General features: G+C 36.8%; 1 protein-coding gene across 1 annotated transcript; it reads right to left on the minus strand.

Moving 5' to 3' along the window:
* Positions 1–11,949: 11,949 nt before the first annotated feature.
* Positions 11,950–29,917, minus strand: ANXA1 (annexin A1). Its single transcript, XM_068551805.1, has 13 exons — positions 29,724–29,917; positions 22,882–22,958; positions 22,679–22,787; positions 22,068–22,162; positions 21,109–21,222; positions 20,579–20,669; positions 18,903–18,982; positions 18,654–18,710; positions 17,003–17,096; positions 16,037–16,132; positions 14,847–14,905; positions 13,314–13,436; positions 11,950–12,298 (listed from the first exon to the last, which is right to left on the minus strand). The coding sequence occupies exons 2-13, from the start codon at positions 22,945–22,947 to the stop codon at positions 12,242–12,244; spliced, it is 1,041 nt and encodes a 346-aa protein (XP_068407906.1). The 5' UTR covers positions 22,948–22,958; positions 29,724–29,917; the 3' UTR covers positions 11,950–12,241.
* Between the last annotated feature and the right edge of the window lie 42,172 nt (positions 29,918–72,089).

The following is a 72,089-nucleotide window of genomic DNA, read 5'->3' on the forward strand; positions in this document are numbered from 1 at the left end:
TTCCTCCCCAGTGACAAGCATTGGCAGCAATCAGTGCCCTCACTATGTTTCTATTTGTTACCAGCACTGATGATTCTGGCAAAAGGTTGCTGTACCTTATCCCTTCTCTTGCAGACCCATTCACTTCTTTATCAGGACTAAACTTCACTTTCAGGTTGAAAGTGTGGAGCTTTAGTTCCCCAGGGAACATCCAAGTGTTCAACAGGTCACTAGATGTGCAAGACTAGAGCTCTGGAGAATCAATCCCTAACACGTTAGATTTAAAGTTCATCAAAATACGGGTGAAGGATAAAAACATACATGTGGATGACATCATGTGACCATTAGTGAGCCAAGTATACCACCTTGGGTAATACCAATGCTGCAGACTGAATGTTTGTGTCCCCCTCCCCCCGCCAAATTCCTACGTTGAAACGTAATCCCCACGGTGATGATATTAAGAGGTGGGGCCTTTGGGATGTGCTTAGGTTGTAAGAGCAGAGCATTCATGAATGTGATTTAGTGTTCTTATAAAAGAGGTCCCAGAGAGACCCTTTGCGCCTCCTGCCATGTGAGGTTACAGCAAAAAAGAGGACCTTATATGAACTAAGAAGAAGGTTCTCACCAGACACTAAATCTAGACTTCCCACTTCCAGAACTGTGAAAGATAAATTACTGTTGTGTATATAACCCTCCTAGTCTGTGGTGTTTTGTTATAGTGGCCCAAGGGGCTAGGTCAACCAATAGCACTTAAAGAGTAGGCAGAGGAAGAGGAACCCATGGAAGAGGAGAAATGGACAGAGGACCAGAAGGGACCAGAGGATTGAAGTCATGGGAGAAGGGGAAAGCAGACAAGAGCATGTCAAATGCAGCAAAGGAGCTCAGGAAAATAAGGACTAAAAATGATTATTGTATTTATTGACAAAGTTACTGCTGATGGGCCAGGGTCATTTCAGCAGAGTACTGAAGAATAAATGAGCAGGAAGCAGCAGTACCAGCCGCCGAGGTGAACTCTTGTCTGTAGTCTGGAAAAGAAGGATTTATGTGATTTTTAAAAATTTCCACTCCATTAATCGAGTGCCATGTACAACTGACTTAGGGAAAATGGATAAGTTAGCTTTCTAACACTTCACTTCAAATAAAAATATCAAACGTAATATATACCATCACTACTGCTTCCCTAGTACACATATAGCTTTTTCCCACTGTTGATAATTCTTTTATATTCTTTGAAAAGTGATTTTCCATATTTTCCATGCCTGCAGCTTATGTCTCCTGGGCTAGACTGTAAATCCTGTGAAGAAATAGAACATGCTTTCTAGTTCTTTTACTTTTTTTTTTTTAACAGCTCTTTGTATATACAATCGGAAGGAAGTTTATAAAGTTGATCACTAGATGGCGGTAAAGATCAAAAGTTGAATGAAACCGGGGCAGAAAACTTCCAAGAGTAATAATTTTGAAATAAATTATGAATTTGCACATTTGAAATCAATTTAAAAGCCATATTGCCAAATACAATAGCTAGTACATATCTGAAAAAGTATGCTGACATGCTCTCTGTGCTTAAAAAAGGGTTATCTTGAGGAAAACAATAGAAATATTGAAGCCAAATGATTAAAAAACAGAACCTAGTAATGACATGCCTGTTTGTATGACAACTATGCCTTCTACAACTCCCCAGAGACAAACTTACAAGCTTTTTACATTATATGAGAATCATGTCTAAAATATTAAAGCACAATTCTGTGCCCTCTGTCAGAAAACATGCATTCCCCAACGAGTAGAGAAATTTCTTCATTTAGTATTTTAGCATTCTTCATTCCAGTATTTTCTTCATTTTTCAGGAAAAATTGGAAAATACAAAAAATATAAAATAATATTAGGATGAAGCATAATAATTCTCACTATATTTAATGGCACTTTTGAAAAAAATTTAAAATAATTTCACAGTTCCTAACTTTTGTGCCAGCGTTTTATTTTAGAAAAGGTATAGGGACTTCCCTGGTGGTCCAGTGCTTAAGACTCCTCACTTCCACTGCAGGGGGCACGGGTTCGATTCCTGGTTGGGGAAACAAGATCCTGCATGTCACGTGGCGTGGCCACAAAAAAATAAATAAATAAAAAAGGTATAGTATTTGTTGCTATCTTTAATAATTATCATTTTGCTTCTTTGCTCAATGTGAAGAGTTATGATAAAAACATTTTAGTTATATAGCCTTTGCACTCGAAACAGCACCATTTTTGTCCTTTGATCAGAGATCAAGGGAGCCTTGACAACTACATGGACTGATTCACCTCCAAGAAAGATCACACAAGTAGGATGGTTTAGTGAATTGCCCAGTGGATCAGAAAGGTCTCCTCTCAGCTCTGTTTTGATGTCATTTTTCACTAAACAGTCCCTGCAATGAGTCACCTATGACTTAGTTAGAGTGGGTAGGTTATGCTTATGGTGGCACCAGGTGCCAGGGACATATACTGGACCAGACACTATTTTTGTTTTTATTTTGTTTTAAGATAAAAGAGTCTTGACTCTTTTAAGTGAAGATAGGAAAGAATCAATAAAGGGAAAGATTTAAAATACAAATAAACAAAAATCAGCCTCATGAAGTATAAATGCTTACCCATTGGAAACATTTATATGTTTTCTATGCAATCCATCCAAACACAGAGAAGCAAGAGGAAACAATGGGTTAACTGTATCCATTTAAAAAAAAAAAAAAAAAACTTTAACAAATGATTTTACTGCAGGGTTCTTTTAAATAGGAAGCTGAATTTGTGATTTTATATAAAAGTGGGGGTTTTTTGGTTTGATTTTTTTATTTTTTTAGAAAAAGTTACAAAACTCACTCCAAACATAAATTAATATTTACTTGTACATTTTAAAAGAAAATCTTAGAAAACCTATCATACATGACTAGGTCATAAATTTCATGTGTCCTAGCTTACATGTAGAGCAAATGTACAAACCTCTTATTTTGTCTTTGGTTAATCCGGTCTTTCTCCCATGCTCCCAAACAGTGGAAGAAAAAATTAATTTTGAGCCCTATCGTGTTTAAAATCCAATAATGACAGTGCCTCTAGGAACATATGGCTAGTATCTCATATCCTAAGTTAACCTCCAATGTCAAGTTCCCCCCAGGTAGGCAAGAGATATGAACCAGCAAACAGAAGGACCAGGAGACACTGAGCCAGAGACCTCAATCCTTCCCTCGACAATGACACCCTTCCCCATGGTACACTCCAAAAATTCTTACAGAGTAGCCAAGGGAAGAAGAAGTGGAGGAGGAACTAAGAAACTATGCTCTTTTTTCTAGACAGAGGAAGATCTAAAAATAGATTATTAAATCAGAACAAAATTCACACCAGATGGCACTAAAAGTTCATTTTTTTTCTTCCTTAAACTGAGTATGAAGGTTTTTGAAGAAGAAGAGATTATTTTTAGACAACATAAAGGAGTTACATTCAGAGTTGGCTTCACGGATACACAACCTGTGCAGTCACATAGGGCCCTGCTCAGAAGACCCTACATTTGGTTCAATGGTCTGCTCTCACTGTCTTGAAATTCTTAATAATTTTTGACAAGGACTCTTACATCTTCATTTTGCCATGTAGCCATGCTTGGTTATATTTTCTCTGCTCCTTCATATTATGATGCAACTTTAATTTTTTTTAATCCCACTAGAGACAAACCAATAAGGATTTTTTCTTTCTTTTCGTTTTGAAAATTAATAGAAAACTTGGTTTTTCTAGGACTATATAGAGAAGTCTTACGTGTGCTTTTCTGATGTTTTTCTTCAATGGTAATACATTTAGAAAGACTAAAGTAGAGATCTGAATATGGAAAATTTAAAAGAAAAGGTATACATGCTAGATAAACCAGGATAAACATATTTAAAGTGTAAAAGTTGAGACATTTGAAATTAATAGTTGGCTTGCATGTTGACAACACAAAATTTCCAGTGGTCACTATCTTCATGAAAATGGAACAGCCATAATTGCTTCCAGTCAGAAGCAAGAGACTTGAAGTTTATTTCCATTAGACTAGCCAAAACGAAACAGACTTCTTTCCAGATGTGTTGTTTGGTAGATGACTCAGCTTGGGACTAAGCCTGAATTTCTACGGACTCCTGTGGTGGGCCCAAAAAAAAGAAGAAAAGAAAAACTCCACCCACACAGTGAAATTCTTGATGTACAGATATGTTCAAGCCGTTTTCCTTTCTTTTCCTTTCCTTTCTCTCATACTAAGCCTTTACCTTCTACTCCTGCTCCTTTTTCACAGGTACTTTTCCTACTTTTACCTTGGACCCATTTGTAGTTCCATATTCACAGAAAAAGAGAGGCAATAAATAAGCTTTCCATTGCTTAAAAGGCTGACACTATTGAACTTAATAATCTACAGTGAGGCAAGCATATAAAGAATATAATCCATAACTTAGTTTACTACATGCAAGAAATCTCATTTCATTTCTCTTTGCAATAGCTAGCTAGAAATGATCTGATATTTCTGATATGATAGAGCATTTTATAATGCATTCTCATATTAAAGGAAGCTTTCTTTGGCAGAAATGCATGGTAAGCTCCTCATAGTAGCAGCAGCTACTGTGTATTAATATTTATTGGGTTCTTTATGTGGGCGCGATGCTGATTATCTCATTTAGTTTTTATCACAACCATCAATATTCTCGTTTTACAGATGAGCAAACTGAGACACAGGGAAGGTAGGAAACTTAGCCAGGCCTCACAGTCAGTGAGTGGTAGGGCTAGATTTGAATCAAGCAGCCTGATTAATTCTGAATTATGATTGTGAAGACACTGACCTCCTGTGAATCAGTCTTCAGAGCCAAAAAAGCAAACAGTGATTACAATTGCAAGAGGATGCATTGTTTATACATCAAAGCTAAAGAAAGGATTTGGAAGGTGGGTCACTTTGGCGATTGAGTCAATATCCCAAGTTTCTACCACTGAAACTAAAGAACGGGTCATTTCCACATGACTGCATTTTAGGTTTCCAGACACTGAAAAGACGTTTCTTTTCGTGTATTTCTGGCTCAGCCTGAAGCAGGTACACAAACCTCAGTACAAGGATATCTTTTCAGGCCATTCAATTTTTAAAAGTCATTTCAGTTTGGAGCTAAGAATTAGCTTAATCCTACTTTAATCACAACAAGATCTGTATCATCCATAGCAAAAGAAATGGATGAGAAATAAACACTAATCATACTGACTGTTTGGCCTATCATTACCAATTACCTTAGTATTTGAAAGCATTGATTTTTTTTTCACTTTCTCTTAGGTGGTTTAGTGGTAGCTGTCCCTCCAATTTCTTATGTACCTATTAAGTGTCAGTCACTTTAACTCCATTACGTCTAATCCATATAGCAATTCTGTGAGGCAGGTAGTAGCAGCAGCAGTATTAGTAGTAGCAGTACTTTTTTTTTACCGATGAAAAACTATAGCTTAGAAAAAGTAATTACTATCCTCAGGGTCACTTAATAAGTGGTAGAGATTTGATTAGAATTCGGATCCCTCTGGCTCCAAAGTCATTACCCTCTGTACCACTCTGCTGTCATATTATAATAAACCCTTAGCAAATATCCACAAATATCTTTTCTTGTCTCTCTTCTTTGCTAGTACTATTCCATGACTTTCACAAAGAAAACAAAATCATTATTAATCTCAACCCTCATTTACTATGATCTTTTGAACTATGAGGTAGTATGCCAATAAATTGAACATGCCTTGTAAGCACCCCACAAAAATGTTTCCCAAAGTGGTTATCTATTTCTTGTATTAAAATAATCAGAACAGGAGAATCATGACTTTCTTTTTTAAAGCAATGACAACTTGTGAATCTGCATAGCCAATCCGTGGAGGATATTGCAAATGATGTTACATGGAATGCAATGACATGTAACACGTGGCATATTTTCTTTCCCCAAAATGGCTGTCACAATATCTCTATTCTTCCCCAAAATCATCTGGGACCTTGCCACTTCCCCTTTTAAGAGGTGAAGTGTAATTACTCTTCACTTGAATCTGAGCAGGCTTGTGACGGCTTGTAACCAAAATAATGTGGCAGGAGTAATGTGTGACTTCTGAGGCTAGGTTGTAGAAGATGTTGTAGCTTCTGCCTTGGTAGCTGGAACACTTTTGTTGGAGCCCTGAGCTGCCGTGTCAGTCGGCTTACTTTTCTAAGGATACCATGCTGTAAGGAAACTCAATCTAGTCTATTTGGAGAAGCCCTGAGATAAAGAGAGAGATGCCTGGCTAGCCCTCAGTTTTCCAGTTCCAGCTGACTACAACTGCAAGAGTTTCCTCTAGCCAGAACTGCCTAGCTAGGAAGAGAGAAGTTTGAAGGTAATTCCCTGCAGAGGTCTTGGTGAGAGCAGAGTGGTGGTCTCCTGATTAGGGTGTGGGAATATTAAGAAGGTTGCTGTACATTTTCCCTCCTGCTTTTCATCCCATCGTGGCTCCCAATTTTCTTGCCTATTTCTAAACCTGGACTCCCAGCCTGCTACCCATTCTCAGTCCCTTACTTCAACACACTCATCCTTTTATAAATTCCTCTTTCATAGGTTAGCCAATTAGTTTATCTTGCTTTCAGCCAAAGACCTAACTGATACCTATCATTCAAGCTCATTGGAGGCCTATTGCTTTATATTATCACATATACACATAATCATCCAGTTTTGTTTCTAAGCAAAAGAATTAGTTTAGGGAACCTATGTGGTTCCCAAACATGATGAGCCTAGACATGATGTCTGGATCTCTAGCAGCCATTTTGAGACCATGAGATAACCAACATAAGGAACATGCCAAATGATCACAGGATTTCCTGGTATCATTCAGTCTCTGACCCAATGCCAGCAGCAGTTATCTCCTGGATTTCTTGTGAAAAAAATTTCTATTTATTTAGCCATTATTAGTCATCTTCTTTGTTAATTACAGAGGACCACAAAATTAATTGATACATACATAGAAACTATCCCTGTACATTCCATACGAGGCATATAGGAACAAAAAGAAGAGAGAAAGAAAAAACTCAAAAAGAGTTCAAGGACTTAACCTAGACACTCTGGTGACAGGTGTTACTGAGGTGTGATACAGGAAATAAAGAGCAGAGGTGGGTCACTGCGATGAGTATTTTCTTTATTATTTAATGATAAGAAGAAAAACAAACAAATGAGGATAGATAAAACTAATAGAGAAGCAAGACTCAAGAAGCTTATGAGACATTTTAGCCATAGATGAAGTATGTAGAGCATATGTGTGCTGAGCTTAGATGGAAAGGGATGAAAGACCAATTATTAATACATGGGAGATGGATAATTTTGCAGTGTTAAATATTTTCTGTTTTTTACTGTTCCTAGATTTATACAGATTGTTGAAAATATTATTACTATTTTGTTTGAGAAAATTTTCATTGACAGTATGTAGTTTCTACTCCTCCACACAGAATTTACAAGTATTCTGCGTGTGTGTGTGTTTTAACAAAATCACTGTAAGTTTACAAAAACTCATGTATCAAGCAAGGAAGGGTGACTGAAAAGTTTTTTCTGCAAATGCAAAATACTAGCTACCTTCTTTGCGTGTTTGTTCATTTATTTGTATTTACAAATTTAAGTATGTATTATCTAATAGGGTCTGGGTTAGGCATTAGAGAAACAGAAGTGAATAAAACTGTCTCTACCCTTCTGAAACCTAGGGAAGACTAAGGGCAAATGAACAGGCAATTATAATGCAGTATTATGGGAGTACAGGGGAGATTTTAGGTGTCAAAAGAAGACTTTTCAGAACTAATGTCTTATCACGTAGCTGAAACTATGTTAGAAAGGTAAATATAGGGAATGGGGAGTTTTCCTAGAGTTTAACCCTTTTAAGCACAATATTGTCAGAGGTTTAACTTACACCGCAGTTTATCTGTTTATCTACAGGGAAGAACTTTCTTATTAGCATTATGCTTAATTTCAATATCTTGTCATGGAACCTGAGATGATAGTTTTTTTCCTTCTTCTTTTTCTCCTGGATTTGGACAATGAACACATTTACCTTTAATATATGATATTTATATCTCTTATTTTTCCTTTCAACCTGGCCATTAAAGGGAAATATGCCATCAAAAAAGAAAATAAAATTACCCTTCATGGCGTTGTTTATTAGAATCACACACACAAAAAAATCACTGTACTTATTTATACGCAACAGAGGACATTTTGATTTTTACTCATTAATTAAAATAACATCTTTGTCAAAAGACCTGGTGTCTGAAGCAGGTTCTCATTCAGTCTCATTTCTTTCTTGGTCTTTCTTCCTATAGGTAGCTTTGGGGGTCAGCAGACCTGTGTTCAAATTTATGTTCATTCATTCACCTTGGGCAAGTCATGTGACCTTGGGACACTTTCCTCACAGGCTTGTTTGAAGACTAAATTTTTAAAAAAATTCTTAAACATCTAAGAATATTTCGTAAGAATGAGAAATTCTCAATAAATTTATTCATTCAATAATTCAACTGGTTGAAGTACCACTAATCCTTCAAGTATTTTCCATTTTGTAGCTTTTCCCGATTTTGTTACTCTTATTTTACTAAAGTATTTCATATATGTCTGTATGTAACCATTATTACTTTATACTATCATCTTTTGCATGATTCTTTCTTTCTGGATATATTATAAGCTTCAAAAGTTGAGAACTGTTTTTTTAATAGACTTTATTTTTTAGGAGAGCTTTAGGTTTACAGCAAAATTTTGCTGAGTTCCCATATACCATTTCTCCCCCTATATCTCACAGTTTTCCCTGTTGTTAACAGATTAGCGGGTACGTTTGTTAAAATTGATGAACCAATATTGACACCTTATTATTATCTAAAATCTATACTTAGGGTTCACTCTTTGTATGATAGAGCTCTATAGGTCTGACAAATGCATAATGCGTGTGTCCACCATTGCAGTACTATACTCAGTAGTTTAATTAACCTGAAAACGTCCTGTGCTTCAACTATTCATCTCACCCTCCTTCTCCCTAACCTTTGACAACCACTCATCTTTTTACTATCTTCATAGTTTTGCCTTTTCCAGAACATCATATAGTTGGAATCATACAGCCAATTTTCAGATTGTCTTCTTTCATTCAGCAATATGTGCTTAAGATTAATACATGCCTTTTCCTCCATGTGTTGATAGCTCATTTCTTGTTATGGCTGAATAATATTCCACTGTGTATATGCTAGTTATCCATTAATCTTTTGAAAGACATCTTAGTTGCATCCAAATTTTGGAAAGTATGAATAAAGCTGCTATAAGCATTTGTGTGCAAGTTTTTGTGCACACATAACTTTTCAACTCATTTGGGTAAATACCTAGCAGTGTGATTGCTAAATTGTATAAGACTATCTTTAACTTGTAAGAAACTGCCAAACTGTCTTCCAAAATGGCTGTACTATTTTGCATTCTTATGAGCAATGAATGAGATTTTTCTGTTACTCCACTTGGAATGGATTTTGGCCATTCAAATAAATGTGTAGTGGTATTTCATTATTTTAATTTTCCATTCACTAATGACATATGATGTTGAGTGTCTTTTCATATGCTTATTTACCATCTGTGTATCTTCTCTGGTGAAGTGCCTGTTGAGATCTTTTGCTCATTTTTAAATTAGGCTGTTTTCTTATGTTGAGTTTTAAGAGTTCTTTTGTGTGTTTTGGATACCAGTCTTTTATCAGATATTGTTTTTCAAAGATTTTCTCCCAGTCTGTGGCTTGTCTTCTCATTTTAACAGTATCTTTTACAGAGCAGAAGTTTTAAATTTTAATGAAGTCTAATCAATTTTTTCTTTCATGGATCATAAAGAGCTATATATTTTTATCTTCTAAAAATTTTTTTATATCTCTACTTACTACATACTCTCCTATTCAAATGTGTATCCACTTACCTATTCTAGAGTCTAGAATTTAGTCAGGAGCCTCTCAAGTAGTTTTTGATAAAATAATTAGGCTAGCACCTTTGGAAAGTATCATCATACAGAGTCCTAGCTGGAAATGGTTGGCACACCAAGCTGGGAGTTTTGTGATAGTTTTAAATAAGGGACTATTTACAGAGGTGGGAGCAGGTTAAAGGAACCAGCATGGAATGTTGCAGCACCCAAGGGCCAGCACCAGCAGGAATTCCAGGATCCAAGTGACAAGAAAGCAAAGTGTTGAAAGCTTGGCCAACCAGAAGATGTTATAATTGTAGAAGAACACACGTTAACAAATCTGTGTAGAATCAGGGAGGAGAGCAGAAGGATATCTCCTCCTGATCTCCCATCTTCTACCAGCTCCCCAAAAGGGCTGAATTCAGCCAGAAGTCAGAAAGTAAGAGAGCCTGCAGGGTAAAGTGTTCAGAAGTCATCTTCCAGAGGAGAGCAGAAAAGAGCAGATAATGGACCGGGATGGTTAAGACAGGCAAAGAAGAATAACTAGGTTAGGCAGTTTCTTTAAAATTAATTTGGAAGAGGAAGAATGTGGATGCAATCTTAACTGGCAGAAATATTTGTACCACCTTGACCTTGTTTAGAACAGTGATAACAAACGTATCTGGATAAATCCATCCTGTCTCAATGAACCAGCCCCAGGTTCCCTCTGATTTCCCACTCAGGTACTTCTCCTTCTCAACCCAGCACACAAGGAAGGTGTCATGTATAATAACAAAAGAACTAAAAAAATAAGTGCTGTAATAAGCAGCATATCTGCCAGCCTCAGTTTGGCTAATACGTTATGGGCCAAGTCATCATGGTTGTTCCGTAAGATGCATGGGACAGGTGTCCATGGAGGAAAGTGAAGGACAGTAATTAAGGAAAATAAAGCTACAGTCACGTGAATGAAGGTGAGAATAGTCAGAAATTCAAATACCCAACTCAATTCTTTTGGGAATGGATAAATTAAATTACCGCCTATGTGGTAAGAATACTTACTCTCAGAGGAAAATAACTGATTTTTTTTTTTTTTTTTTATGAACGTGCAAAAGCAATTCAATGGGAGAAAAACTACCTTTTCAGCAAATGGTATGAGAGCAACTGAATAGTCATAAGCAAAAAAAAAAAAAGAATTTTGACCAAGGTATGATCTCACACTTTACACAAAAATTAATTCAAAATGGATCACAAACTGAAATGGAAAATGGAAAACTATAAAACTTTTAGCAAAAACAGGAGAAAATCTTCAGGACCAAAGGTTAGGTAAAGAGTCTGTAGATGAGACACCAAAAGCAAAATCAATGAAAGGAAAAATTGAAAAATTGAATCTCATTAAAACTTGAAATGTTTCCTCTGAGAAAGTCTTTCTCTATTAAGAAGATAAGAATACAAGCTATAAAGGAGCCGAAATAGCTGAGCTGGGAGAGCGTTAGACTGAAGAATACAAGCTATAGACTGAGAAAATATTTGCAAACCACATATTTGACAAAGGACTAATATGTAGAATATATAAGGAATTCTCAAAAGTCAACAATAAAAAATAAACAATGCCAAAATACAAAATAGTGACAATATCAAATGCTAGTGAGGTTGTGGAGAAACTAGATTACTCATACATTTATGATGGGAAAGTAAAATGGTACAGCCACTCTGGAAAGCAGTTTGATAGTCTCTTAGAAAATATGCAACTACCATTTTTTAAAAAGTGAGGAATTTTTATTGCTGTTGCTATTTCATCTTTATACTGGTTCATGAAATATAGCAGAATATCCAATTGTTACAATGCTGATGCAATAAATCCATTATTATACAAAGATACTCTCTCAATAATCTGTACCCAGATGGTAAAATGTATGAAGTTCATTTTCTAACTCTGTGAATATTTTATTTTGTTTAATATGTAAAATCTATTTCATGAGAGGATTATAATTTAGAATTCAGGCTCCTGTCCCTTGATATCAAATTAAACAACTGCATTACACACAAAAGAAAATCAGAATAGAAGAACCAATGACACACCAATTGTCCTGTAAAATCATTTTATTTTCTGTGACATAAACATCTTTCTCAAGCAATGTTACTAGAACAACCTCTTTATGGGGTTTTATAATTTGGAGTAAATATATTTTTAAAAAACTTATCTCTATTATATAGAGTTGAATAAAAAATGATTTATAGGCTATACTTTTCAGGAAGGAGTTACTAGACTATATTCCTGTTGAAGAAACTTTCCTATTTAAATCTATGATATGGAATGGAAAGATATAGTTAATAAGTCTTCTGATCAAAAAGCTTGAGACCATCATAGGAATGTTTAGTCTCCTCCACAGAGAGACACCAGGATTTTTTCATAATCTCCCTTGGTTTCATCCTGTTGATAAAAAATAAAGTATACTTAATGCTACCTGAAACCATAATCAAGAGAGGTATTTTTAAATTGTAGAATAATTACTGTATTAGACTTAACAGTTGTAGAACATACATCACAGTACATCTATTTTCTAGGATCCTGGATAAGAATATCACTTATTTAATTAAATAATATAATGCATATAGCAGATAACTGATATTTTAATTATTATATGAAAAGCAATAGCTTTCAAAATTCAGATTGCAAACTTCTCTGAATTGATCATGTTATATATTAGAGCCATTATTTTCCAAGAATGAAATACCACAGAGAATTAAGTATAACACAATATAATTTCGTATCACCTCTGACTTGCTCAACCAGAGTGAAAGTTATAAGCCCATGATATTCTCACTTTTTCTTGGTAGATTTTAGTTATCCAATATAAATGCCAAATTGAGTTTAAACAGTCACTTATCTTTCATTAAGTTCAAAACCCCTTGACTTGTCTTTTTTTACTTCTTAACTTGAGCATGTATTTTATATATTTCACATATGACAAAATTAAGGAAAAAGTTAGAATAAAAAGTTTCAAATCCTCTGATCAATATTCATTGATCATAAATCATTATATAAATCATTCTATCTCTCTACTAAAATATTTTGATTGCTAAATGTATGTATGGGAAACTGTTTCCATGACCACTGAAAAATTTTCAAAGTCTTTCATTATAGAACTCACTAGTAGATTTTACCAGTGAAAGTTCAGTTTACTTTAAATTATGTATCTTTTTTTAAAATTTTTATATTTTGGCTGTACCACATGGCATGCAGGATCTTAGTTGCCTGACGAGGGATCGAACCCACACCCCCTGCAGTAGAAGTGCGGAGTCTTAACCACTGGACTGCCAGGGAAGTCCCTGTATCTTAATATAAGAAATTAATCTTACATATGAAATTTAAGTCAGCCTTTCTTTGAAGAAGTTGCAAAAGTATTGTCATTTGTGGGGTTACCATTATGAAAATCACAACATACCAGGATGGCTTGGCAGAGAGAGATGCCATACAACTTCTGATAGCATGCTTTGATGTCATTCATGTCGATTTCAGAACGGGAAACCATAATCCTGATCAGTGTCTTGTGACGAGTTCCAAAACCCTGTCCAAAACAAATGATGCTAAGTGTCCCTCATGTTCGGAGCATATACTCTTAATAAGGCAGGATATGGGTTTGAATGGGAAGCTCTTTTGCTCACCTATATAGTTTCTATGGAGAAACCATCACCACATTAAAATACACACACACACTTTACACAAGTGGTAATAAAATGACACAAACCAAACTGTGATATCAGCAGCATATATAAGAGCTTTCATAACCTCCTAATTGGTCTTCTACCACCCAGTCTTTCCTCTGTCTAAACTATTCAATAATTACAAATGAAGTAAACTTTCTAAATTATAAATCTGATCTTCCCATTCATCTATTTAAAACCCTTCAATGGCCTTCTGCTGCTTTTAGGATGAAAACCAATCATTTTATCTGGGCTTACAATGCCCTGCCTAATTCTACAACTTCCTCCACCATGCACCATCACTCTAATTATGTTTACTATCCTGAAAGAGACATGATATCTCCTCCTCCTGGACCAGTCTTGCTTTATCCCTTCATCTCATCCACTTCTGCTCTCCTCTGGATGATTCCTTTTCAAATATCAGGTCTTAGTTTAGCTGAGAGCAAGGCTGCATTGATTTCCAAAGTCTGGGGCACAGGCCCCTCTTCTGCTCTTTTACAATACTAGGTATTCATTGTTACCCATCTAATTACCTCACTAGATAACAGCAGGCATGGGGTCAGGGACTGTACTGCCTACTATTGATACCTAGTAGCACAATGCCTATCACTTCATAGGGACTCTTTCCTATTAATTGAATAGTTAGATCGCTCTCTGAAGACTTCCTTATTTTGGAGTGACAAAGGAAAAAAAAGACAATTTCATAACTTGTCACAATACAAGCATGGAGGTGACATCTGTATAATAAGATGCGTGCTAAATGATAAAGTTAAAGTGAAGTGGTTAAGGTATCTCAAATACATCTTAATAACACCTTCCACTTCAGTGATCTTAGAACAAAATTTAAAAACCTTAGAATGACATATAAAGCAATGGCATGGAAGAATAATAAAAAAGATAAATGAAGCTTAGAAAGGGGGAGATTGTGCAACTTACAACTTTAGCAGAAGTAGGTTACTAAAATCATACATTAAAAGAGGAAGTATATCACCCTTTCTCTGCTGACTGAAGTTTTATTTAAATCATGAGTAATCTACAAATTACATTCAAGCTCACCTTACTATCTTACCTATAAAAGAACACAACAAATCTAACAGAGAATTTTATTCTAATAAGGAAGTATATTACCTCTTGCATTGGATGGAAAAGTAATTCTTTTTAATGGAAAGATATTAAAATAAGTGTAATTTTCAAACAATATGAGGTTTTCTGTTCTTCTTTCCATACACCATAATTTTTTTTTCCCTAAGCAAATCACATATGTTGAAAGTTACCTTCATGGCCTGATGAAGCTTCTCAGCAAAGAAAATTGATTTGCTTGTGACACACTTCACTGCAAGAGAGGTATATTTTAGTTGACATATTTACCACCAAAAAAAGAAAGATGCATGTGACAGAAACAAGAATACAGAGTTTTGCAAGTAAGATTCTATTCTCCATCCCTGTTCCTTACACCTCCTACCAATATGGGATATTTGGCTTATAAGAAGCTATTCTCTAGATGGTGACTTTGAATATTCTGTCCTCTGACAGCATCACTTTTTTCCTATTATCTTAAATCTACCCAATAGCAACTTCAGTATTTCATGCTATCTTGAGTATACTCTTCATGGAAACAGGGAAGCTAGTAGGTGTTAAAGGTCATGCTGGCATGGAAGAAACAGTTTTTCATGTTGTAATAAGAAAAAAATTTTAAGTGGAACAGGACAGTCTTAAAATATAAGGCAGCTGCCAAATATTATAAAATACTAACAGATGTGTCAATTAGTATGATTCTCTACCTTGATACTCAAAGTGTGGTCTATGGACCAAAAGAATTGGCATCAACTAAGAGCTTGTTAGAAATGCAGAATCCAGGCCCCACCCCAGACCTACTGAATTAGAATCTGCATTTTAACAAGATTCCCGAGGGATTCATGCGCACATTAATGTTTGAGAAGCACTGCTTTAAAATGCAGGTTTCCAAACCTTGACTGGTCATCTGAATAAAATGGGAAACCTTTAAAATCCTTTTCTTCTGAAGACCTTTTCAGAAGCCACCAGAGACCTACTGAATCAAATCCTTTGGACTTGCCCAAGATTACTCAATTAGCAAGTGACAGACCAGAATGTGGATCTGCATTTATTTAATTCCAAATCCTATGCTCTCAATGACCATTTTGACTTTCCTTTGTGCCATGCCCAGCCTGGTGTATTGCATGGTAGTATAAGTAGGTGCTCAGTAAGTATTGTCCACCTGCCCATCTTTTTAAAAAAGGAAATAATATCTGTTATTACTAACAAGGCCATTGTATAACTTTAGCTAAATATTTATTGCCGTTATCTTACATGTTGCCTCTATTTGAAATATAAATTACATCTGCGTTTTTGTTTTGTTTTGTTATATTTTGTTTTGTAAATTATGGGACAGCATTGACAATGCAATTTCAAGTTAGAAAACTCTTCCCCCTCCAGGACTACATACCAATAACTGTGAGGCATTTCTCGATGTCACCTTTCAACTCCAGGTCCAGAACTTTGCTCATGTCATGCTTGCTGTACTTGGAGTACTTCTGAAACACTGAATATTAAATTTAAACTAAGAGATGTACAAAACATCCTATTCTTTAGCAAACTTGAGCAAAATCAGGGCAACTGAGTCAAAGTATTCCTTAGGAGGACTGAACTTCAAAAAACACATTTTAAAGCTAATTATTCAACTGAGCATATTTTGGATACATCATTTTCTCTGAGGAATGTAACTTACATGGCTATTTTGGTGCTTCTGTATATTTTGGGGAAATTTTTGCAAATGTTGACATTTATTAGAAGTGGCATGTGATTGACAGCCATAACACTACATCAGAGATAAGTGTCATAACAAATGGATCTTTCCTTATATAAAGATCTGTGTAGTAGATTTCTCTTAATTTTAACATTAGAAATCGGAGTGCTGTTATAAAAATAATAAACTTTAGGTAATCATCATGACCTTCCCTTTGCCTTGACTTCCAGAAGTCAAGAGCTAAATCTTGTGATCAAAGGAAAGAACTCTTTTTTTGGTTTTTGTTTCTGCTGCATCTAGATACTCTTTTCTTCAATTAGCCATGAGGTTTTTTTTTGTCTTTCTTCATTGCAATTTCATTTGTTCTGTTGTATGTGTATATGTTGTCAGACCTATTCCAAATATTTTAGGGAAAGGAAATAGTAAAAATAACAAACTAATGTTCTACATGCCAAAGTCATAAAATGTGTTTCAAATACTATAAAATGGTGGTGGTACAAAGCTGGACAAATGCACAAATAGCAAGAAGGGGTCAGGAACACTGCATCCATTTGGTATCAGAGTGACAATGATTAAGATTTCTCTCTTTCCTTTCTCTTACTTGTCCCAAAAAAAACCCCTGCATCTTCTATAAACAATCCCAGGAAACATTTGCTTTCTTCTTACCTCTGCAAAGATGGGGATAGCTTCTGGTGGTAAGAATGGTGATGAACACATTAACATCTGTCCCTTTTCTTCTTTCTCCTGCTTCATATAAGGCCTGTCAAGAAACACAAAAACAAACACTTGACTATATGCTGACTTGCTATCTGCACAAGAATGTTAGATCTCTTCAAAGATTTTGGAGGCAGCAGCTGCTTTGTGTCCAATACAATCAGAGTAGGCAATGCTAAGATTATAAGTTCCTTAAAGATGGGAACCCTATTTTGTCAACTATTTTCCACAGTATCTCTCAAGGCGCCTTGCGAACCCTAGAGACTGAATATATGTTTGCAGAATAAATGTTTGTTAAATTAAATTGCTTTAAGATTGCACTCTGTATCAAGGCAACTCCAAGGGACTGTCTAATTTTTAATTTTATTTTTAATTGTTCAAAGTAGTTTTCAGCAAATGGTACTGGTAAGTCAATAATTCAACCATTACCTAGATCTTGAATTTTGATGTTAGAATTTCTGGATTCAAATTCTGACTGTGCCACTTAATAGCTCTGTAATCTTAGATAAATAGTTTGACCTTATTAAACTACAGATTTTCCTCTTTTGCAAATGAAAAAGATAATCCCTGCCTTATTGTCACAAACATGCTCTATTAACTTTGAAATGTTAATTACCATCCTCTTTCTGGGTCACACTAATCCATGTAGCTGCCATAAATATACATCTAAGAGCCCTGATAGCCTTAAAATAGAAAGCAAATTCAGAAATATCAGAAGCAAATAAGAGTAATTTCTTACTATGGGCAACTATTCAAATGCTAACTTTGGTTCTTTAGTATGATTGCACAATTTCTATTAAAATGGTCAAATTTCCAATGGTCATAAGAAGTTATTCTGGACTTTCCAAGCAAACATCTGACATATATGCATTCATTCAACAAAAGTTAATAAATGCTTATTATGTGCAGGATAATGTACTGGTACAGTGAGTGGAGGTGATCAAATAAGTTTCTATTCTTACTAACTCACTGTGATGAATTTGTAGAGAATACTATCCCATGAGGAAGGCATATGTAAATAATAGCTGTCTTTTTTTTTTTTAACAAAAATTCCAGGCCCTAAAATGACACAGTTTTTCTAATGTTGCCAATAGATTGATGTATAAATAACAAGCAACCTCGCTGACACTATATATAACAATATGCTTGAAAGTATATAAATGTTATAATTTTAATGTCATTACAATAATACTTTTACAATATAAACTTACACCTCTAAACAAATGTTCACTGTTAAAAGAATATTAGATGTGCTTATTCTTTCCACTTTACTTTCTTATACCTGGTAAAATAAAAATTCTGTTTTCTCAACAAAACAATTCTTGGGAATAACAAATCAAATTCTCATTGTTCTCTCTCATTCCTCTCCAGCTTCATGAATAGTGCAATCTACTGAAAACATAAAGACCACATTGCCTCTCTTTGACCGCTTGAATGCAGGAAGGTAGGCATCTTTCAGGGAATGGACATTAGGTACCGTTGTCCTTTTGGAGGATCTCAGATCTGCTTTCACGTAGAGGCCCTCAAGTGGTACCTCACCTCAGGTAGGACCTATTTGAAGTAGGAAAGTGGATTCTAGGAGTGTTTGTGAGTACTTGCTTACCCTGGCATCCGTATCAACCAAGTCGTCCTTTACGGCAAGCTCCTCACATCGGTCACCCTGAAAAATATCCCATTCTTTCGTTAAGTGGTTTTCTAGAATGTAATCACATGATTAACTTAATTCCCTTAAAATCAGATGAATAATATTCTTTGCGGGAAAAGGAATGAATTGCTCATTTCTAGAGAGACGAAATCTAAGATTTTACTTTTCATAAAAGAAGAGGCATTTCCTGAACTATTTGAGTTATACCTTAGCAAGAGAAAGCAAAGCCGTCTTATAATCTCCAGATGTGTCTGAGATGATGTCTTTAGCCAGATCTCTCTTCAGTTCTGAGAAATAAGAAAAGTATATTTTGTATTAAACTAGTGATAAGTAATGGTGATAATAATAATACCTGACATCTCTATATTGGCTCACAATTTGCAATGCCAAGTGTTCAATGACTTATGGGACACATTTCAAATATTATCATTTTTTAATAAAAATAGAGGAATCAGAGCAAGCAGAATTTTTGATCATCAAATTTATTTCCTATAAGGCAATTAAAACAATTTAGATAATACTGTGAAAAGCTATAGCCCTAAAGCTTTTGCTAACGAGAATAAATTGCATAGGTGTACATTATTAAATAACTAATTCTGAAATAAAACATACCAGAATTTAAGCAATGAGATGAATAGAACAGTTATTTAAAAGAATAAACCAGAGGAACCTGCTTGAACACAGAGTATTTATTTACTTTAAAAATGATAAATATCTTATACGTAATATATTTTAGTTATGCATGTATATGTGTATGTATACCCGTCTACCTTAGATATAGATGTAAAACTTTTCTTTGTTAAACACCCATACTTAACTTGCAAAATAACGCCGTATTAGCAAAAAATTAACTGAATTTATAATTCACTAGAAGACAGAACAATTTAATAAGCTGTCATTGAACTATACGTTGGGAATAATTTATGGATATTTACCTTTGTAAACTATGTTTTATCAAAGAAAAAAACTAATAATAATGCCCCTCTTGATGGTTATCACTGATAAATGGATTTAAGATAAATATTGATAATGAGGTATGAATTGCAGAAAATGAGGTTAAAAGCTTCCTTATTCTGGTTCCTTTATTAGACTGCTGTGAAAATAATACACAAGGGCTATTGTATTCTCTATGTTTGGTATTAAAATCAAGCAGAAATATCCTCTGTGGTGCTACATGTTAAGCTGGGAAAACAAAAAAGCTGGGGGCTTAGGAAACTAGAAAAGGAAAATAGTAAAGACCCAGCACTGCCCAGGACCCACTTGCAGATACTCTTTATAGTGTTGAGCATACCACTGAAATGAGATGGTTCACTGAATAGATAACATGAGCCACTGCTGGTCTTTCATCCCCATGGATCTATCTGGACGTTGAGAGTAAGTGAATCATTTATGCTCATAATGGTAAAGTTAGTTTCCATCAGAGAATTATAAGCACCAAGCTCTGTACTTTTTCAAGGACAAATGTTTGGGGTGTTTTGTTGTTGTTGCTGTTACCTTTTCAAAATGGAAGACAACGGGACATTTTTATGAAATAAACCTCAGAAAGATATGAAATGTTTTTAGGAAATTCTTTAAATTCAGTGCTTTGAATTGAGTTTTCCACTGCAATAATATGTGGCCATTTGTCCCAAAGGGACACTTTTTATTAAAGTGTAAACTTGATGAGGGCTGAGACAATTGTGTCCCTTATCTGCACCCCAGCAGCTCTAATGTGTCTGGTAACAGTATGTGCATGCGGTAGACATGTGATAAACAATGAAGAAATATGTTAATATGTAGTTTCCAAAGTCCCCATAATTAACATCCACACTCAATTTTTTTTTGAAGTATATCAGATTTCCTTTCCAACTAAGGCACTTGGGTTGTTGGATATTAAAACTTACCTTCTCTATAGACTCTGTTAATTTCTCTGATTTCTGTGTTAGTTCTTGATGCCAAAATTTCATTCAGAGTGTCTTCGTCAGTTCCAAAGCACTGAATTGAAAAAGAAGAATAAAAGAAATGTAGAAAAATCTTCATTCAAGAATATCAACTAGTTTTTGTGTCCCAAAATTTGTTCGAATCTGACATTTAGTAAATTTCTCACAGTATTTAGTAAATATCCACAATATTTAATAATTACAATAAGGTCTATCTATTATAGTGCTCTAAAAACTAAATGGGTTTAAAGCCAATATTTTGGGCAAATACGTAAAAAGAGAGATCTATGATATATAATAACATCATGAAGATAGTGGAAATAACATAGTTGTTAACACCAACATTTAGTTATTCATTTATTTATTCATTCACTTATTCATTTTATAACCACTGATTGACGGCCCTGTACTAGTTGTTGAGAATACAGTAAGAGGCGTAAGTGGATCAGACATTCTCTTGAGGAAAGGAGTTTTGCTTAAATTAGATGATTTACCTTCATGGCAGCATGGAGCTCATCAGCATCAAACCGGGCTGGAGTTTTCAACAGAGCCAAAGCAACTTCCTCAAGGTGACCTGTGAGGGCTTTCTTCAGAGCTTCATCCAGGGGCTATAACAAGGAGATGTTATAACCTTCTAGTAAATAACATGCAGGGTGATACAGTAATGTGGTGTTACCTGATCTTTAGATAGTCTTACTGAGTCCTAAACCCAACCATTTTTTAGAGCTCCTTCCCTTTACATAGAAAAGGGTACCTGATATTTAATACCTTAATCTTTTAGATCTAGAGTGATTAGAATGAAATTTACTGAATTCATTGATAATTTCTTAAAGGACAGGGTACTCAATCCTTTATACAGGGAAGAAATCACAAAGCTCAAAAGATAGGGGTTGTGTAATAACAGAAACAGTAGTAAGAATACTTTAAAAATAATGTATTAATAACTTTTCCAACCATTGGGATGTGCACTGTTCAAATAAGCACTATAATCAGACATCAAATCGTTTTCTAACTGTACCTCCTTAAACAAATTACCCATTTTTTTGTATAAAAATATAAAGCTTACTTTTAAAATAGAATTATATGTATAAACTTTACATTCAGACATTAAACAGTTCAGTTTAAGTTTTAGCAGAAGACACATTTCAATCAGAACATATTTCTTATTGCCAATAGTAATCTTGATGTCTGTTATGTTCAAGTTAAAGGCTTGTGTCCAGTACAGAACACCACATGACATGTGCAAAGAATCAAGATGACAAAATGATATATAAAACCAGGAAATTTGCTAGAATTGATTACATTGCAACCAAGAGGATAAATACAGTAATCTTAGTTGTAATGGAAGAACAGTGGTTAGAGACTGACAGAACTAGGCAACTGTGCTTCAAAATCTATATTTAAACATAAATATGACTGAAATTAATTATCTCAATTAACCACTCCAACCTACCTTTCCTTTTTCCTGGAGATAGGCTGCTTTGATCTGCTGACGCTGGGCATTGTTTCTCTTAGTTAGAATTTCAATGATGGTTGCTTCATCCACACCTGGAAATAAAGGGCCCCTAGACTTCTAAAATCAATTTTCTTCATCATCAATAACTGACATAAAATGGTTCATTATCAAGATCCTTCAAAGGAAGTTCTTAACAAAACTAAGAAGTACAAATTTTACCAGACTGGGATATGGATGCGATACTGCATATCAAATGGAAGCACTTGGGATGACATTCCATTCACTTGAATGAGGAAGGAGGAAGAAATTGTTCCTGGCCCTCAGTGGTGCAGTGTTTGTTTCCTAGTTCAAACCCTAAGTGTGAGCAGAGGTGTTGACTTCGGCATTGAGCCTGTTAGAAATGGGCTTTGTGAGCATATCTGTTGTAGAAGCAGATATTCTACCGATTTGACCAAAATTTCCCAAGTGCTGAGAAAGGAAATATATCTTCGTTGACAAGGAAATCTTTTTATCTTCAAAACAAAAGACTCTTTAAATTGCACATGTCTGTTTTTTAGTAGCCATTCTGAAATGTCTAGGAGGGGACTGTTTTGGGGAGACAGAATTACCTTTAGCTGTGATTGCTTTATGCAAGGCCTCGACATCTGAGCATGGATCAAAGCTAGGACAGGGGCTCACTGATGACCCAGGACCACCTTTGGATCCTTTCACAGCTTTCTGTGGATGAGAGAGAAATAAATTACTGTCCATTCACTTACATTAGTTTCTATTTTAATATTTAACTAAGTTATTTTATTGTCACTTGACTTACAACGTATTCCTGCTCTTCATTGTCAATAAACCAGGCCTGCTTGAGGAATTCAGTTACCATTGCCATTTTTGAAGGATCTGAAAAGAAAACAGGTCGATGCGTTTACAAACCACAAACCCACCATACATACACAGCACTCCACTCCCTTACATACACAAGACATAGAGCAGCCTTGCCTTTACTTTCCAGGATTACTCTTAGGATCATCCTAAAATGCTAGATTTGGGTTTTTTTTAAAAGAGAGTCTACTGCCCTTGAACAGAAACCCATAGCCTCAGAAACGTAGCTCTTTCTCAGCATATTCAGTCCTCACCTTAGGGATCAGATGACTTCTATAAGTAAGCATATAGGCTGAAGAGAGGAGCTGGAGTTTCACTTCACTGCTCTAAATTTACAGACCACCCACTGTATGCCAAGCACTGAGGGCGCAAAAACATTGAAACATCCCTTGGCTGAAAGAACTTGAAGCCAGTGTGTGCTCTCCCTAAGAAAATTCAAAAGCTAAGAACAATTCTTAGAGGAAGTTCTTGGTGACCTGAGCCTCTCTTGAGAATAGTTGAGATTAGCAGAAAAGTTAAAGAGAACAAAACAGAGAGAAACTTGTCATATTTGGGAAGTTGAAAGAAGTTTACTAGAGCAAGAAATGTTAACAGAAGCCCCAATTTAAAAGTTTAAATATATTTCCAAAGGTTTGGATAACATTAATGGATTTTTTAAAAAGAAAGTTATATTTCAGAAAGGTCATCCTGTATCATAGAGAATGGCTAGGAGATGAGCAAGAGGGAAGATTAGAGACCATTTAGTAAGTTGTGGGAGAATCTATGTAGGATTACTGAGGACTTGAAAAAAAGTAATGGGTAGAGAAAGAGCATAATACTGACATTTATAAGGTAAAATAATCTATGACTAATCTGCGGGAGTGGATTCAGACTCAAAACTCTATAGAAAGATATTCAGGTGATATTTCTCCCCGAAATAATTCAGTTTTCTTTTCCATTCCGTGGTATAAAATTATTTCAGTACCTGGAGTAATCACTACATTCACATTTCTTCCTATTTGAGCTGTCTAAATACTAGTCCTACATGTGTTTTTTTACCCAACATAAAAAACCCAGAAAAGGATTATTTTATAGCAGGTGCCTTGCTCTAACAGGATTCATTAGAGTGAAATTGCACCATACATGCCCTCTTTTGGAAAACTCCATCTTAAAGAAAATTGCCTGACTTGCTGTCGTGGTTCAGCAAAATTTTTATTTAATAAAACTGTATATTTTTAAAACCTGAAGTATGTTAAAAATTAATGCATTCTCTGAGTTATCTACAAAAGAAGCCATCAATGATCCTTTTTGTCTAGGGATTTTTTTTTAGGAGCTCAAGCTCCAGGTCTACACTGATCTATCTCTCCATACCCTGTTGTTTATTTCTCTGGAGACAGCTATCATGAGTACATCTGAAGGAGGTTGGAAGGATAATCTTGGCAGTTTTTTTTTGTTTTTGTTTTTTTAATTTTATAGCTACTTTATTTATTTATTTTTGGCTGTGTTGAGTCTTCGGTTCGTGCGGGGGCTTTCTCTAGTTGCGGCAAGCGGGGGCCACTCTTCATCGCGGTGCGGGGACCGCTCTTCATCGCGGTGCGCGGGCCTTTCACTATCGCGGCCTCTCTTGTTGCGGAGCACAGGCTCCAGACGCGCAGGCTCAGTAGTTGTGGCTCACGGGCCTAGTTGCTCCGCGGCATGTGGGATCTTCCCAGACCAGGGCTCGAACCCGTGTCCCCTGCATTAGCAGGCAGATTCTCAACCACTGAGCCACAAGGGAAGCCCATCTTGGCAGTTTTAAATTCTTGCTATGAAGCTAAATGAATCATGAGGACTAAAACCCATAACCTGATTCCTTAATGGCATGTTCAGGCAAAGTATTTCAGTCCACACCTGCTGAAAAATGGCTGTAGTTGCAAGTAATGAGATTAAATACATGAGAGAAATAATATCCAAAGCAGAAACTATCTCCACTTAATTATCATGGGGATTGCTCAAATTACTGTTGTGTCATCTGTGAGAAGAACCAATATATTGTGCACTCACTTAATCTCTTCCCCACAAGCAACTGATAAATTTAAAGTTATTTCCTGAGGTAAAGTCATGGTGTACAATTTTGCACAAGGTTTTAGTTCCTATTATACTATAATCTGGTGCAATTGCTGTTGGCACATGGAGTGCCATTTTCCTCTTGCTTAATTGGCATATCCAAAACTTCTTGCAATCTCTGGCAAGGTTTCAGGTATTTAAAATGTCCATTTCTATCATCACATCCATGCCCTTTATGAAGTAGAATCCTCAAAATGAGTGATATGATCGGTCACTTAGCAAAGTACTTTTCCCTCAATTATAGAAATATGTGTTCCAATATTTCCACTCTTTTCAACTAGAAAAGAAAAACTTCAAAAGAGATCAAAGAAGAGATTAAGGATCTTGTCAAAGGTAATTTAAAAAATGAGCCTCACAACTTCAAAATAAATTTTATGGAAACTTTACTTCACAATTTTTTCACTTAAAAATGCTTACATAATGCATCAATTTCTTAAAAAAAAAACTTGAGAAAGCCTAGAAAATGATATTGCTCTATTAATTACTTAATACAAAATAACAAAAACAAAGGGGTTGAATAATTTGTTTGACACAAGAGTATCCATAGAGGAGACAGCTTTGTGACATATCCTCTGTGTTCCTCGATTTTAGTCTGAAGCCATTTGGATGGCCTGAAGGTATGATCTGGAATATGGTCAAGCAACCTGAATAGAACCTACTCAGGAAAGCAATTAGAGGAAAATGGAATCTCAATTCAGCCAAATAAGATCCACTAGCTCTCAGCAAAGCTTAAAGACACAAGGATTGTGGCAGGATGTACAAATCCTCAAGGAAATAGTTTCGATCATGTACTGCTAGTTAAGTGCTCAAACGCAGCTGCATGTTTTAACAGAACCTTGAATAGTTGCAACACACCTTACAAATACCACAGCAAAAATATTTTGCTCAGATTGTATTGCTAAACCATTCTGTGTGTTCAATACCTAACCTCTGCATGAAAACCAGAATTTTGTACTTGATTAAACCCATTCAGTAATTTGAAGGTAAGATTTCTTACCTATAAATAAATCACAAACATGCAAACATGTTTTATAGATTGCCACATGCTATACAAATATTTGTCATATATTTTTACTATTCAGAGAATGATCTAGTCTATGAAGTAGAATTGCACAGTAAAAAAAAAAAATTTAATAACCCTCTGAGTTCACAACAGGTTTTATTTTTTCCATCTTTCTTTTTAGTTGCAATGTTTAGAACATGTACTAGGTACTTAAGAGCTTATTTTATTAATTTTCCTTGGCTCAATATATATTTAATCTGGCTACCAATGAGCTCTGAAACCAAGTTTATCTCAGTCCTTAACATCATCTAATTTGAAGATGAAATTGACCATTTATACATAGGCTGACCTATATGGAAATTAATAATATTCCAGAGTTCTTCTAATTAATCATCTGTGAACATGCACTGCCTACCAATCTCATTCATCTATGAAAAAATGGATAACTTTTTAGGGATTAACATATTTTTTATGTGTCGTAAGAGAGCTCTCTTCCTCTCATTCAGCAAGAAATTAAAGAAGGTAAATATGCATAAGAAGATGTTAGACAGAGAGGGAGCCATGCTTACTAAATGTAAGAGAAAGGTATTCCAGAAATGGTACATTAGCAATTGTACCAACTGGACAGTTTGAGAAAACGAAGGCTTATTGTATGAAAGTTAATTTCCTGATTTTTTTAAACTGCACTATGGTTGAAGTATCTAGAAACATAGGGACATCATATCTGCAGTGTTCTTTCAAATGATACAGAAAAAAATAACTATATAGAGAGGGTGGAAGGGGGAAAGGGAAGAATTAATGATAAAGCAAATGTGGTGAAAGGTTAACACTTGGGGAACCTGGGTAATAAGTATATGGTGATTCTGCGCAGTATTCTTGCAACTCTTCTGAAGGTTTGAAATTATTACAGAAGAACAGTTTTTAATAACTTTAAAAACCACAATTTCTATCTCTGTCAGCTTCATGAAAGGCTACTTCCAGAATTTCTGACAGAGGAAACTGAGTTTTGTGGTCTATCATGCCTTCCTTGAGACAAGTGAGAAAGATCAGAGTTCTGCAAAGACAGCAGCAGAAATTTGATCCTCGCAGAGGACAACATCATTATTCCCATTTTCTACCTGGGTAAACAAAGTGTAATTTCTTCTGGCAGTTTTCTAGATACTAGTGGCAAGCATCAAGGCATACATAAATCCATGCCTTCTGATTCCAAAATATTGTATACGCTTTTAAACTAGTGACCAAAAAGACGATGACAAGATCAATGTTATTTTTAATAGCTTACACTTAAGAATCAAATTCATTCACAGTTAACCCATGGAGACTGTGGCAGGTTTCACCCCGGCCCGAGGGAGTTTATTTTTCAATGCTTTGGCTTGTGCATAGTTTTTTCCCTCGAATATATATTTCACAAGTCTTTCCCACACCTACTCGTTTGAGAAAATGCAATTAGTCTGTACAACGGCATGACTTACGAAGAGCCACTTAATGAAAGGTAGTCTCATGAATGTTTTGCTTCTAGACTTTTGAGTAGGGTGTTCCCTTTGCCTGGAATTCTGTTTCAAACTCCATGTCCAATTCCCTTTGCCTAAATGATGCTTCTTGGTGAGGACTCAGCCTACACATCATGACATCCTCCAAGAGGCCTTCCTTGGTCCAGCACTGAGGTGAGTGACCGACCTTCTGTGTGCTCCCAAAGCATCCTGCCTTTACTCCTACACTTGTCCCTATTGTTCTGCATTATCACTTTCTATTTACTTATCTATATTTATAGCAACATTCCATGGGGGCAGTGATAACCTACCATTCATTATGAACCTCTAATCCCTGGCAGAATGCTTTGTACTTAGTATGCTAATAAGCATTATTGAATGAACAAATATTGTATCAGTGCTAATTATTCAGGAAAAATATCTATACTAATTTAACAAATATTTTCTATCCACAACTATAGGATGTAAAAATAAGAACTGAGGAGTTCTGAGCCCTACTTTGACTCTCTTTAGCTGGCTGTTTGCCCTCAAGAAAACATTTAACTTCTCGGCAGTGGGGGAGAGGGTCTCCATTTATAAAAATAAGAGTGTTGAAATACACAGTAGCTAAGATTCATTATAGCTCTGAAGTGCCAGTCTTAAATTTCACCTCAAGCAGATGGAGGTGGAGAAAATTAGCATAATGAATGAAGGTATTATATAAATTGTATCTGTTCTGATCTTTCTGATAAAAATCTCTCCCATTTTAAGGAAAGAGAAATCATTTACTGAAAAAACAGCTTTTGGTTTATCACTGAAAAATAATAGGTCCATGGTTTTAAATATGTCATCAATTAATGGGTCTAGAGAGGATTAAGAACCAGCTCAGCAAGCTAACATCAATAGAAACCAATCTTTGCAGATCTTTTGACTGAAAAAGTATTTATTAACCATGAAACTCTAGCTGGTTTCTTAATAATATTATTATTAACAGTTTTGTCAACGTCCATCAAATGTCAGATATCTGCCAGATGTGGTTGAGCCTGGGGCTATAGGGTGGTTAACATAACTTCTGGAGAAGAGGCCATTTGGAAATTATGAAACCAGCATTTTACCACATTTGAATCGTTTTGCAATGTGCCTACCAAAATACATTCCTGCAAGCAGGGGAGAATATTACTTTTTCAAGGTCTATACATAATTTTAGACACAAACAAGGCAAGAAAAAGCACACCTTTTTTCATTAACTAGCACTAAAAATCATATGTTACGTCATTTAACTTAACATTCGGAATGAGCTAAGAAAAAATTCTTGAAGGAACATTTGTAATAAACAATAGCCAAATATATGGTTAGGATTCAAAATCTCTCACTTTTGCACATATATCCAACACCAGTAAAAACTCTACTTTAGATATGCTTTTTGCTTTCCTAAGGAGTTTTATGGCCATTAGCTCACAGCAATCAAGATGCTACTAAGTGGAATATTTTTAGAGGGCCGTACAGGCATTCCCAAGAGATAACTTATCTGACACCACCCGGGAAATACTTCCTTTCCCCTTAGGTTTTCAAATCAGCACTTGAAAAGCCTGTCTATGACACAGAGACCACAGGAAAAAGAATGTGGCCACACCCTCTCTAAATGAAAGGATTAATAAGTGGATCCTCTTATATATCTACACTGTATGAGTGAACATAACGTTAATTTCAAAATGTTGATTACAAAAGGCATAATTGTCACTATGAGGTCTGAATCTATTTTTTTTGTTTTGTTTTGTTTTACAAAAGAAAAAATAAATTATTTAAGTCCTGCTATTTTGAGATAGATCCCTGAAACCTATGTCTGGGTTCTTCTGGCCTGGCTCCCCACAAACACCCACCATCCATCATGATTTCCATGTAAAGCATACACAGCTCCTGGAGACTCATAACTTGTAGGAAAAAACACATTCTTTCCTTCTTTTCCATGGTAACTCACCAACAGTACAATAAGCCAGTATTAAGCAAAGTTTCCTTGTTTTTAAAATTGTATTTCTTAACTAAGTAAAAATAAAACATTGCAATTTGTGATTCCTAAAATATAAATAGCCAGTGTAATTTTACAGAAAGATTTATCAAAGGTGTAAGTGCAGCTAGCCATAAATTACACAGAAGTAACATTAAACACTGTAATGGGAAAAGTTTTCAGAACAGCCAAAACTACCTAAAAGTAAAACCAAGACTTACCTTTTTTTTTCGCCTCTATCCAAAGACCTAAAGAGAGATTCTTCTCTGAATGGCTCACGCTGGAAGTGGAAACTTGGGCTTCTGATTTTATAGAATTTGAAAGGAGGCCACACCTAGCAACCAGAAGTTAGTAACGGGCTGCCTTTTGTTTGAAATACTGGGTTCAGTCTTGCTCAAAACAAAGTGAAGCAAGCCTTGCAAAATTACTCACTAAACCAACTCAGAGCTGACGGCACAAAGGAAAAAAAACGGAAGTACAGATATTTTTCCCTCTTTAGTTTGCACTGTTTTTTTTACAGGGGAGTAGAATGCAAGAGATTTTCAAGTATGCAGTACTATCCGCCTCAATCCTGATAACAATAATTGGCATACTTTTTTAGTCAAATGAAGAGTGAAATGAAAAATCATAAACTTTAAAACAAAATAAAACCCCCTTTGGTTAAGTCCCAGCTTCATCACTAATTACTATGTGATCTTGGGGACATATTTAACTTCCCTGATTTTGTTTCAACTTCTGTGAAATAGGGATAATATTTTCTAGGCTGCCTACTTACTAGGATTCTTATGACAATAAGAAATAATAATTAAGAAATTAAGAAATAATAGGGACTTCCCTAGTGGGACAGTGGTTAAGAATCATCCTGCCAATGCAGGGACACGGGTTCGAGCCCTGGTCCAGGAAGATCCCACATGCCACGGAGCAACTAAGCTCCTGTGCCACAACTACTGAGCCTGCACTCTAGAGCCCGCGAGCCACAACTACTGAAGCCCACACGCCCTAGAGCCCATGCTCCGCAACAAGAGAAGCCACCGCAATGAGAAGCCCGCGCACCGCAACAAAGAGTAGCCCCACTCGCTGCAACTAGAGAAAGCCTGCACGCTAGTATTTTGTTGAGGATTTTTGCATCTATATTCATCAGTGATATTGGTCTGCAATTTTCTTTTTTGTAGTATCTTTGCCTGGTTTTGGTATCAGGGTGATGGTGGCCTCATAGAATGAGTTTGAGAGTTTTCCTTCCTCTGCAATTTTTTGGAAGAGTTTGAGAAGGATGGGTGTTAGCTCTTCTCTAATTGTTTGATAGAATTCACCTGTGAAGCCATCTGGTCCTGGACTTTTGTTTGTTGGAAGACTTTTAATCACAGTTTCAATTTCATTACCTGTGATTGGTCTGTTCATAATTTCTGTTTCTTCCTGGTTCAGTCTTGGAAGGTTATACCTTTCTAAGAATTTGTCCATTTCTTCCAGGTTGTCCATTTTATTGGCATAGAGTTGCTTGTAGTAGTCTCTTAGGATGCTTTGTATTTCTGCAGTGTCTGTTGTAACTTCTCCTTTTTCATTTCTAGTTTTATTGATTTGAGTCCTCTCCCTCTTTTTCTTGATGAGTCTGGCTAATGGTATATCAATTTTGTTTATCTTCTCAAAGAACCTGCGTTTAGTTTTACTGATCTTTGCTATTGTTTTCTTTGTTTCTATTTCATTTATTTCTGCTCTGATCTTTATGGTTTCTTTCCTTCTGCTAACTTTGGGTTTTGTTTGTTCTTCTTTCTCTAATTGCTTTAGGTGTAAGGTTAGATTGTTTACTTGAGATTTTTCTTGTTTCTTGAGGTAGGCTTGTATAGCTATAAACTTCCCTCTTAGCACTGCTTTTGCTGCATCCCATAGATTTTGGATCGTCGTGTTTTCATTGTCATTTGTCTGTAGGTGTTTTTTGATTTCCTCTTTGATTTCTTCAGTGATCTCTTGGTTATTTAGTAACGTATTGTTTAGCCTCCATGTGTTTGTGTTTTTCACGTTTTTTTCCCTGTAATTCATTTCTAATCTCATAACATTGTTGTCAGAAAAGATGCTTGATATGATTTCAATTTTCTTAAATTTACTGAGGCTTGATTTGTGACCCAAGATGTGATCTATCCTGGAGAATGTTCCGTGTGCACCTGAGAAGAAAGTGTAATCTGTTGTTTTTGGATGGAATGTCCTATAAATATCAATTAAATCTATCTGGTCTATTGTGCCATTTAAAGCTTCTGTTTCCTTATTTATTCTCATTTTGGGTGATCTGTCCATTTGTGTAAGTGAGGTGTTAAAGTCCCCCACTATTATTGTGTTACTGTCAATTTCCTCTTTTATAGCTGTTAGCCTTTGCCTTATGTACTGAGGTGCTCCTATGTTGGGTGCATATATATTTATAATTGTTATATCTACTTCTTGGATTGATCCCTTGATCATTATGTAGTGTCCTTCCTTGTCTCTTGTAACATTCTTTATTTTAAAGTCTATTTTATCTGATATGAGTATAGCTACTCCAGCTTTCTTTTGATTTCCATTTGCATGGAATATCTTTTTCCATCCCCTCACTTTCAGTCTGAATGTGTCCCTAAGTGTGAAGTGGGTCTCTTGTAGACAGCATATATATGGGTCTTGTTTTTGTATCCATTCAGCCAGCCTGTGTCTTTTGGTTGGCACATTTAATCCATTCACATTTAAGGTAATTATCAATATGTATGTTCCTGTTACCATTTTCTTAATTGTTTTGGGTTTGTTTTTGTAGGTCCTTTTCTTCTCTTGTGTTTCCCACTTAGAGAAGTTCCTTTAGCATTTGTTGTAGAGCTGGTTTGGTGGTGCTGAATTCTCTTAGCTTTTGCTTGTCTGTAAAGCTTTTGATTTCTCCATCGAATCTGAATGGGATCCTTGTTGGGTAGAGTAATCTTGCTTGTAGTTTCTTCCGTTTCATCACTTTAAGTATATCATGCCACTCCCTTCTGGCTTGTAGAGTTTCTGCTGAGAAATCAGCCGTTAACCTTATGGGAGTTCCCTTGTATGTTATTTTTCGTTTTTCCCTTGCTGCTTTTAATAATTTTTCTTTGCCTTTAATTTTTGCCAATTTTATTACTATATGTCTCAGCATGTTTCTCCTTGGGTTTATCCTGTATGGGACTCTCTGTGCGTCCTGGACTTGGGTGGCTATTTCCTTTCCCATGTTAGGGAAGTTTTTGACTACAGTCTCTTCAAATATTTTCTCGGGTCCTTTCTCTCTCTCTTCTCCTTCTGGGACCCCTATAATGCGAATGTTGTTGCATTTAATGTTGTCCCAGAGGTCTCTTAGGCTTTCTTCATTTCTTTTCATTCTTTTTTCTTTATTCTGTTCCGCAGCAGTGAATTCCATCATTCTGTCTTCCAGGTCACTTATCCGTTCTTCTGCCTCAGTTATTCTGCTATTGATTCCTTCTACTGTAGTTTTCATTTCAGTTATTGTATTGTTCATCTTTGTTTGTTTGTTCTTTAATTCTTCTAGGTCTTTGTTAAACATTTCTTGCATCTTCTCAATCTTTGCCTCCATTCTTTTTCCAAGGTCCTGGATCATCTTCACTATCATTATTCTGAATTCTTTTTCTGGAAGGATGCCTATCTCCACTTCAGTTAGTTGTTTTTCTGTCATTTTATCTTGTTCCTTCATCTGGTACATAGACCTCTGCCTTTTCATCTTGTCTATCTTTCTGTGAATGTGGTTTTCGTTCCACAGGCTGCAGGACTGTAGTTCTTCTTGCTTCTGCTGTCTGACCTCTGTTGGATGAGGCTATCTAAGAGGCTTGTGCAAGCTTCCTGATGGGAGGGACTGGTGGTGGGTAGAGCTGGGTGTCGCTCTGGTGGGCAGAGCTCAGTTAAACTGTAATCTGCTTGACTGTTGATGGGTGGGGCTGGGTTCCCTTCCTGTTGGTTGTTTGGCCTGAGGCAACACAACACTGGAGCCTACATGGGCTCTTTGGTGGGGCTAATGACAGACTCTGGGAGGACTCACGCCAAGGATTACTTCCCAAAACTTCTGCTGCCAGTGTCCTTGTCCCCAAGGTGAGCCACAGGCACACCCCTCCTCTGCAGGAGACCCTCCAACACTAGCAGGTAGGTCTGGTTCAGTCTCCCCTGGGGTCACTGCTCCTTCCCCTGGGTCCCAATGCACACACTACTTTGTGTGTGCCCTCCAAGAGTGGAGTCTCTGTTTCCCCCAGTCCTGTTGAAGTCCTGCAATCAATTCCCACTAGGCTTCAGAGTCTGATTCTCTAGGAATTCCTCTTCCAGTTGCCAGACCCCCAGGTTGGGATGCCTGACGTGGGGCTCAGAACCTTCACTCCAGTGGGTGGACTTCTATGGTATAAGTGTTCTCCATTCTGTGAGTCACCCACCCGGCAATTATGGGATTTGATTTTACTGTGATTGCGCCCCTCCTACCATCTCATTGTGGCTCTCCTTTGTCTTTGGGTATGGGGTATCTTTTTTGGTGAGTTCCAGTGTCTTCCTGTCAATGATTGTCCAGAAGCTAGTTGTGATTCTGGAGTTCTCGCAAGAGGGAGTGAGAGCACCTCCTTCTACTCCGCCATCTTGGTTCCGCCTCCCCATGGACTTTCGAAGGAAAATAATTCCCTTAGTTTCTCGTAAGGGTCAGGCCAAAGTAAGACAATTTTTTTTGTTTGTTTTGAAGGTCCAGACACATCTGGAGCAATATGTTTCAACTGTTAAATCAAAATCATTAGTGAATTAGGAAGTTTATTTACTATGTATTGACCAACAGTAAAAAAATAAAATAAAACAAAATAAAATAGAAAGGAGTAGAATAGAATGAAATGAACAATGAGGAAACTATCAGCATGTTTCACATATTATAAGGTAACTATTATTTTGTGAAACCTTGGCTTAGAGTGTTATGTGTGTGCATGTGTGTAGAGTGAATGGTGTAAAGATATAAATGTATTCCAACTGAATGTTGTATTTAAGGTCTCACAAAGACTGAAGGTGACTACTAAAGTGAATATACCCAAGCAAGGTAGCAAATATTGTGTGTACCTAATTATATAATGTAGAGAATGCAATTATATCATGAGTCATGTATACATATGAAAATCAAAGTATTGCTTGTATTATCAAAAAATTGAAAACTCAATTATCCATAATCAAGAAATGGATATGAAAGAGATATAATATGAATGAATTTTATATATATATATATATAGAAAGAGAGAGAGAGAGATGAAGACATGAATACATCCTAAAAACCTAATGTTGTCCAAAAAGAGCAGTGGCAAAGGATAAGTATGATATCACTTAAGAAAAATTTTTAAACATCAAAACAAAAGTATATGTTGTAGAAATGTTTACATATGAAATAAAATTATAACAGCATGATTGAGAAGGATACTTGCTAATCCAGATAAAGGTTAACCCTGAGGAGAAAGAAATGTAAGTGACATAGGGTATGCATTTTTCACCATACTTATACCTTTTTATTTCTTTTTAAAAAAGCATTCTGAAGAAAGTAACATTTGTTAAACTCAAGTGTTAGATACAAAGGTGTTTTTATAGCCTTCTCTGTAACTTTCCATATGTTTAAAAATTTCAAAATTGTATGTGATAATGGAATCCGACATTGCGTCTGACATTTTTAGTCAAACTTATATTTATGAGATTCATCAATATTATTGTGTACATTATTATTGTATGTATTATTGTCTTTTCACTATTCTCCTTGCTGTATGGCATTCCTTTGTAAAAATATATCACAATTTATTTATCCATTTTTCTCTAGTCAAATATTGGAATGTTTCTAATTTCTGGCTACTACAAACTGTGTTACTACAAACATTCTTATACATATCTTCTGGTACTTTTACTAGGTCATGGGGTTTGCATACATTCTACCTTAGTCACTACTGCCACACAGTTCTCCAAAGCTGTGGAAGTTACACTCCCAAACAGCAGTAAATGAAAAATCCAGTCTTTCCTTATCCTTGTCAATATTTGCTATTGCTTTTTTCATTGTAACAATTCTGGTGTTATGAGTGGTATTACCTTGGAGTTTTAATTTGCTTTTCTTCAGTTACTAATGAGGTTGAACACCCTGTAGCATATATGTTGAACATTGGATATGTTCTTTCTTAGACTCCAGTTCAAGTTTTTGGTCCATTTTTCTAATGGGTCATCTGCCTATTTCTCACTGATTTGTAGGAATTATTTATATATTCAAGTTCTTTACACAATGTTCACAAACAGGCAAAACTTATCTATTTTAGTTTTTTAAAAAATATTTTAAATTGAAATAAATTTACTTCTACACACACACACACACACACACACACACACACACACCACCACATGCACAAAGTAATTGGTCTGACCTAAAGAGGTGGTTACAATTCTCAGTCCTGGGAGGAACACGAGAGCTTTGGGTCATCTAGACCATATAGTGTGCTTGAATCTGCTCAGATGCCTCCATGTTAGCATAGTCACCGAAGGGCATGACTTTCAGGGGCTGACTGCATAGGACATGAAAGAAGTCAGCACCAATTGCCATGGTCTTGTGGCCTTACTGCAGGTCCCCACTATTGACCTGGTCATCAGCAATTGAGATCATTGGAATGAAGAACAATGTGGTGCCCATTCTCATTTCACTAGATTTCCCAAAACCTTGCATTCTGTTGTGACCCAAGGATAAGAGAGAAAGTGCTAAACATGCACTGATATTAAATTTACTGCTAGTCTCAGGGTGTAAATTTTGAGGTAAAAGTTAATCTAATTTATAACTTAAAGAAATATTATATTTCTCCTATCCTCATGTTGTAACTCCAATAGCTACCAAACAAAAAGAGCTAACATACTTGTACTAAGATCTTATATTTCTGCCTCTCTACATTTTCTTTTCTGGGTGAGAAATCGTAGATAAAACAGAAGCTCAAATTCAATGGTGGCTTAGTATCTATTACTGTTTGACTTAGGAAAATGAGTGAATAATTTGGTGGGTCAATTCTTACACTCCTACCAGCAGGATCATGCTAGGATTAGTAACTTAATGTTTCACAAGTCTTTTTTAATCCTTGAATATGGTATCCCCATTCCTCTCAATATTAGCCAAACAAAAGAGAATAAGATGGTCACATTGGCTATTGTAACTAATTTTACCCCAATAAATTTTCAAGAAATCTGGGGGGAGAAAAATTAAGATTTGTGTTAAGGTCAAGAGGTCAAAGTCTGCCTTCTAGGTTCAAGGAGAGCAAAGGAGCTATTTAAATCCAAAGTTGTGAAATTTCGGGTTTCCTAATGCCAGCTTAATTACAAAACATTTTGTACACAAATTCTTCTATAACCTTTAGTAATTTGTGCTATCATAATGATTTTTCTTTTATTCAATATGTCAACCCACTTGCAGCAAAACTTTCTGATGGAAAAGAAAAAATATATAAACTCATTGCATGACGATATTAGTTTGAGTAATAGATATTTATTCAAAAATCCAATTGGCAGGAACACTTATTCACTGCTGGTAGGAATACAAAATGGCACTGCCCTTTGGAAGACAGCCTGACAGTTTCTTACAAAATTAAACATAGTCTTAGGATACAATTCAGCGATCGCACTCCTAGATACTTACTCTAATGAGTTGAGAAAATTATTTTACCACAGAAATATGCACACAAATGATTGTAGCAGCTTTATTCATAATTGCCAAAAATTGATAGCAACCAAGATATCCTTTAAGAGCTGAGTGGATAAACTGACCATTATACAACCATACAATAGAATTTTACTCAACAATAAAAAGAAATGTGTTCTCAAACCAGGAAATGACATGGAGGAATCTAAAATGTGTATTGCTAAATTAAATAAGGCAGTATGAAAAGGCAGTATACCATATGATTTCAACTATATGACATTCTGTAAAGGCAAACTCTAGAGAGTGCAAAAACATCAGTGGTTGCCAGGAGTTTGGGGGAAGGGTAAGAGAATGAGTAGGTGGAGTGCAGGGGATTTTTAGGGCAGGGAAATTTGTCTGTACTATCATATGTTATATACAAGGTATTTTGCATTTGGCAAAATCCATAGAACTGTACAGCATGAAGAGTGAGCCCTAATGTAAACTCTGGCATTAGTTAATAATAATGTATCAATAGTGGTTCACCAGTTATAATAAATGTACCACACCAATGCAAGATATTAATAATAGAGGAAACTGAGGCCAGGGGAAGAGGGATTTTATGGGACCTCTCTCTACTTTCTGCTCAATTTTTCAGTAAACCTTAAACTGCACTAAAAACTAAATTCTATTAATTAAAAAAAAAACTCAGTTGACTATATAACAATAGAGTCACATCCTTAAATTGAGTAATGATGTTATTTTCAACTTCTATTTGAACTCAATAGATTAAACAAGTAATTTAAAACAATTCTTCAAATGGGAACAATTAGAAAAACTGGATCCCCATTTCATACCATATTAAAAAATAATGTCCAGAGGGGTCTAAGATTTAAATGGAAGTAAATATATAAATAACATACATAATCTTTGGGTTGGCAAACTCTTATCTATGCATGGAAATCTAATATGATTAACAGAGAGAGATTTTTAATACACACACATAAAAATGCACATGTGGAAAAATATAAACAAAATCAGTAGGTTCTCACTAAAAGTTCAAATTTTGTTTTCATGTATTAACAAAAGACTGATATCTATATTATACCAGGAGCTCTTATAAGTTGTTGAGGAAAAAAGACAAGCAACGTGAAAAACAACAAAAATTAAGGGAAAATATGAATATTCAGAGAAGCAAATCCAAATGGCCAAACAGGAAAAGTTGTTCAAACGCACAGTAGTGAAGGAAATTCTGTTTAAAAAAACGATGAATATCTATCTATCTATACATATCCATTAGACTGAAGATGGTTTAAAACTTTCTATAACATCTTAACTGGCGAGACTATTCGAAAAGGGGTACCCTCATACATTGCTGGTGCTTATTTGTTTGGAGAGCAATTTGCCAATAACTATCAAAATAAAATAAATACAGAAGAGGATATGTCAGAGTAGCAGGAAGCAAATGAAGAGAAAGTAATCCGGAAGAAACAACAGCAAGAGGAGAAATTATCAGGAAGGAAGACGTGAGTAATATTGCCAAGGCTACAGAATGGTCATTTCGAAGGAGAATTAAAAATGGGCCTTAAATTTGGTAATTAAGAGAGATAATGGCCTTAAGGATAAGAGTTTCAGAAGCAGAGTAGAGAGAAAGTGGTCTGAAAAGAGCATAGAAGCTGAGAATGTGAAGTATAGGCAACTCTTAGACCTCACACTTTCATAAAATGGTGGGAAAATGGGGAGGAACCACGTACTCATTGTGAGGTAGGAGTGGAAAATAATCTGAATGTATTTTTAAGTGGAATAGTAAATTATTAAATTAAAGAAATTAAAGAGAGTTGAAGATTAATTATTAAAGAAAGAGAGTTGAAGATTAAAACCAAAACCAAAACCAAAAACAGGGTAGCTATTGTAATAAGCTTCCACAAGATTTGGGAGGATAGAAGAACCGGAACAGCAAAAGAATTACTACCCTTAGGGATGAGGGGTAACCCTTCCACTGGGGATCTTTTCACATCGTCCTTTCTAGTTGAAGATTTCATGGGAGGAAAGAGAACACCTAGTCCTCGGGTGGGACAAATGTAGTAATTAGGAGGGGCAGAGATGGAAAATCAGTGGCAAGAAACCTCACTGATGTTCAAAGGGAAGAAAATATGAATACAAAAAAAAGAATGCAGCCATCTACAAGCCAAGGAAAGCAGCCCGGAACAGGTTCTTCCCTGATGGCCCTTAGAAGGAACCATCCCTGCCAACACCTTGGTCTCGGGCTTCTAGTCTCCAGAAATGTGAGAAATTAAATAGCTGTTGTTTAAACCACCCAGTCTATTTAGTACTTTGTCACAGCAGTCCTAGCAAACTATTGCAGATTTATTATTTATCTAAGGACACCCTTGGTTAGATGGCCCACTAACAGTCCCCATATAATTAATAGTTTTTCCTCGTAGAGAATTAAATGAATTAGCCAATTTTGAGTGTTGATTACTGTTTTGTTTTTTTATAGCTCCCACTAAATCTGTAGGCCCAGCTTCCAGAGATAATTTACACGTATATTATAATGGAGAGAAGATGTAATGTACGATGGATTTGTGTGCGAAATCTCTCTTTGTTCAAGAGGTATTCCATCTTTCCTCCTCTTTATTCCTCTCCATTGACCTGGTCTCGATGATGTAGCAGAACTGGGACTAGATGTTCCCGTGGTTGTAGGAGAGGCAGTGGCTGGGTCCCAATGCCTCCCCCGCCACGGGTTGCCCTGTCATCCCTGCAGAACTGTGGCTAAAGAGTACCAACAAATCCCTTGGTGTGCACCCCGCAGAAAGTGCAGGTCCTGCACTGCTTGCACTTGAAAAGGAAATTTATCTCACCAGTGGAGAGTAAAAAATTTTCTTTGCACTGTTTTGGATAAGGAAGTGGTGGACATTAGAATAGCCTTTGACTGTTGTCTCTTAGTGTCCTGAAGTATTGATTATTATGAAGAATTTAAAAGCCATTTTGTCTAGAGTATATGGTTATCTGATTTCGACAAGGTCCTAAAGCAATTTTACTTTCCTCTTTCACTTTGCTATTGCAAGACAGATGTTATCGTAGTTTAACAGTAGAGTTTTGCCACAACATACCACATTTTTTCAACATGCATAACAGTGGCAGGGGATTTAAGACCAATTTTAATAACTGAAGGATTCAAAATGTCTTTCAATGCCATAATTGTACAAAAATATTGGATGTGACTCCTGTGTAGCTAGCTGGTATATAAAAATCATTCTTTTAATTTTTATATTAAAAGATATTTTAATTTTATAAAAGATATTTTATAGTTTTTATACATCCCTACTATGAAAGGTTGTGAAATTGCCATAAAATAAGTATCAAAATATAAGATAAAAAAGAGAGGAAAAGCTGCACACTTTTTATAACCAAGATCATCTTTAAGCTCAAAGCCAAACATGCAAATTCTAACATTTTCCCTAAATCTGCTACATAACCAGGAGTCTTTTGGAGAGACTAAAAATAAGCAAAATGTGAAAAAGAAACAATTCTAAATTCCATGCGTGATAGCCAGGTTCAGAAGAACCCCAAGAAATTTAAATTCAGCTAATGGGTTTATAGTGAGCAATCCAGAGAATTAAAGATCCTTAGGCAGCTCTTCTTTCCATTTGAAACTATATCCTGTTGCCTGGTTAAGGTTTTGCATTTTTAAGAGGCTGTGGCAGGTGCTTGCAATGTGCACATTTCAGTTTAATTTCCATCTGGGTGAACAAGAAGTCAGATGCCTGGAGCTGAGGCATATTTACCGTAGACACAGGTAAATTTGCTCAAACTGCTCTAAGTGTAAAGAGAATAAAGGCTTAGTTGAGTAAAGAGAGAGCACAAAAACTCACTGGGATTAGAAATGATGGGTTAGACAAATATTCTTTGTAGCATTTGATATTTGCAATATGGAAATGAAATGCAGATCAGAAGAACTGACTCTTGGACTTCTTAAAACGCAGTGTCTCCTAAAGTTCCTTTAAACGAAAACATCTAAGTTACATTTCTATGTAGCTTGAGTGTACTAAGTTTACTATCACTATAAGGTATTTTTAAAAACTCTATAGATGGGGTTTTGTGAAAACTAGTACCACATTGAAGAGAGCTATTGTATCGCGAATGTCACTACCATACAAGAGATTTGCTGAGAAGAATTAATGAAGAATCCGTTTTGTGAACAAACCTGTTTTGCAGAAGGAGTCAGAGAAGTTCAGAATGTCTAACTGTGGTTTGGTGAATCATGACTTTAAAATTTTCCACAGGGTGAGGAAGAGGGGGAGGGAGATTTGCCGGGAATTGCATGATCCTGCCGAAACTTAAGAAAGGAAAAGAAAATGCCATTCCTTTCCTTGAATTACCTGTATCTTTCTTTACTAGACAGTTCGAGTTTTTTTTTTTTTTTTAATTATTTGTTTTTATTTATTTATTTATGGCTGTGCTGGGTCTTCGTTTCTGTGCGAGGGCTTTCTCTAGTTGCGGCAAGTGGGGACCACTCTTCATCGCGGTGCGCGGGCCTCTCACTATCGCGGCCTCTCTTGTGGCGGAGCACAGGCTCCAGACGCGCAGGCTCAGTAATTGTGGCTCACGGGCCTAGTTGCTCTGCGGCACGTGGGATCCTCCCAGACCAGGACTCGAACCCGTGTCCCCTGCATTGGCAGGCAGACTCTCAACCACTGCGCCACCAGGGAAGCCCGGCAGTTCGAGTTTAACGTGACACATGCTTCAAACTGAAACATAAACTCTTAAAAATAAAAACAGAAGAAGCTTTTTTCAAGTTACTCATTTCACTTTAAGGAAAAATGGTAGAAAAGCCACATTTTTTTCCATGGGAGGGCACTCGGAAGTGCTTAAATACTTGTGTCTTGAAGAAGCTGCAGTGCTTAACAAATTAAAGTTATTTCAGCTATTGAAACATACTATTCTTTATTTCTGCTGGTCTCATGAAGGCTCAGAAAAGACTTTAAGACTGATTTCTAGGTCAAGGCATTCTCTGCCTTTGAGCTTCTCTCTGTGGAAATTCTATTCATATGTTAAGACACAGCTCAAAAGCCAATCCTCTATAGCATAACTTCAAATCTCTACAGAAAGGAGTGTTGCTTCTCAGAAAAGCAAACAGTACATTGGTTGGATCTTGAATACAGAATCATTTCACTTGAATGTTTAGTGTACCTATTTTTATGTTGTCGCTCTCCCCTACTAGATCAAGTTTCTGCAGGATGCATTCTTATTCGTTCTCAAATTGTCCACAGGGCTGTGCAAGTTGTAGGGGCACACACACTGAAAAGCAAACATTTATTCAATTATTTAGCAAAATAATTCAGCTCTACAGTCACTATGTGTGAGCTCTCCAACAAATGTTAGCAATTACATGTACTAGGTCCTCTTCCAAGCACTGGGGACTTGGTGAAAAACAAGACAAAAATCTACCACCCTCACAGAACTTACATTTTAATGGCACAAGTTGTATTATGTCAGAGAATCCACTCCAAAAAAAAAAAAACTTACACTTTTTGTCTCTATGGACTTTTAAAATAATCTACTCATTATAGTGCAGACTTTGAAATTGCACTTTTGCCTTATGAGGTAATTGCAGCCAACAGATCATAAATGGAAAATTGTCTGATAATTTAGGTCATTCTCTTATAAGCATAGCCAATATCTTTGATTAAAAGAAAAAAAAAAGAACTAGAGTAAGTTGATAACATAAGGCAGTAAAAATTTAACCTCTGAAAGCATCTAAATTCAATTCTCTGCCCCTTGTGGACATACTGTGAAGAAATCCCATCTATCCCTCCGTAATATGGATCAGAAAGGGTTGTGAGAAAAGAGAACCTTGAAAAAGCCAGGATTGGCATTGTGTCCAAAAGTGAAAGTCAAATTCAGGAAGAATAGCTTATCCCACATTGGCCAATAGAAGCAGGAGCACACAGAGGAGGATCAGAAGACAAATCTACTCCAATAAAAATTAATTAAAAAAACAAACAAACAAACAAATCAACTAAAGCTAACTGTAGTAGCTCTCAACAGTAGAGGGGCAAAAGGCCAGACTGTTCAAAGTCTATGTAAAGGGCCAGAACAGGTTAGACGGTATTAAGGAATTACTAATACTCACTGAGCTTTTGCAGTGGGCTAGGTAATGGCAAGTAGGCTTTACTAGGGAGGAGGGTAGAGGACTAGATTCAAGACACAGAGAGAAGATTTTGGCAAGTTAAGCATTGTGGGAGCCTCAACAACTCACCAGGGGAAGATGGCATTAGAAGTAAGGGAAGCTTTTCAACTAGCTTGTCATCATTTTACAAGTAAATTAACCTCTTCTTAATGTAAATAATATCTGTGGTATTGTTGATTTGTGCTGTTACATGTAAGTTCCCTGGATTAGTCAGGATTGCTAGTGCAGAAACTGAACTCCAACAAGCTCAGTCAGAAAGGGGGAAATAGACGAGAACAGTACTAGAGGTCTCTTTTGTAACTCAAGTACAGATCTAGCCCTCAGACTCTTAGACCTAGGAATTTGCATGTTGTTTGAAGTTTCTGTCTCTTTCTCTTATCTCTGCATTAATCAGACTAGTTTTGCTCCTAATGGTGGGAAACTAAACAGACAAAATTCTTGTCCTTCACACTTCTCATCACTTCTCTATCAGAGAAGCACTGCTTCTTCCCCTGTCAGGCAAAAAAAAAAAATCCTGGAAGGGTTCCAATCGGCCTAGCTTGGCCAATACCTTACACCTTAAACCATGCACTGGGGACAGAGAGCTGATGTACTATGACTGGAGGACTTTACCAGAAATGGTTGGTTGGTTTTGCCCAAAAGAAGGTAGGGTTATTCTTAACATCAATAAGAATGTTTCTCAGAACAAGCAACAAATGTCCGCAACATAGGGAGGGAATCCACTGTCTTCCTTAGTATCTCCACTTTTATTGCCTGGAAAGGTTTAAAATCCTTAACTTTCAGCCTACAATGCATTGCCTTTATTTTCCCCTTGGTATAGCTGGAAAAAAGTCTTCTACAGTCTATACAGTGATTTATGGATAATAGGAAATTTTAAAAGTAAGGAGGGCTTCCCTGGTGGTGCAGTGGTTGAGAGTCTGCCTGCCAATGCAGGGGACGCGGGTTCGAGCCCTGGTCTGGGGGGATCCCACATGCCGCGGAGCAACTGGGCCCGTGAGCCACAACTACTGAGCCTGCGCGTCTGGAGCCTGTGCTCTGCAACAAGAAAGGCCGCTATAGTGAGAGGCCCGCGCACCGCGATGAAGAGTGGCCCCCGCTCGCCGCAACTGGAGAAGGCCCTTGCGCAGAAACGAAGACCCAGCACAGCCAAAAATAAATAAATAAATAAATTTTTAAAAGTAAGGAAAATTTTTGTACATTGCTTCCATCATGAACAACAGGCAAAGAATAAATTCTCCCTTTGGTACTGACTTAATGTGAAAAAACAATCAAATCCTACTTTCCGTATAAGCAGCATCAAAGTTAATCGGCTTAATTATTTATGCATTTGATGTTTTTGCAAACGTGTTATAAATTTGTAACCACTTGCCATGAACAGATAAGGCCTATTTTCTTTTTACAATTGTCATAGAACCTCATTTCATTTATTCTTTATCGTAGTGAAATATTGTGAAGGTGGGGAAAATATAGTCCATATCAATGTACAACCACCAACATGATCTTTTTGTTGTTCTTTCATTTTTGCTACTCTGATCACAAGCCTTTAGTTTATACAGTACATCACTATTTGCAAAGTCCCGTTATTAATTCTCTCATTTTATCATGGTTGACTGCCATGTACTTTCTTGGCTCAGCTCATTCCAATGTAACATAAAATAGCCTTTGGGCTAGAGATTGACTGACTTTGAATAAGATGTGCATTGTCATTTAGGTATAGACAGAAATAAGATGAAGAGTAGAACTGAATTTTCATAACTTTTCATAAGATGTACATTCAACTGGATAGCCCTCAAAGGTAGCAAATTTGAGATAATGAGAGCTTATTAAAAGCATGTTTTTTGTTGGGAATTTCATGATTGGTTTGTAAGACCCCCAATCGCTGCCAGTTTACTGCTTAGCTTAGAGGTCCATTTGTAGTCAGGAGGACAAGAAGTATCCAATTAAGGTTTACAGTCTACCCCAAATTCTAGAAGATTCATTCTAAAGATAGAGACATAGAGTACTTAGGAATGTCCACCATTTTGCACTTAGGAAAAGCACAAATTTTCATGTGTAATGTGAGATTTAGGTTCAAATCAGTTCTTAGAATACACACTAAGTCAAGGGTGAATTTCCCAAAGGTACTAATTCAAATCATTTTGTAGTTATAACTCTAAATAATATATATGTCATTGATAGCTCCAGAAGAATGTTTGATTCAGGTTCTGGAGAATGGAAAGCAACTGCCCAAAGCCTTGGAAGATTGGTGTGCAACATAACATTTAAATTTCCTTTAAAAGAAAAAGTCTAAATCAAAAACATTTATTTTACTAAAAAAGAAAGCAATATTTTTATAAAGATTGGCGCCTTGCTTTTCTTTTCTTATATATATTATTGAGAACATTAACCAACATCTCTCATTTTTAATCTTCTTTTTCTCCTAATGGTTGATATTTTCATGTTGCTTTTTTGATGCCTGAAGGTAATGATCTACTTTCATATACATTCATAGATTATAATTGCACTCTTATAAAGGAAAATGATGATTTCAGGTAGAACTCTGTGGAAGAAAATAGATGTGTGTATGTGTGTATATATATATAATATATATTCTGATATATGTATTCCATCAATTCTGATAATACATATAAAAATATGTGAAGTGAAATAATACAATAATTTATATTTCTAATTGACCAGTTTAAGCAACTGCCATATTCATTAAGAGCCTGTTGTTGCCCTGGTTCTGTACCTGTCCTTCAAATGAAATCCTATTTCACAGGCTCAGGGAGAAACTCTTTCCCTCAATATCATTTCTCGAGAAAAATGCAGAACATGTTTTTTAAAGTAAAAATGTAAGAGTTTCATCTCTTGCTTTAATCTCTAAAAATACCTAAAAATGGGAAGATAATGCAATGGTTAAATATTATTTTTGTTTGCTTTATTTTATTTTGTTTTTGACCTTCTCCTCTGCAGTCAAGAGCTAAACCCTGAAGGCTTGCCCCTTCCTCTCCCATTCTATGTCCTCAGCTTCACATGTACCCTCAACCAAACAAGACCAATTTCTCTACCATTTCCCAAATAATCTCTGTTCCCACTTGTGCACATTTGCTCATCCTGTTCCCAGTAAAGACACTCCCTTTTTTTCCCCATAAATCTTTGCATTCTTTAAAGTGCAGCTGCAACCTACAGTATGTACTCCTGAACTTTCCAATTCATTCCTTTGAGTAATCAAATTCTTGTTTATATTAGTACTTAATAGTTCCATAGTCCTAGAAACTTCTTTAGAGCACCCACTGAGTTTTTAATGCTTCTTTAATTTAAACCCTAAAAAGATCCTGTTAGAAATTGCTACCATCTCCATTTTTCTGTTGATTAAAATGAGGTGAGGTTCACAGAGTTTCAGATATTTTTTTCTCCTAAAGGAAAAGTGAATTAAGTGACAATATTTGAACTCAGGTCGGTTTGTTTAGGACTACAAATGACATTCCTACCACATAGAGCAGAGCTCAAAATATAGTAGGTGTTTGGATTAATTGTTATTCACACATTCCCTTTCAGAATTAGAAGGAAAAAATTAGAGAAGTCTAATTATGACTTAAGAGGAACTGAACTCCTTTTCAATGAATTTGATGTGAATATATAGTTTCTTGTGTAGTTTTCTATGTAGTTATGTGTTTGATATCTATTTCCCCCAACAGACTATAAGTTCTTTGATTTATTTCTTATTAGTTCCATTCCCTAGCACAGTGCCTGAAACATAGTAGGCACTTACTACTTGTTAAATGAATAATGAATGATGAGATATCTCTATATTAGAATGAGATCATTTGTCTGAGGAATTCTTTAATAATAAGGAATCAAATAGAACAATCTGGTTTACTTTCCATGACTGGGAAGCCGATCATATTCTTTTAAGCTCAAAGGAAATCTACTAGCAGTACTTGGATAGAATAAAGGTGAGCCAATACTGGCTGTTACATAATACAACACAGGTCCTGTGACTGAGCAACAGATATGGAAAATTTATATCTCTGAAATCAATTCTAGTTTCAGTTTCTGCATTATAACATTCTTTTTTCTCCCTTTCTTCATTTTAAAATGAAATTCTTTACAGTTAATTAATGATATGATGACAGTAATGAAGAATGGCTTTCTTGTTTAATAACCCATTGTGGACACATTATTAAGTAACAAAATTTGGAGTGACCAGAATGGGATTTAGAAGGATATCATTGTAAGGAAAAAAATAATATTTGGGTATAATTTTTAAAAACAGGACTGGGAGGTAGAGGAGAGCGGAGAGGAACATTTTAAGGGTGAAACTAACTGAGAGAAGGAAGGATAAAAGAAGCACTGTTAATACATGCCTGACTTGGATAAGTTCCCGAGTAAATAAATCCTTTAGGTGGGACCAGTGCAGAGTTATTTGAAACTGAGTAAGGAGGCAATTCAATCCATCATGGTAAACCTGAATTAAGACTCTTTGTTTCTTTAATGCTCTAGCTACTGCTGATATAAAGTACATCTCCAACCAATCAACAGGCTTTATCTACCCACGATTCTGAACTCTGAAACAAAAAGCTTTACAGGGCATTGTGCCTGGGTGAGCAGGTGGGAAGGTAATGATGCAATTGTTTATTTATGGTTAACTAGTTGATTCCTTGAGTTTTAAGACTGAAACTCAACAGATTCCACCCTGTAGGACACACTCTGGCACATATTTGAGATTCCTGAGACAAGCTTGAACTTTCCTCAAAAAAGCAAATGGAAACCAAGGAGCGTGGAGAGGGTTGTTGCAGCCCCAGTAGAAACGCTTTACCTCCTATAGCAATGCTTTATCATTTAAGTTATAAAACTGAATTGGTTCTGTTCTGCTGTAACACAAATGTGTGTGTGTGTGTGTGTGTCTGCCTGTGTGTGTAACATTTACTCAATGTCAAGGTTCCTGAATAGCAGTAACTTAAATTTTCTCAATATTTTTGACCAGGTGATAATGGACAGCATTTCATTTGGAAAAGTTTAAACACACCAGGATAGTGGACTCTGCTATAGAATCTGACTCAAAGGGGACCACAGTCATCACGTTATATTCATCTTACTCTGATTCCTGCATAGAAGCTTCATTGGCACTTTGCTGAACAACATTGCGTAGATTTTCCCAAGAATAATAAGGCAAATATTGATTCAGAAAGGTACGTTTACTCATGGTCATTTGTCAATTTAAGGCCATTTTATTTAGAAAAATACATTAGGACTGTACTTACTAAGACCAAAAACATTAATAATTCACTATATTTATAAGACATCTCAGATAGAGTGCTTCAGACCACTTTGTTGGTTTGAGTGGAATATTTAAAATACTTATAAATATGTATACTTTATATTATATATACATTATATACTTATATATATAATGTTTGCTTATTTTTGAGTATAGATGATAAAGTTGTCTTCCTGCCAATAATCATGTTACTGTTCGAACAAAGTATATGATTGATCATCTGGAACTTTATCTTCTGACTGCCTGATTCTTGACAAAACCACCGTGCTGTCAGGGACATTAAAAAGTGCCTAGTGTTTTCTTCTCAAATATGTAACTACAAAGTCTTTAAAATGAGAGAGATAGAAGTGAAATCCTATCTGCTACATTCATGAGGGGTGAAACTTTCTATTGGTTTTACACTTTAGGGCTTACAAAACTTTTGCCACATGTATTTATTCCATCCTCACAATTATATTGTGGGAAAGGTCGGGCAGGTGATATTATCATTGTACATATTTCAAAACTGAAATGCACTGAAGTTGAGATTTAGTTAAAGTGAGTAATTAGTAAATAGGAGAGTGAGGAATCTAGACCTTATACTTTCTTTGAGTGCAGACCATGGTGCCCCCTTTAACTTAGACATTTGGAGGCATAAAATTATCTAAAGTTCTAAATTACAGATTGACATAAATTATAGAAAGAAAATTATTGCTTGACAGTAAAATCAAAACATAAGACCAGAATGTGAGGTTTATAGTGACTACAAACCTACACATACACTTACCATTTAATACTGATAGAACCACAGGCATCCACTTTGTTTCCCCTCTTTAGGAGGGTGTGGGAACCTCAAAAGGACACCCATGTTTCTAACTACTACATCATTATTTAATTTCCTGTACGATTCTTGAAAAACCAGCTCTTCGGGAGTTAGCACTCACGGTGTGTTCATACTGTTCAAAGTTTTCTTTCTTTTTGAAACTTTTGTTCTTCTCAGTAATTTTTCATGCTTGACACTTGAGACAAAGCTAGGTGATGAAATAATGAGATGGTTTGACTAATTCATTGTCTTTATAATGAAAGGAATGCAATGCAAAGGCATCATGCATGCCTAGTTTTTGTCCACTCAAAACCTTTTCTCTGGGTTGATCGCTCTTCAACTCTACTGTTTTTCATGATTTTCTTTGACTTAGTCTCTGAAGTTCTTTTGTCCTTGAATTACCTCTTCCCTTTCAGTTTTTATGTTGAAATCTTCTTTCATTATGTCTTTCCTTCTATTCCCTGAAATCATTGAAATACTTAGGTTCCAATTTTCTTAGAGTTCTTTAGAAAATAAATAAGTTGACTCTCCAGACAACTTTATTTGTATTTTTGATTTCAAATAACTTATAATCCCTATAAAATTGCCGAGAATAAGTTTCATTGATTACAGGAAATGTAATACAAAATACCATTATTCCATCTTCAAAACAAACCAACTAGAAAACTACCAAAGCATGAACTAAGTCAAATACATAGATATCATGGTTTACTTTGATCTCATGTGTTGAAGAATAATCCAATTAAATAAACTTCAAAATACTCTGCCACTCTGTATGTGTGATATATTTAAATAATTGATGATACTATTGATTGGAATTCTTGTTTTATTCATCTTTCTAGAAATTTAGAAAATTTTATGATGTAAGGTATTCTGCTTCCATCAATGACATGAATGATATAATTTGGGAGAAGTATTAAAAATTCCAACTTAAAGACCTTGCTAATTGTTGAAGAGTAAAAGATAAGTTATTTGATTTTCATCATTCTCAAACTACCCATCTTAGATTTTTTAAAAATATTATCAAGATGATGACTTTCCCACCCCCGCCCCCCAAAAAACCTTACACTTTCTACAGATTCTGGGCTTAAAATATAGGAATGATTTTTAAGAAAAAAAGTTTAGGAAACCTTGCATTTCTTCTTAAGGAAATAAATTTGGGAAAGAAAAAAATCAACCAGTCTACCATGAGTTCGTCACTTTCAAATGAGAGGAGATTTGGAAACTTTTGATGAGTCATCAGTAGATATTCTTCCCCTAACACTGTGGTCATTGGCTAATATTTCAGCACAATTTTGGGTAGAGGAGCAACACAATTAAGAAATATTCCAGGAAATATTCTGTGCTATTTCACATGATACATAGTTGATGCTAGGATGACATTACTTCTCTGAGAATACGACAAGACATATGGGAAAACAGGGAGTATCAATCTAAAAGTACCTCTTGAAGGTATTTGGATTATGGACGGTTACCTCAGGTGTCAGGAACACAGAAAGCTGCTTTGGTGAGCAAGAGGCAGAATATATTCTACGTACAAATGCTGAGGCTTGCTACAACTGGTTCATCAGGGTGGGGCCATAAGAGTCAACCAAGGAAAAAACTACATCATGCACAAAATGCAAACATCACGCTGGTTGTTGGCCAGAGTCCTGACAGAGCCCTTAGTAAGATTATTAAGAAATAAATATCTTGGCTCACCATGGAGTATACAATGTGAATCGGAAATGCTCATCAGGATAGCTAATTTTTATTGACACTTTGAGGGTCATTTATTACTGATAGAGTTCCAAGTATAAAGGCTATTCTATTTTTTACTATTTTCTTTATGGGATTGGAAAAACTCACACATCCAGTAATAACTTTACCTGAAATCCAGTGTGATGAAACATTGAGTTATGAAGGTCTTTTAATTAAACTATTTTATTTAAGCTATAATTTAAAACATTAGAGAAAAACTAGAAATAGTAAGGAAAACAAAAAGAATCTTTCACAAAAATAAAAACCATAATCCAGTTTTACAGAATCAGTCATTACAAAGTAAATCTACAGGTTACAGAATAAAGCAGTGACATTAGGTGAAGCTTTAAAGCTAGAATTAATTAAACTACTTCCAATCATACCCATTTATTTTTCACTCTGTATTTCCTATATGTCTTATATGTAGAATCTGAACATTTTCCACAGAGAAATCCTCTTTTCCATCCAAAATCAGCTTTCATCTTTCTTCTGCCTTCCAATTTTGCTTCAGCCCATCTTTTAAAGGCAAAAGATAATATTTATTGCACACATACACACTGTAGAGCATTACGCAAAAACTTGTACCATGTATTACCGGAGATAATTCTTGTAACAGTCTGTGAACCAGATACCATTATTATCCTTACCTTACAAGAGGCCTCACATTGGTTAGATAACTTGCCCCCAGTCTGTATGTGAGAGAACTTGAACTTAAACTGGGGGCAATTATTCTCTAAAGACCAGGCTCTGAAAAGCTATGCCACAAGCAATCCAAGTGCAAGCCTCTTTCTTATAGAACTTTAATTTGAATTTGAATACAGTTTAGTGTTACATGAACTTCAAAAGTTATGAGAAAATGAACTAAGCCAGAGGAGTAAAACTTCGTTTCACACACACACACACACACACACACACACACACACACACATTTTTTTTTTTTTTTTTTTTACCATTCTTAAAGAAGTTTTTTGAGGGAGTGACTTTATGTCATTTCTCTCATCTATAAAAGAGAGGTGGTGTCAATGTCATTTACTTTTTTGTATCCATGGATGTGATGTGAAAAAATGGTGATGTATAGTTAAGAATGGAGGCAAGAGTATACAGTGGAGAAAAGACAGCTTCTTCAATAAGTGGTGCTGGGAAAACTGGACAGCTACATGTAAAAGAATGAAACTAGAACACTCCCTAACTCCATACACAAAAATAAACTAAAAACGGATTAAAGACCTAAATGCAAGGCCAGACACTATAAAACTCTTAGAGGAAAACATAGGCAGAACACTCTATGACATACATCACAGCAAGATCCTTTTTGACCCACCTCCTAGAGAAATGGAAACAAAAACAAAAATAAACAAATGGGACCTAATGAAACTTAAAAGCTTTTGCACACCAAAGGAAACCATAAACAAGACAAAAAGACAACCCTCAGAATGGGAGAAAATATTTGCAAATGAAGTAACTGACAAAGGATTAATCTCCAAAATGTACAAGCAGCTCACGCAGCTCAATATTAAAACAACAAACAACCCAATCCAAAAATGGGCAGAAGACCTAAATAGACATTTCTCCAAAGAAGATATACAGATTGACAACAGACACATGAAAGAATGCTCAACATCATTAATCATTAGAGAAATGCAAATCAAAACTACAATGAGATATCATCTCACACCAGTTAGAATGGTCATCATAAAAAAACCTACAAACAATAAATGCTGGAGAGCGTATGGAGAAAAGGGAACCCTCCTGCACTGTTGGTGAGAATGTAAATTGATACAGCCACTATGGAGAACAGTATAGATGTTCCTTAAAAAACTAAAAATAGAACTACCATATGACCCAGCAATCCCACTACTGGGCATATAGCCTGAGAAAACCATAATTCAAAAAGAGTCATGTACCAAAATATTCATTGCAGCTCTATTTACAATAGCCAGGACATGGAAGCAACCTAAGTGTCCATCGACAGATGAATGGATAAAGAAGATGTGGCACATATATATAATGGAATATTACTCAGCCATAAAAAGGAACGAAACTGAGTTATTTGTAGTGAGGTGGATGGACCTAGAGACTGTCCTACAGAGTGAAGTAAGTCAGAAAGAGAAAAACAAATACCGTATGCTAACACATATATATGGAATCTGAAAAGAAAAAAAAAAAAAAAAAAAGGTCATGAAGAACCTAGGGGCAAGACGGGAATAAAGATGCAGACCTACTAGAGAATGGACTTGTGGATACGGAGAGGGGGAAGGGTAAGCTGGGACAAAGTGAGAGAATGGCATGGACATATATACACTACCAAACGGAAAATAGATAGCTAGTGGGAAGCAGCCGCATAGCACAGGGAGATCAGCTCCGTGCTTTGTGACCACCTAGAGGGGTAGGATAAGGAGGGTGGGAGGGAGACACAAAAGAGAGGGGATATGGGGATATGTGTATAAGTATAGCTGATTCACTTTGTTATACAGCAGAAACTAACAAACCATTGTAAAGCAATTACACTCCAATAAAGATGTTAAAAAAAGAAAAGAATGGTAAGATGATGAGAAACTTTGTAACATGAGAGCTAACAGCAGAGATTCTGGAATCTAATTAGAGCAGAACAAATTTGATTTGCTACTGACTAAGCTATATAACTTTTAACAAGTTTCTTAATCTTTCTGTGCCTCAATTTCCCATCTGTAAAATATACATAACAATTAGTATTCCATATAGTTGCTAGTTGATTATATGAGGAAAATCTGAGTAGAAATCTTAGCACAGTATGTGATACATAGACATTTCTCAGTAAAGATTTATTTTGTTCCTCACAACAAATAAACTAAAGACTAGACCATAAAAATAAGAACAAAGCTGGTCCCTAATTAGGGAAGATAATTTTCCAAGATAAAAGGGAGTTTTAAAATAAGACAAGTTTAGGTTTTCTTTTGGAAATAGTTGTTTTACCATTCTGCATTTTTTCGGGATAAAAGTGAAGTTATTTTGGAGAATGAATTCATTTTTTGTACTTTTTTGATGTTCTCTGAACGTCTATGTTTTTAAAGACACATGATCCAATTTTCCTAAGAGTTTATCCCTTAAGGAAAATAGATTAGAAGAGATCTTAAGAAGCTGAAAGAAAACAGGTGAATTATTGATGATTGCATTTCTCCTGATTGTGTTTATGAGCTTCCATTCAGAACAAGCAAAATGTTTATCATTTTATTATCAGAAGACTACATGTCATAAAACAGGAATGAGGGGAGTTTTATAAGCGATCTAATGAAAAGCTCTGAAGAAAACAAAGCAGCATGTTAGAAAAAGTTGCCAGTGATGCTGTAGGAGCAGAAATATTACTGATACGAGAAACCAAGGAGGAGAGAAAGACAAGGGCTTCTGAAGCTGTAATGTTTAATACTGGAAACTCAAGGAGATACAAAGCCCTATGGCCGAGTGCTAAGCCTGTCACAGCATGTTTTTCTTTTGAGTCTGTGGCTGTCAAGGAACTTCCTTAGCTGGTTGCTATAGAAATAATTATAGTACAGGACGTTGAGAATTCAAAGCAGATGGATGTTAAAGTAGAAACGCTGTCATCTTTGTGTGTTTGCTCTAATATCCTTAGGATTAAAAAAGGAGATAAAATTAAAAGCAAAAAGCATCATTGCTTGAATTGAAAATTAAGAAATATGGGTTTCATAGTTTAATGAAGTATTTCATTTCAGCACAAAACAGTTAAGTGAGAGCTACTGGATGAAGCCCTCAGAGTAATCAACAAATGCTAACAAAAAGGGGAACCAAGGGCTCCTGTCATGTGGAAGAATATCTGATTTAATAAAAAAACTGAGGATAAGTATATCTTTGAAAGTATTATATCGTCCTGTAAATGGTCTCTTTTTTTTTTTTTAAACTTTGGGTTTATTTATTTTATTTATTTATTTATTTATGGCTGTGTTGGGTCTTCGTTTCTGTGCGAGGGCTTTCTCTAGTTGCGGCAAGCGGGGGCCACTCTTCATCGCGGTGCGCGGGCCTCTCACTATGGTGACCTCTCTTGTTGCGGAGCACAGGCTCCAGACGCGCAGGCTCAGTAATTGTGGCTCACGGGCCTAGTCGCTATGCGGCATGTGGGATGTTCCCAGACCAGGGCTCGAACCCGTGTCCCCTGCATTGGCAGGTAGATTCTCAACCACTGCGCCACCAGGGAAGCCCTAAATGGTCTCTTTTTTAAGTTTGTGGTTATATGCTGGGATGTGACTACCTTGAAAAAAAATACTCAAAAAGTCAAAGCTATTTTTTTGCTATCACCATATTAACTTTGAATCTTTCTTTCTTTTTAAATTTTTTCTTGTGAGATTTATCATATATAAAGAAGATTTTATAAGCTATAAATGTGTGCATATGTGTATATTTGTGTGTGCTTGTATAAAGGTAGATAAATAGATGATAGACAGATAGATAGATAGATAGATAGGTATTATTTCTATTCTGTTCTATATTTTGGTCTTTCTCTTAACCAGTACCACAGTATCTTAATTTCTAAAATTGCATAACAAGTTTTGATATTGAATAGAGTGATCCCAGCATCTTCTTCAAGTCTCTCTGGGCGAAGACACTGACAATTTTCAACATTTAGGAAACAGTCACATTTCCCATTTTGGCATGATAATTTATGGAAGGATACCATGATAGCAATTGTGGCTTTGTAGTCAATATGAAGTAATAGATGACAGAGTTACAAAAGGGCCTAAATTGTAAGACCACGTATCTGTTCTACAGTGGCTATTATTTCCTTTGACTCATCTGATGTTGAAAACATAATTCCAGCTTGAAAAAAAAAACACAAAACCCTGAATTTAATCTACCTGAATACCCAGGTTAATCATTCCATATTAAATACTCCTATTTAAGATTATCTCCAGGATTTCAAGTAATTCTGCCAATTAAGAATCTAAGATAAATGTATGGATGTAGTAATATTTGCATTCTTATAAACAGTGATAAACAGTTCCATTTCTAGTTCAAAGAATGAAAGGGATTAAAATGCTAAATGGAAAATTCTAATTAAGATTTTGTTAAGCAAGAGAGCACTGTAATAAGTGCTGGCATATAAGATTGATCCTGTTTGCAAGGGTCTAAGAATCAAGTTGGAAAAATTGACTTTTCTTTCTTTTTTTCTTTTTGGTTGTGCCGCGCTGCTGGCGGGATCTTAGTTCCCTGACTAGGGATTGAATCCACGCTCTCGGCAGTGAAAGCACAAAGTCCTAACCCCTCGATCGCCAGGGAATTCCCAGGACTTTTCTGTACATATAAAAATTTCAACAACCAATCAAGGCTGAATATAGTAAATATTAAATGAACAGGATAGCTGTTTAGAGGAAGGGGAGACTACCAAGACGTGGAGGTCATTGAGAGAGGCTTTACTGAAGACTTAAAACAGTGTAGCACTCACACAGAGAAGGTGCAAAAGGGTATTCCGGACATGAGTGGCATCATTAGCCAGTATAAAGAGACTAGAATGTGCATCGTGGACTTGCTGACTAATTTCAAATTAGAAGTGAATTATATGCAAAATATGACAAATTAAATTGCAGGAATCTCTACAGTATATACTTGTGGCATTGTAGGGCCCTTCTGTGGGTGTGAGGACTGGCTCAGTTTTCAAACTGGATGAGGAAGTGGTATTCCATGGGCACTGATGAAATCAGCCTTATGCCATCCAATTCTAATAATTTTTCGTTATGTATATCAAGCCATGCTCTTGTCATCTGTCCATCTATTTTTCCTTTAGCAACATCTTGGCATATTAGCCATCACCATAGATCCCTAGTGGTTGAGTATTGCCACTTGACCTCTGCTATTCTGGAATCATATCATTCCCACTGACAGCAGGGAACCTGGTTCTCTAATAATATTGCCTATCATCAACCCTGGTGCAGTCACCACTAAGCTTGCCAGACATGCCAGTACCTCCATCACTAGCTTATTCTTCATAAGCTTAGTGATGAGAGCATTTTCTGGCCCTTCCAAAGAATGTAGCCTGCTGGTGGGTTCTCAACCGTTATACAATAGAGCCATTCTAACAAGTTTACTTCCCTGAGCCTTTCGATCTCTTCCTCAAAGCTCTGCCAGGGGAATTCTGTCGTTTGCCCTTAATTTAATATGAGCCTTTTGTCCCCGCAAGCCTCCAGTAATCATCCCAACAGTATTTTAGGACCATTTCCAAGTGTTCTTGCCAGGGAGTTTTCAGTCATGGGAGAATGCTCCCTTATTGGACAGTTCTCCTTTACGGAGCTTATCTTTCACCATCCCTAACCCCTACCCAAGTCCCATGCTATCAAGATCTACTTCCTGGCGTGCTCTCTCCCACCCCCACCCCTGATTTCTTTTGCTACAATTAATCGTGTCCTGAAGTTCCTTTGGTAAATAATTCCTTTTTGCCTCTAGCAGGGAAGTACTTCCCTAGTTGGCCCATGCTGAGACTTGTTAAAGAACTAGAAGACAAGGAGAGGGAGTGGGGTCAGATCTTGAAGAGAACAATTACTATCCTCCAAAGCATCCATCTCAGTCGAGGTTTTGGTACAGTCTTCAGGCAAGAAAAGGCTGCTATTCTTCAGCAAAACAAAGTAGGCTATGCTTGCAGGCCCAGGGGTTCAGAGGAATCGGGGGTCCCATGTTCTGAACACATCTACCCATATGTCTCCATTCAATGTCTTAGAACCCCACTCCTTTCCTATCAGGGCTTTGATTTTAGCATAAAAAACTTGCCAAGGCTGTGGATTCAGTAATCATTATTACTCTACTATTTTTACAATAAAAAAGTGCTTATGAAATAATAGAAAATTTATATATTGCCTTCTGCCCCCAGTTCTTGGCACAGAGTTCCTAAAGCCTTGTAATTTCCTAAGTGAGAAGAGTACTAGGAGCTAGAACTATAATTGTTCTAATATTTGGCTTTTGACCCTTGTTCCTGACATGGAACTCCTAAATCCCTTGGAATTTACTGGGTGATAGTAGTGTCCTTTGTTCTAATGAGGTGACTCTTGGTGGGCTCTTTGATGGGGACTGGTAACCAAAAAGAGCAAGCCATGATTAGAACCTTGGAATTTTTTAGCCCCACTACCCATTCTCCAGAGAGGGGAGAAGGGCTAGAAATGGAGTTCATGATCAATCATGCCTATATGATGAAGCCTCCACAAAGATCCCAATAGTATGGGGTTTGGAGAGCTTCCCAGCGGTCGAACACGTGGAGTTGCTGGGAGAGTAACGTGATGTACCCAGAGAAGGCATGGAAGCTCTGCACTCCTTCCCATATACCTTGTCCTACGTGTTTTTCATCTAGACATTCATCTGTACCTTTTATCATATTCTTTATTATATAATAAACTATTAAGTATAAGTGTTTCCCTATGTTCTGTGAACTGCATTGTGAGCAAATTATCAAATCCAAGGGGGAGGAGGCCATGGGAACCTCTGATTTATAGCCTAGTCAAATGGAAGTTGTGGGCAACTACTATGTGTGATTGGCATCTGAAGTGGGGAGAAGTCTTGTGGGACTGAACACTTAACTTGTGGGATCTGATGCTATCTCCAGGTAAACAGTGTCAGAACTGAGATAAATTGTATCACATCCAGCTGGTGTCAGAGAGAATTTCCTGGTGTGGGAAAAAACCCACACATCTGGTGTTGGAAGTGTTGTGACTATGGTAGTAGTGTGAGAACAAAAGAGACACAGAGGAGGAAGAGTGAGTTTTTTCCATATAGTTCATTATCCAATCTTCAGTTCCATCTGCTTTCTAGCGACAGAAATAGTGGATCTCTTTAAATGCTTCTATGGAGGCTTTCTAACTTTCTTTCACACAGTACGCCAGATTGGTAATTGACAAATCTGAGCCTGTCAATTTTCTTCTTCAAAACAACAGTGGTACTTAGCAACAACCAACACAGTCCCTATAATTACTGATCCCTCCATATTTCTCAAATGCTTAGTATTGTGCAAGTCAGTGCATCTCTTCTCACCTGTATCCCATCCCAACTCACCACTGGTGAAAATTATAGCAATTATAATGCTAGAGTGAGCAGGAGGTTTTTAACACAGTTTATCTCTTACAATGGGATCTCTATTGCTATACAGCTGGCAAGTGATCTAATTCCAAAATCACATCCAAGAGTATGCTATTTAAGAGTATTTATTTAAGTAATAAATTACTTATTTTCAGTTGGGTTTTTGCATTGGTTTCCTAGGGCTACCATAACAAAGTCTCACAAAGTTTGTGGCATAAAACAACAGAAATTTGTTGTCTTACACTTCCAGAGTTTAGAAATCCAAAACCAAAGTGTTGGCGGGGTTGGTTCCTTCTAGGCACTCTGAGGGAGAATCTGTTCCATGCCTCTCTCTTGGCTTCTGGTGATTAACTAGAAATTTTGAGCATTCCTTGGTTTATAGATACATCACTCCAACCTCTACATCTGTCTTCACACGTGGTTCTCTCCTTTTATTTCTGTGGTCACATGACATTCTCCCTGTGTGTCTCTGTCTCTCTGTTCAAGTTTCCCTCTTCTTATAAGGACAACAGTCATATTGGATTTAGGACTAATACTGGACAGTATGACATCATCTTGACTTAAGTACACCTACAAAGACCCTATTTCCAAATAAGATCACATTTACACATTAGGATTTCAACATATCTTTGGGGGAGTCACAATTCAACTCATAACAGTCCCAAAGACAAAGACAAATCCTGTGATGGGAACTTGTGTGTAAGTGATTTATTAGGATATATTCCCAAGAAAATACAGTAGGAGGGTAAGGAAATGGGAATGGTAAGGGAAGAAGACCAGTCAAGGATACATTAATTAAGCCGCATTCAACTGAGGATAACTTTTGCTCACTCCAGTCACGGAGTTCTGGGGATAGTGTAGGTCACAACTCTGAATTGGTCCTCAGAGGCAAAGAAGTTAGATTATTCTCACCTCTGTACCCATTGGTTCAGAGCAATGGCTGGAGGAACATTCCCAGGCATATTTCATTCCTGCTTGTATGGGAAAAATGATTGTGACAGACTGAAGATAGCTGTTATGGACTGAATTATGTCTCCCAAAACTCATATGTTGAAATCTTAACACCCAGTAGCTCAGAATGTGACTGTATTTGAAGATAGGGCCTTTAAGGAGGTAATTAAGGTAAAATGAGGTCATATTATATATGACTAATCCATTATGACCGATGTCCTTATAAGAAGAGATTAGTACACAGACAGCACACAGACAGAGGGACGACCATGTGAGGACACAGCAAGAGAGTGACCATCTACCAGGCAAGGAGAGAGGCCTCAGAAGAAGCCAAACCTGTCAACACCTTGGTCTTGGACTTCCAGCCTCCAGAACTGTGAGAAAATAAATTTCTGTTGTTTAAGTCACCCAGCCTGTGGTATTTTGTTATGGCAGCCTCAGAAAACTAATACAGTAGCCATTGACAAACATATAGGTGCTGGTTTGTGAAAGTTGAGATCACACTGGGGGCACGTGTGCATGGAGTGGAAGAAGAATCTGAGGGGATGTGGGAAGAGCACTCATGGGGTCTGCTCTGACCTTAACCCTTGAAACTCCCAGTAAACCATTTCTAGAATGTGTGCCTCTTGCCTCCACGAACTTCAATCTTTGCTCTATTAGACATTCTGGTTTCCAGAAAGGATGTAATAAGGGTTCTACTGAAACCTGAAACTCAAACCTTGTCAGTGTAGGCTCTGAAAAATTACCCAGGCTTGTTTTTATACAATGGAGACAGAAACAAGTATATATATGGACCTCAGGAGATTCCTTTAGATGCATCTTGATTTTTCTACACCTGGTGATAAAAATGAGCAGGTTAATGCAGCAACTGCAGTAGGATGAGCGCAAGGTACCAAGAGAGCATGGGCCATTCAAGGTTGAGGAAATGGGTCACTCCACGAAGTGATCAACCTAGACCAGGTGCAATTTTAACCAAGCATGGGAACATCTTGAACAGTTAATGGAGGAGTGAGAAGAGCCCTTAGTTGATTGGTTGGTATTGAAAACTCTGCTTAGTTCAGTATATCTAAATTCTATTTTCATATCTGCATACACAAGTGATTTATATCACAGTCCGAAAAAGTACAATTCATAGCCAAGTTTGAGGAATTGTTGTATGTGGTTGGGGAAATATAGTAAACAATCACACAAATGGCAGAACCTCTTTGCTTCTATAAAGGACTAGTTCTAAGATTCACGTTGTCATCCATTAGGTTAAATCTGTTTTTATATGCTTTTATGTTTCCAAATCTAATCAGTATAATGTCTCGTTGAAATGGCATTCTACAATATAATGCAATATTAAAGTTGATCTTACTTTAGTCATTCCTAATCATAACTGTATTGTTTGCATAATTTTTATCTTTAGTTGGAGTTATAATTTTATGTATTCATTTTCTACAGAAATAATTTACTGTGGATCTGTAACTCAAAAATTAGTATTTCAAATATTTTTCTTATTACATATTTAAAGAAAATATCACAATAATGATAATTCAACTCTCAAACATTTAAGAATAAAATGTAGAGATGCAGTTCTTATTTTAGAAAAAGGAGCAACATGATAAATGTGATATTACGATTTTTTTCCCAATTAGGAATACTTTGTGTAATATATACATGTCAGGTTATTATAATTTTGATTCTGTCAAGCATAACAATGAATGTGAAATCACTTAGTAGAATTTTTAATAATGTAAATTAAAATTTTTGCATGTGACTCTAAGTGATATAAGAAAATTATAGGTTAACTGCAGGGATGAATCCATTTAGAGTCATTGTTTATAGTCATAGAATGGAAAATATTCCAAAAACAATTCAACCTGTGATAGAATAATCTTCAACATTTTTCTCAGAGCTAAAATAAACATCTAAATAAATCTTGCATTATGTTCTGTATGAATAATTATATTGATATTAGTTTCACAAATGTTATTTTCACACCCAGTGTTAATTAACTTTTAAATCTACTAATTAAAACAGCAGAATCTCATGTTGTAATACAAATAAAGAGACAATTTTCTTCCCAGGGAACCAAGTTAAGTCAGTATTCAAACTTAGAAACAGAATATAGACAAAAATATTAACCTTCCATCTCAGCCAACCTCTAATTAACACATGCATGAAAAAGTAGATTAAACAAAATTCTTAAAACTGAGTAATTCCGTGCTTACAGATCATCAGCTTATAATGAAAAACAAAACAAAAATTGCTTAATTCTTGCATAATTGGACAAGTTAGGAACCAATGGTGGAAACATTTTATGAAAACACAAATCAGTACACATTCTAATATTATCTCAATTAAACCTGCACTTACTCATGTCTCTACCATCCTCCTTGTTTCCTCTAACCTGCAGAACCTCTTCCTTATTCATCATCCCTTGCCCAGTGACTGAGAACAGTTACTTGGAGGATATCCTACCTGCCTTCTCATCTCAACCAATATCAATCAAGCCAGGCAATATTTTAGGGACTGAAGATATAGGAGTGATCAGAAGTCCATACACCTGTCTTCATCAAGGTTATATTTTTACTCAAGTGATAGACATAAATAAATTAAAAATAAATAAATAATGATCTTAAATCCTGAATCTTACTGTGCAACCTTGAGTAAGTTATTTAACCAGTTATTTAACCTACTAAGCCTCAGACGTTTTTTAACCTATAAAATGGGGATGATAATATTGCTTATCAATGGCTGTGTGTGTGTGTGTGTGTGTATGAACATATATACAAGAGAATATATATAAAAATATATATATATATTTATCTGCCTTAAGATAAAATTAGCCTTCTTAAAAAGAGAATTATAAATCCCAATCAGACTGAGCAAGGATCCTTGTGTAGACAGAAATCAAGCTCATGGAAGTAAGCATATACTTTAATCAGATCTTGTGCTATAAATTGCCTTTGTTGACATGATGGAATATAAAGAAAGATATAAATTATGGATGATCCAGTGAGCAAAGAAGCTTGTTATTTGACTGCTTGAGCTGAGGCATAGAGCCCATAAAAGTGAGAAAGTTAAACATCAAATACAAATAATATTTTACTATAAGGCTGCTTTCTTAACCAGAGGGGTGCTGACTTAATTTGTGATATGATTTCTGCAGAACAAAAGAGATCACCCTGCCTCCAAATAACTTCCAGTGCCCAATATTCTACCAGTAGAAAGCCAATAGAAGTGATTTTCTTAGTTCTCTTAATGGTTTTAGGTCAGTTTAGGTTTCAAGATACACACAGTTACTAAATAAAGTTGCTTTTTAGGTTACAGGACATGAAAGAGACAAGGAAGGGTCAAATGTCACTGAAGGTGGAGACGAACGGTACAGAAGATGTACTGCCTACACTGAACTTTTTAAATAGATGATCCTGTATTAGTATCTGGCAGTGATCTAATTTTTCAGTGGAATGTGTCATAACTTACCCAACATGAAGCAGACTGCCGGCAAGTTCCAAGAACCTGCCAGGGAGGCAGTCAGAGGGTATAGCTGAATCTCTACATAATTTGAAGGAGTAAAAAGCAGGCAAGAGTCGATTTGAAGCTGGGAGTGGCAGGACCAGGAAATAGAAGATGGGACTTGAGCCATGCATGTTGCTTCACCCATGCAAATCAGAAGGTACTGCTGAGTCAAACTAGGCGTGAGCAGTCATATGGTACCAGGGGAAAATCCAGAAAAGCCAGGGAAACAATTATGTTAAGTTAGGAAGAGAGAGTCACTAAAGCAGGCTGGAATGGGAAAAAACACATGTCAAACCAGGAGAAATATTGATGGTTGCACAGTAGCAGAGAAAATGCATGAATAGGCTCCACATGATCTTGTGTTAGACACCGCATTGCTCCATCCCACTCATATTCTTGTTTATTCTATACATAAAGGTCTTTAGCATACCTTCTGGAATTTTTGTAATTATGACATATTATTCATGCTGCCCTGATATCTCAGAGTTCACTGACCTAAGTAAGACCACAGGGAAAAGAATTAAGTAGTTCTTTCTTTGTATTCCTAAATCATGATGGCAACAGTCCCCTCACTTGATTGGTAGAACGTAATGACCATGAAAGTGTAATGTCATTTAAGGTGTCTCACACGCTTCCCAAGTCAGTTTTCAGCTACCATCAGGATACAGGGTCTGTGGCCATTGCTATGCTGGAAGGGTGACCATGAGCTCACAAGAGCCAGCTGTGCACATTTCTCCCAAATCCATGTTTAGTGAATTTATGTTGATAGCTTTAAATTGGCTATGATGGAAAAGACTGCAAACCAGGGCTTTTTAACCCTCCCTGGAGAGCTGGTTGTCAAATATTACCAGCACACCACCAGGTTTGCTCTGGTCTTTCTTTCCACCAGCTGTCATTTGTGGTTTAATTCCACTGCTCATGAAGCCATTTGGAAAAGCCCCATCATTGCCACTGCTTACCGTGAGTTCAATAGTAATGTCAATAGTATTGTTTCCAGATGCATCAAAGGCTTCCAATCTTGGGATTGCCAGAACATTCCTGGATTCCATGCAAAGATGGGAAGAAGAATCTCCTACCTCAACTCTTCATTTTTGTCACCTAGGCTCTAAAAACTCCTAGTATTCCCATGGTTTCTTGGTCTATTTTATTGACTTCTCTGTGGTGTCTCAAAATGAATCCAACAGGGGGAGGGGCAAGATGGCAGAAGAGTAAGCCGCGGAGATCACCTTCCTTCCCACAGATACGGTAGAAACACATCTACACGTGGAACTGCTCCTACAGAACACCTACTGAACGCTGGCAGAAGACGTCAGACCTCCCAAAAGGCAAGAAAATCCCCACGTACTAGGGTAGGGCAAAAGAAAAAGGAAATAACAGAGACAAAAGAATAGGGACGGGACCTGCGCCAGTGAGAGGGAGCCGTGAAGGAGGAAAGGTTTCCACACACTAGGAAGCCCCTTCGTGGGCAGAGACTGCGGGTGGCAGAGGGGGGAAGCTTCGGAGCCACGGAGGAGAGCGCAGCCACAAGGGTGCGGAGGGCAAAGCGGAGAGATTCCCGCACAGAGGCTCGGCGCCGAGCAGCACTCACCAGCCCGAGAGGCTTGTCTGCTCAGCTGCCGGGGCGGGCGGGGCTGGGAGCTGAGGCTCGGGCTTCGGTGCTAGCCGGAAGGGAGTCCGGGAAAAAGCCTGCAGCTGCTGAAGAGGCAAGAGACTTTTTCTTGCCTCTTTGTCTCGCGGTGCGCAAGGAGAGGGGATTCAGAGCGCCGCCTTAACGAACTCCAGAGACAGGCGCGAGCCGCGGCTATCAGCGCGGATCCCACAGCAACAGGCGCGCAGAGGGCAAAGCGGAGAGATTCCCGCACAGAGGCTCGGCGCCGAGCAGCACTCACCAGCCGGAGAGGCTTGTCTGCTCAGCCGCCGGGGCGGGTGGGGGCTGGGAGCCGAGGCTCGGGCTTCGGTCGGATCGCAGGGAGAGGACTGGGGCTGGTGGCGCGACACAGCCTGAGGGGGGCTAGTGCGCCACAGCTAGCCGGGAGGGAGCCCGAGAAAAGACTGCAGCCGCCGAAGAGGCAAGAGACTTTTTCTTGCCTCTTTGTTTCGCAGCGCGCAAGGAGAGGGGATTCAGAGCGCCGCCTAGACAAACTCCAGAGACTGGCGCGAGCCGCGGCTATCAGCGCGGACCCCAGAGGCAGGCACGAGCCGCGGCTAACAGCACGGAACCCAGAGACAGGCGCGAGCCACGGTTATTAGCGCGAACCCCAGAGACGGGCAGGAGACGCTAGGGCTGCTGCTGCCGCCACCAAGAAGCCTGTGTGCGAGCGCAGGTCACTCTCCACACCGCCCCTCCCGGGAGCCGGTGCAGCTCGCCACTGCCGGGCTCCCGTGGTCCGGGGACAACTTCCCCAGGAGAACGCAGGGCACGCCTCAGGCTGCTGCAACGTCACGCTGGCCTCTGCCGCTTCAGGCTCGCCCCGCCTCCTCCGTACCCCTCCCTCCCCGCGGCCTGGGTGAGCCAGAGCCCCCGAATCAGCTGCTCCTTTAACCCCGTTCTGTCTGGGTGGGGAATGGACGCCCTCAGGCGACCTACATGCAGAGGCGGGTCCAAATCCAAAGCTGAACCCCGGGAGCTGTACGAACAAAGAAGAGAAAGGGAAATCTCTCCCAGCAGCCTCAGAAGCAGCGGATTAAAGCTCCACAAACAACTTGATGTGCCTGCATCTGTTGAATACCTGAATAGACAACGAATCATCCCAAATTCAAGAGGTGGACTTTGGGAGCAGGATATATTAATTTTTCCCCTTTTCCTTTTTTGTGAGTGGATATGTGTATGCTTCTCGGTGAGATTTTGTCTGTATAGCTTTGCTTTCACCATTAGTCCTAGGGTTAGGTCTGTCCGTTTTTTTTTTTTTTTTTACTTAAAAAAAAATTTTTTTTCCTAATAAATGTTTTCTTAATAATTTTTTCCTTATTTTCTATTTTTAGAAATTAAAAAAAATTTTTAATAAGTTTTTTCATATTTTTTATTTTAAAAAAAATTAAAAAATTTTTTTTCTTAATAAATTTTTTTCTTAATATTTTTTCTTATTTTTTATTATAAAAAATTAATAAATCTATCTTTAAAAATTAAAAAAATTTTTTTTCTGAATACATTTACTCTTAATAATTTTTTTTCTTATTTTTTATTATAATAGCTTTATTTTATTTTATTTTATCCTCTTTCTTTCTTTCTTTCTATTTTTTTCTCCCTTATACTCTGAGCCGTGTGGATGAAAGGCTCTTGGTGCTCCAGCCAGGCATCAGGGCTGTGCCTCTGAGGTGGGAGAGCCAACTTCAGGACACTGGTCCACCAGAGACCTCCCAGCTCCACGTAATACCAAATGGTGAAAATCTCTCAGAGATCTCCATCTCAACATCAAGACCCAGCTTCACTCAACGACCAGCAAGCTACAGTGCTGGACACCCTATGCCAAACAACTAGCAAGACAGGAACATAGCCCCATCCAATAGCAGAGAGGCTGCCTAAAATCATAATAAGGCCACAGACACCCCAAAACACACCACCAGACGTGGACGTGCCCACCAGAAAGACAAGATCCAACCTCATCCAACAGAACACAGGCACTAGTCCCCTCTACCAGGAAGCCTACACAACCCGCTGAACCAACCTTAGCCACTGGGGACAGATACCAAAAACAACGGGAACTACGAACCTGCAGCCTGTGAAAAGGAGACCCCAAACACAGTAAGATAAGCAAAATGAGAAGACAAAAAAACACACAGCAGGTGAAGGAGCAGGGTCAAAACACACCAGACCTAACAAATGAAGAGGAAATAGGCAATCTACCTGAAAAAGAATTCAGAATAATGATAGTAAAGATGATCCAAAATCTTGGAAATAGAATACACAAAATGCAAGAAACATTTAACAAGGATGTAGAAGAACTAAAGAGGAACCAAGCAACGATGAAAAACACAATAAATGAAATTAAAAATACTCTAGACGGGATCAATAGCAGAATAACTGAGGCAGAAGAACGGATAAGTGACCTGGAAGATAAAATAGTGGAAATAACTACTGCAGAGCAGAATAAAGAAAAAAGAATGAAAAGAACTGAGGACAGTCTCAGAGACCTCTGGGACAACATTAAACGCACCAACATTCGAATTATAGGGGTCCCAGAAGAAGAAGAGAAAAAGAAAGGGACTGAGAAAATATTTGAAGAGATTATAGTTGAAAACTTCCCTAATATGGGAAAGGAAATAGTTAATCAAGTCCTGGAAGCACAGAGAGTCCCATACAGGATAAATCCAAGGAGAAACACGCCAAGACACATATTAATCAAACTATCAAAAATTAAATATAAAGAAAACATATTAAAAGCAGCAAGGGAAAAACAACAAATAACACACAAGGGAATCCCCATAAGGTTAACATCTGACCTTTCAGCAGAAACTCTGCAAGCCAGAAGGAAGTGGCAGGATATACTTAAAGTGATGAAGGAGAAAAACCTACAACCAACGTTACTCTACCCAGCAAGGATCTCATTCAGATTTGATGGAGAAATTAAAACCTTTACAGACAAGCAAAAGCTGAGAGAGTTCAGCACCACCAAACCAGCTTTACAACAAATGCTAAAGGAACTTCTCTAGGCAAGAAACACAAGAGAAGGAAAACATCTACAACGACAAACCCAAAACATTTAAGAAAATGGGAATAGGAGCATACATATCAATAATTACCTTAAATGTAAATGGATTAAATGCTCCCACCAAAAGACACAGACTGGCTGAATGGATACAAAAACAAGACCCATATATATGCTGTCTACAAGAGACCCACTTCAGACCTAAAGACACATACAGACTGAAAGTGAGGGGATGGAAAAAGATATTCCATGCAAATGGAAATCAAAAGAAAGCTGGAGTAGCAATTCTCATATCAGACAAAGTAGACTTTAAAATAAAGACTATTACAAGAGACAAAGAAGGACACTATATAATGATCAAGGGATCGATCCAAGAGGAAGATATAACAATTGTAAATATTTATGCACCCAACATAGGAGTACCTCAATCATAAGGCAAATACTAACAGCCATAAAAGGGGTAATCGACAGTAACACAATCATAGTAGGGGACTTTAACACCCCACTTTCACCAATGGACAGATCATCCAAAATGAAAATAAATAAGGAAACACAAGCTTTAAATGATACATTAAACAAGATGGACTTAATTGATATTTATAGGACATTCCACCCAAAAACAACAGAATACACATTTTTCTCAAGTGCTCATGGAACATTCTCCAGGATAGATCATATCTTGGGTCACAAATCAAGCCTTGGTAAATTTAAGAAAATTGAAATTGTATCAAGTATCTTTTCCGACCACAACGCTATGAGACTAGATATCAATTACAGGAAAAGATCTCTAAAAAATACAAACACATGGAGGCTACACAATACACTACTTAATAACGAAGTGATCACTGAAGAAATCAAAGGGGAAATCAAAAAATACCTAGAAACAAATGACAATGGAGACACGACGACCCAAAACCTATGGGATGCAGCAAAAGCAGTTCTAAGAGGGAAGTTTATAGCAATACAAGCCTACCTCAAGAAACAGGAAACATCTCGAATAAACAACCTAACCTTGCACCTAAAGCAATTAGAGAAAGAAGAACAAAAAAACCCCAAAGCTAGCAGAAGGAAAGAAATCATAAAGATCAGATCAGAAATAAATGAAAAAGAAATGAAGGAAACAATAGCAAAAATCAATGAAACTAAAAGCTGGTTCTTCGAGAAGATAAACAAAATTGATAAACCATTAGCCAGACTCATCAAGAGAAAAAGGGAGAAGACTCAAATCAATAGAATTAGAAATGAAAAAGGAGAAGTAACCACTGACACTGCAGAAATACAAACGATCATGAGAGATTACTACAAGCAACTCTATGCCAATAAAATGGACAACTTGGAAGAAATGGACAGATTCTTAGAAATGCACAACCTACCGAGACTGAACCAGGAAGAAATAGAAAATATGAACAGACCAATCACAAGCACTGAAATTGAAACTGTGATGAAACATCTTCCAACAAACAAAAGCCCAGGACCAGATGGCTTCACTGGCGAATTCTATCAAACATTTAGAGAAGAGCTAACACCTATCCTTCTCAAACTCTTCCAAAATATTGCAGAGGGAGGAACACTCCCCAACTCATTCTACGAGGCCACCATCACCCTGATACCAAAACCAGACAAAGATGTCACAAAGAAAGAAAACTACAGGCCAATATCACTGATGAACATAGATGCAAAAATCCTCAACAAAATACTAGCAAACAGAATCCAACAGCACATTAAAAGGATCATACACCATGATCAAGTGGGGTTTATTCCAGGAATGCAAGGATTCTTCAATATACACAAATCAATCAACGTGATACATCATATTAACAAACTGAAGGAGAAAAACCATATGATCATCTCAATAGATGCAGAGAAAGCTTTTGACAAAATACAACACCCATTTATGATAAAAGCCCTGCAGAAAGTAGGCATAGAGGGAACTTTCCTCAACATAATAAAGGCCATATATGACAAACCCACAGCCAACATTGTCCTCAATGGTGAAAAACTGAAACCATTTCCACTAAGATCAGGAACAAGACAAGGTTGTCCACTCTCACCACTATTATTCAACATAGTTTTGGAAGTGTTAGCCACAGCAATCACAGAAGACAAAGAAATAAAAGGAATCCAAATCGGAAAAGAAGAAGTAAAGCTGTCACTCTTTGCAGATGACATGATACTATACATAGAGTATCCTAAAACTGCCACTAGAAAACTACTAGAGCTAATCAATGAATTTGGCAAAGTAGCAGGATACAAAATTAATGCACAGAAATCTCTTGCATTCCTATATACTAATGATGAAAAATCTGAAAGTGAAATTAAGAAAACACTCCCGTTTACCATTGCAACAAAAAGAATAAAATATCTAGGAATAAACCTACCTAAGGAGACAAAAGACCTGTATGCAGAAAATTATAGGACACTGATGAAAGAAATTAAAGATGATTCAAATAGATGGAGAGATATACCATGTTCTTGGATTGGAAGAATCAACATTGTGAAAATGACTCTACTACCCAAAGCAATCTACAGATTCAATGCCATCCCTATCAAACTACCACAGGCATTTTTCACAGAACTAGAACAAAAAATTTCACAATTTGTATGGAGACACAAAAGACCCCGAATAGCCAAAGCAATCTTGAGAACGAAAAATGGAGCTGGAGGAATCAGGCTCCCTGACTTCAGACTATACTACAAAGCTTCAGTAATCAAGACAGTTTGGTACTGGCACAAAAACAAAAATATAGATAAATGGAACAGGATAGAAAGCCCAGAGATAAACCCACGCACATATGGTCACCTTATCTTTGATAAAGGAGGCAAGCATATACAGTGGAGAAAAGACAGTCTCTTCAATAAGTGGTGCTGGGAAAATTGGACAGGTACATGTAAAAGTATGAAACTAGAACACTCCCTGACACCATGCACAAAAATAAACTCAAAATGGATTAATAGACCTAAGTGTAAGGGCAGACACTATCAAACTCTTAGAGGAAAACATAGGCAGAACACTCTATGACATACATCACAGCAAGATTCTTTTTGACCCAGCTCCTAGAGAAATGGAAATAAAAACACAAATAAACAAATGGGACCTAATGAAACTTCAAAGCTTTTGCACAGCAAAGGAAACCATAAACAAGACCAAAAGACAACCCTCAGAATGGGAGAAAATATTTGCAAATGAAGCAACTGACAAAGGATTAATCTCCAAGATTTACAAGCAGCTCATGCAGCTCAATAACAAAAAAACAAACAACCCAATCCAAAAATGGGCAGAAGACCTAAACAGACATTTCTCCAAAGAAGATATACAGATGGCCAACAGACACATGAAAGAATGCTCAACATCCTTAATCATTAGAGAAATGCAAATCAAAACTACAATGAGGTATCATCTCACACCGGTCAGAATGGCCATCATCAAAAAATCTAGAAACAATAAATGCTGGAGAGGGTGTGGAGAAAAGGGAACACTCTTGCACTGTTGGTGGGAATGTAAATTGATACAGCCACTATGGAGAACAGTATGGAGGTTCCTTAAAAAACTACAAATAGAACTACCATACGACCCAGCAATCCCACTACTGGGCATATACCCTGAGAAAACCATAATTCAAAAAGAGTCATGTACCAAAATGTTCATTGCAGCTCTATTTACAATAGCCAGGACATGGAAGCAACCTAAGTGTCCATCATCGCATGAATGGATAAAGAAGATGTGGCACATATATACAATGGAATATTACTCAGCCATAAAAAGAAATGAAATGGAGGTATTTGTAATGAGGTGGATGGAGTTAGAGTCTGTCATACAGAGTGAAGTA

Source organism: Eschrichtius robustus, chromosome 10 (genome assembly GCF_028021215.1).
Source record: "Eschrichtius robustus isolate mEscRob2 chromosome 10, mEscRob2.pri, whole genome shotgun sequence".
Taxonomy (NCBI): domain Eukaryota; kingdom Metazoa; phylum Chordata; class Mammalia; order Artiodactyla; family Eschrichtiidae; genus Eschrichtius; species Eschrichtius robustus.

Bases quoted from the DNA above. Each gene is read 5' to 3' on its own strand.
- ANXA1 (XM_068551805.1), bottom strand. From the start codon at position 22,947: ATGGCAATGGTAACTGAATTCCTCAAGCAGGCCTGGTTTATTGACAAT. The intron at 22,163-22,678 runs GTAATTCTGTCT...CTTTATTTCCAG, and splicing joins TAAAGCAATCACAGCTAAAG to GTGTGGATGAAGCAACCATC. The intron at 18,711-18,902 runs GTATAACTCAAA...GATATTTTTCAG, and splicing joins CTTTGCTTTCTCTTGCTAAG to GGTGACCGATGTGAGGAGCT.